This window comes from Procambarus clarkii, chromosome 46, assembly GCF_040958095.1.
Source record: "Procambarus clarkii isolate CNS0578487 chromosome 46, FALCON_Pclarkii_2.0, whole genome shotgun sequence".
NCBI lineage: Eukaryota > Metazoa > Arthropoda > Malacostraca > Decapoda > Cambaridae > Procambarus > Procambarus clarkii.
The window spans coordinates 20,644,789-20,716,877 of NC_091195.1; the positions used below are offsets into that span (position 1 = coordinate 20,644,789).

At 41.8% G+C, this 72,089-nt stretch overlaps 1 protein-coding gene and 1 long non-coding RNA gene across 2 annotated transcripts; both read left to right on the top strand.

The window, feature by feature from the left end:
* Positions 1-5,648: 5,648 nt before the first annotated feature.
* On the top strand, positions 5,649-59,900 carry LOC123770463 (uncharacterized). Its single transcript, XM_045762326.2, has 5 exons — positions 5,649-5,743; positions 11,880-12,040; positions 41,462-42,594; positions 43,580-43,758; positions 57,137-59,900. Exons 3-5 carry the CDS (start codon positions 41,914-41,916, stop codon positions 59,286-59,288), a joined length of 3,012 nt encoding a protein of 1,003 aa, XP_045618282.2. The 5' UTR covers positions 5,649-5,743; positions 11,880-12,040; positions 41,462-41,913; the 3' UTR covers positions 59,289-59,900.
* Positions 59,901-64,903: 5,003 nt separating this feature from the next.
* LOC138350664 (uncharacterized) lies at positions 64,904-67,849 on the top strand. Its single transcript, XR_011222182.1, has 2 exons — positions 64,904-65,495; positions 65,538-67,849. It is a non-coding gene; the product is annotated as an uncharacterized lncRNA (long non-coding RNA).
* Positions 67,850-72,089: the final 4,240 nt, after the last annotated feature.

Consider the following 72,089-nt stretch of genomic DNA (forward strand, 5'->3'; position numbering starts at 1 on the left):
AGGGTTATTAAGGCCTATCAACCTCTGGAGGGTTATTAAGGCCTATCAACCTCTGGAGGGTTATTAAGACCTATCAACCTCTGGAGGGTTATTAAGGCCTATCAACCTCTGGAGGGTTATTAAGACCTATCAACCTCTGGAGGGTTATTAAGACCTATCAACCTCTGGAGGGTTATTAAGGCCTATCAACCTCTGGAGGGTTATTAAGACCTATCAACCTCTGGAGGGTTATTAAGACCTATCAACCTCTGGAGGGTTATTAAGACCTATCAACCTCTGGAGGGTTATTAAGACCTATCAACCTCTGGAGGGTTATTAAGACCTATCAACCTCTGGAGGGTTATTAAGACCTATCAACCTCTGGAGGGTTATTAAGACCTATCAACCTCTGGAGGGTTATTAAGACCTATCAACCTCTGGAGGGTTGTTAAGACCTATCAACCCCTGGAGGGTTATTAAGACCTATCAACCTCTGGAGGGTTATTAAGGCCTATCAACCTCTGGAGGGTTATTAAGACCTATCAACCTCTGGAGGGTTATTAAGGCCTATCAACCTCTGGAGGGTTATTAAGGCCTATCAACCTCTGGAGGGTTATTAAGGCCTATCAACCTCTGGAGGGTTATTAAGACCTATCAACCCCTGGAGGGTTATTAAGACCTATCAACCTCTGGAGGGTTGTTAAGGCCTCCACAACAACTTACTGACCAAGCCTTACTGATGACTAGAACTCCAAGACTATAATTCAAAATGTACGATAATAATTATACACTGGAACATGTTATAGCGGTGTATTAGCCGGTACCTAAATTATATATTGTATAATGATATCTTATCGACGAAGCTTTTTGATATCGACCCCTGAACTCTACCCAGTTGTGCTTGTGGGGGGGGGGGGTTGAGCTCTGGCTCTTTGGTCCCGTTCTATGTTATCAACATTCATATATATATTTTTTTTTCCTAAAACATATGTACCCATAGATCTCTGGTACGTTTAGACTCGTCAGTTGCAATATTGCACAGCTATTGCCACTCGTGAAACATCTGTGGCCGCGATATTACCACGAGTGTAGCCGGGTGTTGGTGTGTAGGTCTATGGTTTTTGAGTTTTTTTGTACCGTCGATAATTAGTAGTTAAGTTTTATTATACTTTTTTTATCCTAGATTGATACAAGAATGAAGTTTTTATGCAAAATTTATAGCAAAAAAATATTCAAAGAACTATTTTATCTTCCATCATTGCCTATTATTTTTTTGTTTTTTTTTGATAATGAGAGAGATATGTCTTCCTATTTTCTTATTAAATTTCACCTAATAAACTGTTGTGTGTGAGATATATAGCAATCTTGGGCAACCCGTCCTCCTGTTTAGGTAGTGTTTTATGCAACTATTTGCACCATCGTACATATATTGCCGTACTGTCCCGTTTTCTGTTTTGGGTCCTCCGGTAGGATTAGGATCAGTTAGGGTACTTTAGTCCGACGGTTTCTAGACGTTGGGCCAAACATTACGAGGACGGAGAGGTTTGCAAGCATGAGGTGGTAACAACATTCCTTCAACTCCCTGCAATACCTCCCCCCTCGGCCTTGACGGGGGAGAGGAGAGAGGGGGGGGACTCTGGCGCCTGACAACACAATGTTGTTATTTCCGAGGGAAGTTTGTAAATTTTATGATAGTTTACGCCTTTAAATTATAGAAAATGGATGTTATTATATCTCCCTGACGTGCTTTTTCTTTGGTTTAAGATAGTTTAGGGGAGACTGTCTTAGACTGTCTTGAGAGGGCCCCCGAAGGCTTGTTATCTAGAGCTGTGACGTGTTGGTCATCACGACAGTCTTCTGGGATCTTAACAACGTCTTCAGAGGAGGAAGGAGGGTGTTATATACCGTGGAGGCGTCAATAATCCTCCTCCCTCCCTCCCGGAAATCCATTCCCTCAATCCCCTCCTCAAAATCCCCCTTAATCCCCTCTCTCCTCCCCACCATCAGCCCCCCTCACCCCTCCAACAATCACTACTTCCTCTCTCCCCTCCTCTCTCCTGCCGCCACTTATCTTGCACAACTTTTCCAGTCGCGTCCCAAAAGTGCTGTGTCCGTTGCCTCAACGACCCTAGCAGGTATATTACCCCGCTGGTAGAAGAGCTGCTTCCTGTTGTCCGTGTAATGATACACCAGACTGTGGTGTCTGGTGCGTGGAACGTCAGATAATACGACGCGAGACCGCGGTTCGAGGCCTTCAACTACACAAGCTAAAACCTCCTTGGAAACCGAGTTGAAGCGGTTTCCAAGGCCCCGTACGCAGTGTTCGCTTGGAGGTCCAGGTACACTAATCACGTATATGAGACCCACTCTCGTGTATGCAGTCCTGGCCACCACCCAGGACAATAAACATAACAGACACCATTTTGACATAAAAGCTTCAAAGGAGAATTACATTTCCACTACACATAAGGGACATAACTGGCCGACCCCTCACAGTGTTCAAGAGAGAACTATCAACATCAGAGGCCCGAGACTGTTCAACACGCTTCCACTACACATAAGGGACATAACTGGCCGACCCCTCACAGTGTTCAAGAGAGAACTATCAACATCAGAGGCCCGAGACTGTTCAACACGCTTCCACTACACATAAGGGACATAACTGGCCGACCCCTCACAGTGTTCAAGAGAGAACTATCAACATCAGAGGCCCGAGACTGTTCAACACGCTTCCACTACACATAAGGGACATAACTGGCCGACCCCTCACAGTGTTCAAGAGAGAACTATCAACATCAGAGGCCCGAGACTGTTCAACACGCTTCCACTACACATAAGGGACATAACTGGCCGACCCCTCACAGTGTTCAAGAGAGAACTATCAACATCAGAGGCCCCGAGACTGTTCAACACGCTTCCACTACACATAAGGGACATAACTGGCCGACCCCTCACAGTGTTCAAGAGAGAACTATCAACATCAGAGGCCCCGAGACTGTTCAACACGCTTCCACTACACATAAGGGACATAACTGGCCAACCCCTCACAGTGTTCAAGAGAGAACATGATAAACACCTCCAAAGGATACCTGATCAACCAGGCTGTGACTCATACGTCAGCATGCGGGCATCCGCGTCCAACAGCCTGGTTGATCAGACCGCGAACTAGGAGGAAGGCATTTGTCTTCTATAATCTCTGTTCATCTTAAGGGAGGAATCACATAGGGTATTTAGTTTCCTTTCTCCAACAACCATTTTAATAATTTATAAATGTTCCGAAAACTGATTTTAAAACTTAGTTCGCCTAACCTAACTTAACCTAACCTATCTGACCTTTGCTGAATTTTAGCTAACCTTACCTAACTAACCTACCTAACCTAACCTTACCTACTTAACCAAACCTTACCTAGCCTAACTTTTCTAATCTTACCTAGCCTAACCTTACCTAACCCTATATAGCCTAACCTAACCTTACCTAACCCTACATAGCCTAACCTAACCCAACCTAACCTAAAGTAACTTAACCTAACCTTGCCTAACTTACCTAACCTAACCTAACAATATATAAGGAATCTAAAGGAATCTAGAGGAAGAAACATAAAAGATGAAACTCCATGCAACCTCTGAAGAGACAACTAACACAACCTATTAATAATAATTAATACACAACCTAATACCCCCTATTAGACTATTTTACAGGAACTTCTTTTCCACAGCTCATAAAACGGAGGAAAGGGTCCTGAAAGATATTGTTAATAGAAATGTTATCCCTACAGATACAAACTAGATGATATAATAGATAATTTACTACAAAAACAAGAAAATGGTCAATCTACTCATGAAAAACTCTCCAGACACAAAGCAGAACGCTTTAAAAGAGACCAACGTCGTCTATGCCTTCAAATGCCCTCTTGGGGACTGTAAGCTCCAAAAATCACAGTATATAGGCAAGACAACAACGTCTCTTTCTAGGCGATTAACAATGCACAAACAACAGGGCTATCTTGAGGTTATCTTGACTTGATTTCGGGGCTTTAGTGTCCCCGCGGCCCGGTCCTAGACCAGGCCTCCACCCCCAGGAAGCAGTCCGTGACAGCTGACTAACTCCCAGGTACCTATTTACTGCTAGGTAACAGGGGCATTCAGGGTGAAAGAAACTTTGCCCATTTGTTTCTGCCTCGTGCGGGAATCGAACCCGCGCCACAGAATTACGAGTCCTGCGCGCTATCCACCAGGCTACGAGGCCCTCTAGAGTTAGGGCTCCATTAAGGAACATATAATCTCTTCTCACAACCAGACCATCACCAGAGAAGTCTTAACAAGCAACACAGAAATCATCGACAGATATAACGATAACAGGAGACTCGACATCTGTGAGGCACTACACATCAAAAAGTCAAAACCAGCAATCAACAGCCAATTAACACATAATTACATTCTACTACGAATATAAGCACGATCTGAATAAGTAAAAAAAAGAGTTACAGCCCCGCTCCTGTGCCAGGTAAGTCCACTATGGGATCGCCATAGCCCGTGCTACTTGGAACATTTTGTTCCGAGTAGCTGAATCTTAAACAACAGGTAAAAGAATTGTTTTTGAAAATGTAAGAAGTCTTCTTGCGAAACGCTTCTAGGCGTCAGACCATAAATTAAAAAGTGGAAATGAACTTTGGAGAGTTAATTTTTCAATTACTCCCTAACAGTGAAGAAAAACATCAGAAATATTGAGAAGATTCGTGTTAGAATCATTAATCTTTCCCTTTCGGTCATATTCAACAACACATGTTTACAAGAAAGACTGCTACCAAAATATACTGATATATATTCTGTCTCTGTCTTTGTCTCTCTCTCTGTCTCTCTCTCTCTCTCTGTCTCTCTCTCTCTGTCTCTCTCTCTCTCTCTCTCTCTCTCTCTCTCTCTCTCTCTCTCTCTCTCTCTCTCTCTGTCTCTCTCTCTCTCTCCACCGTCCACACCGGTATTAGAGCGTATGATCGTGGACGTCCTACCAACCACAACAGCTGCAGTGAACATAACAATATCATCACAGACTCCCCCTACTCCCCCCACCAATCAAAATCAGCCGTAATCGCCTTTCCCACCAAACATGTACAAAAAAACACACACAAAACAGTAATGTTTTTGTCCCAAAAAAATGCATTTGTTTACAACGCGTCTGAGAGTATTTGTAAGTTATCGTACATCGGGCGAGCGTGTTACTCTCTGAGGGTTGGTGGCTGTTTTTGTTGCTTGTTTGCCTATACGAGTCGTTAATTGAGGGTCGTTCGCCTCACGGATTATAAAATGCATCTTTTAAAATCTATGCAGGTAAGGGCATGAGCCCTGAGGCGTTGCAATATGCGAATATTGCATAAATGCAAAGGGGAGAACAGATAGCACTATCTGGCAACTACCCTCTTCCTCTCTAACTTCATAAAATCTTCAACAATGATATTATTAAAGTTCTATGCCACCGCTGGCCATTGCAAGCGTCTATGCAATGTCCCCCACCCCCTTGCAACCTGGCGATTGATAAGCCTGTTGCAGAGAGGAGGGGGAGGGAGTTGGCGTATGGGAGATATGACTGAGAGAGAGAGAGAGAGACAGGAGATGGAAGCTAGGAACTCTGGCAGCAGTAAGAGGGTCTCTGGTACACACACACACATACACAGAGAGGTTTCTCTTGCTACTCAGTCAGTGGCTGGCTGGGATCTGGCCCTCGCATGTGTGTGCCGGGGATCGAACCCGGAGTGTTTGACACCCTGTGGTGTATTATATATATACATATATGTTAAGCTTTAATCGGTGTTGCTGTGTTGTGTGTGTGTGTGTGTACGAGCGTTCAAGAGCCCTATATATATATATATATATATATATATATATATATATATATATATATATATATATATATACAATTGCGTTCTGTTCTATGTGAGTTTTGCAGAATTAGACTCTGAAATCGGTATGTTCAGATTTTAGAAACCCAAAAATCGTGCAGCTATTCGATTATGGGAACGCGGAAATTCTCTCGCGACTGAGAAATTTGTGAGAAAATAACATGACATTTGGATTTTAAGCACTATATACATGGTCAGTGGGTTCAGGTGTGTGCGTGCATGTGTGTGTGTGTGTGATGGCAGTGGGGGGAGGAGGCCCCACACCTCCCCCCTGAAGCTAGTTAAGCTTCCTGCGCTGTTACCAACCAGTAGTGAACCAGGCAACAAGCAGAACAGTCCAGGACCCTTAGTACTGTGCAGAAACCTAATTCCCAAAGCTAAGAAATTTAGCTTTTTCCGCTGAAAATATCTGTATGTGATGAAATACTTTAGTGGTAATTATTTCCCAAGTGAAGCAAAGTGTCCAAATTGTTTCAAAGCTCTCAAATAACCCACAAAAAAGATATTTGTACAATATTATCATTACTGTGCAAGTCATATTAAGCTCTAGGGGCCCCAGGAAATCCACGTTGCAATATAGCCTCTCTATATTAATTCCTCAAAGAGATTTATTTACCATTTCAACCACATCTGGATATTGGAAGATATCAGTTTCCCCCTCACATTGTCGTATGTTGATTTGAGGATTTCCTTTGCAACAGAACATGGAACAAGAGGTTCCCAGCGGATCTAGCAAAGGGTTCTAGCAAGTCATAGCTGTGATACAACGCACGCAGGATCTCAAACCGCCACGTCACTGCTTAAGTCTGTGATATGACTCTGCAATTCTAGCTTGGGAGGACTTCGGGGCCGGCGGGCTTCCACGCACACGCACGCACACACACACGCACACACACGCACGCACACACACACCTTTGTTTTTTGCTGGTTCTGAAGCCGCCTGAAGGTATTGTGGAGTGCATTCAACCCTTGATCATGTGCTGTGCTGTGTGATCTGTTGGTGCTGTGTGGTCTGTTGGTGCTGTGGGGTGTGTTGGTGCTGTGTGATGTGTTGGTGCTGTGTGATCTGTTGGTGCTGTGTGATCTGTTGGTGCTGTGTGATCTGTTGGTGCTGTGGGGTGTGTTGGTGCTGTGTGATGTGTTGGTGCTGTGTGGTGTGTTGGTGCTGTGTGGTGTGTTGGTGCTGTGTGATCTGTTGGTGCTGTGTGATCTGTTGGTGCTGTGTGATCTGTTGGTGCTGTGTGATCTGTTGGTGCTGTGTGGTGTGTTGGTGCTGTGTGATCTGTTGGTGCTGTGTGGTCTGTTGGTGCTGTGTGATCTGTTGGTGCTGTGTGATCTGTTGGTGCTGTGTGGTGTGTTGGTGCTGTGTGATCTGTTGGTGCTGTGTGGTGTGTTGGTGCTGTGTGATCTGTTGGTGCTGTGTGGTCTGTTGGTGCTGTGTGGTGTGTTGGTGCTGTGTGGTGTGTTGGTGCTGTGGGGTGTGTTGGTGCTGTGTGATGTGTTGGTGCTGTGTGATCTGTTGGTGCTGTGTGGTGTGTTGGTGCTGTGTGATCTGTTGGTGCTGTGGGGTGTGTTGGTGCTGTGTGGTGTGTTGGTGCTGTGGGGTGTGTTGGTGCTGTGTGGTGTGTTGGTGCTGTGTGATCTGTTGGTGCTGTGTGGTGTGTTGGTGCTGTGTGATCTGTTGGTGCTGTGTGATCTGTTGGTGCTGTGTGGTGTGTTGGTGCTGTGTGATCTGTTGGTGCTGTGTGGTGTGTTGGTGCTGTGTGGTGTGTTGGTGCTGTGTGGTGTGTTGGTGCTGTGTGGTGTGTTGGTGCTGTGTGATCTGTTGGTGCTGTGTGGTGTGTTGGTGCTGTGTGATGTGTTGGTGCTGTGTGATCTGTTGGTGCTGTGTGGTGTGTTGGTGCTGTGGGGTGTGTTGGTGCTGTGTGATCTGTTGGTGCTGTGTGGTGTGCTGGTGCTGTGTGGTGTGTTGGTGCTGTGTGATCTGTTGGTGCTGTGTGGTCTGTTGGTGCTGTGTGGTGTGTTGGTGCTGTGTGGTGTGTTGGTGCTGTGTGGTGTGTTGGTGCTGTGTGGTCTGTTGGTGCTGTGTGGTCTGTTGGTGCTGTGTGATCTGTTGGTGCTGTGTGATCTGTTGGTGCTGTGTGGTGTGTTGGTGCTGTGTGGTGTGTTGGTGCTGTGGGGTGTGTTGGTGCTGTGTGATGTGTTGGTGTTGTGTGGTCTGTTGGTGCTGTGTGGTGTGTTGGTGCTGTGTGGTGTGTTGGTGCTGTGTGATCTGTTGGTGCTGTGTGATCTGTTGGTGCTGTGTGATCTGTTGGTGCTGTGTGATCTGTTGGTGCTGTGTGGTGTGTTGGTGCTGTGTGATCTGTTGGTGCTGTGTGATCTGTTGGTGCTGTGTGGTGTGTTGGTGCTGTGTGGTGTGTTGGTGCTGTGTGGTGTGTTGGTGCTGTGTGGTGTGTTGGTGCTGTGTGATCTGTTGGTGCTGTGTGATCTGTTGGTGCTGTGTGGTGTGTTGGTGCTGTGTGGTGTGTTGGTGCTGTGTGGTGTGTTGGTGCTGTGTGATCTGTTGGTGCTGTGTGGTGTGTTGGTGCTGTGTGGTGTGTTGGTGCTGTGTGGTGTGTTGGTGCTGTGTGGTGTGTTGGTGCTGTGTGGTGTGTTGGTGCTGTGTGATCTGTTGGTGCTGTGTGATCTGTTGGTGCTGTGTGGTGTGTTGGTGCTGTGTGGTGTGTTGGTGCTGTGTGGTGTGTTGGTGCTGTGTGGTGTGTTGGTGCTGTGTGATCTGTTGGTGCTGTGTGGTGTGTTGGTGCTGTGTGGTGTGTTGGTGCTGTGTGGTGTGTTGGTGCTGTGTGGTGTGTTGGTGCTGTGTGGTGTGTTGGTGCTGTGTGATCTGTTGGTGCTGTGTGATCTGTTGGTGCTGTGTGGTGTGTTGGTGCTGTGTGGTGTGTTGGTGCTGTGTGGTGTGTTGGTGCTGTGTGGTGTGTTGGTGCTGTGTGGTCTGTTGGTGCTGTGTGGTGTGTTGGTGCTGTGTGGTGTGTTGGTGCTGTGTGGTGTGTTGGTGCTGTGTGGTGTGTTGGTGCTGTGTGATCTGTTGGTGCTGTGTGGTGTGTTGGTGCTGTGTGGTGTGTTGGTGTTGTGTGGTGTGTTGGTGCTGTGTGGTGTGTTGGTGCTGTGTGGTGTGTTGGTGTTGTGTGGTGTGTTGGTGCTGTGTGGTGTGTTGGTGCTGTGTGGTGTGTTGGTGCTGTGTGATCTGTTGGTGCTGTGTGGTGTGTTGGTGCTGTGTGGTGTGTTGGTGCTGTGTGGTGTGTTGGTGCTGTGTGGTGTGTTGGTGCTGTGTGGTGTGTTGGTGTTGTGTGGTGTGTTGGTGCTGTGTGGTGTGTTGGTGCTGTGTGGTGTGTTGGTGCTGTGTGGTGTGTTGGTGCTGTGTGGTGTGTTGGTGCTGTGTGGTGTGTTGGTGCTGTGTGATCTGTTGGTGCTGTGTGATCTGTTGGTGCTGTGTGGTCTGTTGGTGCTGTGTGGTGTGTTGGTGCTGTGTGATCTGTTGGTGCTGTGTGATCTGTTGGTGCTGTGTGGTCTGTTGGTGCTGTGTGATGTGTTGGTGCTGTGTGATCTGTTGGTGCTGTGTGATCTGTTGGTGCTGTGGGGTGTGTTGGTGCTGTGTGGTGTGTTGGTGCTGTGTGGTGTGTTGGTGCTGTGTGATCTGTTGGTGCTGTGTGATCTGTTGGTGCTGTGGGGTGTGTTGGTGCTGTGTGATCTGTTGGTGCTGTGTGGTGTGTTGGTGCTGTGTGGTGTGTTGGTGCTGTGTGGTGTGTTGGTGGTGTGTGGTGTGTTGGTGCTGTGTGGTGTGTTGGTGCTGTGTGATCTGTTGGTGCTGTGTGGCCACCTGTTGGGGCTGTGTGGCCTCCTGTTGGTGCTGTGTGGCCTCCTGTTGGTGCTGTGTGGCCTCCTGTTGGTGCTGTGTGGCCTCCTGTTGGTGCTGTGTGGCCTCCTGTTGGTGCTATGTGGCCTCCTGTTGGTGCTATGTTGCCTCCTGTTGGTGCTGTGTTGTCTCCTGTTGGTGCTGTGTGGCCTCCTGTTGGTGCTGTGTGGCCTCCTGTTGGTGCTGTGTGGTCTCCTGTTGGTGCTGTGTGGCCTCCTGTTGATAGGTCTTAATAACCCTCCAGAGGTTGACAGGCCTTAATAACCCTCCAGAGGTTGATAGGCCTTAATAACCCTCCAGAGGTTGATAGGTCTTAATAACCCTCCAGAGGTTGATAGGTCTTAATAACCCTCCAGAGGTTGATAGGTCTTAATAACCCTCCAGAGGTTGATAGGCCTTAATAACCCTCCAGAGGTTGATAGGCCTTAATAACCCTCCAGAGGTTGATAGGCCTTAATAACCCTCCAGAGGTTGATAGGCCTTAATAACCCTCCAGAGGTTGATAGGCCTTAATAACCCTCCAGAGGTTGATAGGTCTTAATAACCCTCCAGAGGTTGATAGGTCTTAATAACCCTCCAGAGGTTGATAGGTCTTAATAACCCTCCAGAGGTTGATAGGCCTTAATAACCCTCCAGAGGTTGATAGGCCTTAATAACCCTCCAGAGGTTGATAGGTCTTAATAACCCTCCAGAGGTTGATAGGTCTTAATAACCCTCCAGAGGTTGATAGGCCTTAATAACCCTCCAGAGGTTGATAGGCCTTAATAACCCTCCAGAGGTTGATAGGCCTTAATAACCCTCCAGAGGTTGATAGGTCTTAATAACCCTCCAGAGGTTGATAGGCCTTAATAACCCTCCAGAGGTTGATAGGTCTTAATAACCCTCCAGAGGTTGATAGGTCTTAATAACCCTCCAGAGGTTGATAGGCCTTAATAACCCTCCAGAGGTTGATAGGCCTTAATAACCCTCCAGAGGTTGATAGGCCTTAATAACCCTCCAGAGGTTGATAGGTCTTAATAACCCTCCAGAGGTTGATAGGTCTTAATAACCCTCCAGAGGTTGATAGGCCTTAATAACCCTCCAGAGGTTGATAGGCCTTAATAACCCTCCAGAGGTTGATAGGTCTTAATAACCCTCCAGAGGTTGATAGGCCTTAATAACCCTCCAGAGGTTGATAGGCCTTAATAACCCTCCAGAGGTTGATAGGCCTTAATAACCCTCCAGAGGTTGATAGGTCTTAATAACCCTCCAGAGGTTGATAGGTCTTAATAACCCTCCAGAGGTTGATAGGCCTTAATAACCCTCCAGAGGTTGATAGGCCTTAATAACCCTCCAGAGGTTGATAGGCCTTAATAACCCTCCAGAGGTTGATAGGCCTTAATAACCCTCCAGAGGTTGATAGGTCTTAATAACCCTCCAGAGGTTGATAGGTCTTAATAACCCTCCAGAGGTTGATAGGCCTTAATAACCCTCCAGAGGTTGATAGGCCTTAATAACCCTCCAGAGGTTGATAGGCCTTAATAACCCTCCAGAGGTTGATAGGCCTTAATAACCCTCCAGAGGTTGGTAGGCCTTAATAACCCTCCAGAGGTTAATAGGCCTTAATAACCCTCCAGAGGTTGATAGGCCTTAATAACCCTCCAGAGGTTGATAGGCCTTAATAACCCTCCAGAGGTTAATAGGCCTTAATAACCCTCCAGAGGTTGATAGGCCTTAATAACCCTCCAGAGGTTGATAGGTCTTAATAACCCTCCAGAGGTTGATAGGCCTTAATAACCCTCCAGAGGTTGATAGGTCTTAATAACCCTCCAGAGGTTGATAGGCCTTAATAACCCTCCAGAGGTTGATAGGCCTTAATAACCCTCCAGAGGTTGATAGGTCTTAATAACCCTCCAGAGGTTGATAGGCCTTAATAACCCTCCAGAGGTTGATAGGTCGTGAATATAGACAAAGATAAACTATTTTATATATATATATATATATATATATATATATATATATATATATATATATATATATATATATATATATATATATATATATATATATATATATATATATTCATTAATTCATATGACTTTAATATCTTGTAGAAATTAGCCTTGAAAAGCTGTACAAATGGAACTATTCACAGTGAACTAGAGTGAACTCTGCTTAATATGGACGGAAATAAGTCTCCACTGTACGTGGTGCTCTAGAGTGGAATGTGTTTAATATGGACGAAAATAAAGGAGTCTCCGCTGTTCTTTCTAAGGTAAGACTGACGTATATATGATAAAATTTTGCTATATTATATATTATATCACATTTGACGTATAGTTCAGATACCTATTCATTCCCTCTCTATTTCGCTCATAAGGAATCACTGAAACTTCTAAGTAAGTCTAAGGACAGCACAACAAATATTTCAGACTTTATTGCAGAAAGTGTGGCACCGCTGTACGTCAGCAGTAAATAGGTACCTGGGAGTTAGTCAGCTGTCACGGGCTGCTTCCTGGGGGGGTGGAGGCCTGGTCGAGGACCGGGCCGCCGCGGGGACACTAAAGCCCCGAAATCATCTCGAGATAACCTCAAGATTTAATGATAACTGGAGCAGACTCCTCGCCTGACCTACGACACGCCCATACCCCACATGTTTCATAAGTGAAAGTTGGGGGGAGGCTAACCCCAGGCGTCTGGCCTCAATCCTTCAAATGACAGATAGATATTTTCTGTTCTATTAGACCGTTTAAGTCAGAAAAAACGATGAACTTGTGTAAAACTGCGACCATGAACACACACGCGTCGAATCGTCTGGAAGAAACAATGTTTTTGCAGGCCAAAAATAGCAGTATGAAAACATTTTGGCTACAATTGATTGTACTGGGACACACGTCTGTCGTTCCCCTTTCGTTGTAAACAAGGACACTAGCCCATGCCTATCCATCCTAAAATAACAGAACATAAAAATGTCCCGTTGGTACAATGTATACTAATGAGGTTAGTCCCCCGAAAAATCACGTTTTCTATTCTTGAATTAGCCCGAGAGGAATTCAAAGAAAATAGACAAGTACTTGAAACTCCAAACTTTTTAATCTACCTAAATTTTTTTAGGCCTAATATAATACATATATGTGCTATACTAGGCTTGGGAATGTTGAAATATAAAATTTTATTTTGTATTTATACTTGAAACACACAAAAAACTGTACAGTAAGCTCATAAAGCTATACACACATAGTATTTCAATTCCAAACACGAACAAAAATGATCTATTTCTCAGTCAAAAAGCCCCCCCCCCCCCATTCCCTAGAGGTCTGACGGCTGAGTGGACAGCGCTAGGGATTCGCAGTCCTTAGATTCCGAGTTCGATCCCCCAGCGGAAACAAATGGGCAGAGTTGCTTTCCCCCTCCTGATGCCCCTGTTCACCTAGCAGTAAATAGGTACCTGGGAGTTAGACAGCTGCTACGGGCTGCTGCTTCCTGGGGGTGTGTAACAAAAAGGAGGCCTGGTCGAGGACCGGGCCGCGGGGACGCTAAGCCCCGAGATCATCTTAAGATAACCTATAGGTACGTCACTGCCTTACAAGTTTTAAATAATGTATAACCGGTCATGTATAATGTATAAGCCTTAACCTGGCTTACATAATACATTAACTAGTTACATATCATTCAGGGAGGCAATATATATACAATTAATACAATGGAGTCATACAATATGCAAATAAGCAGTCGTATTAGGCTATAAACTTAGTCAATAAGGAGTCAGATAAATGACATAAAATAGAGTAAATGTAAAATAAGCAAAAACACGGACGATACAACAACAGGAACGATACAACAGGGACGATACAACAGGGACGATACAACAGGGACGATACAACAGGGACGATACAACAGGGACGATACAACAGAATAAAACATGGAGCTAGGTGAGGCATCAAGGAAGGGGGGGGTGATGATGGAAGGGGGGTAGACTCATCAAAACAGTGTGTGTGTACCATGACTATGAGGAACTGTTGATGAGGCGTCCCAGTCATTGCTGCGTCACTGTAGCTCCCCCTCCCACGCCGCCCCCCCTCTCTCTCTCCCCTCCCACGCCGCCCCCTCTCTCTCTCTCCCCTCCCACACCCTCTCTCTCTCTCTCTCTCCCCCTTCCCTTGATCCCCCTGCTCCTCTGAGACCCCAATAATCTTCAGTCTCTCTAGCCTACACCTCCTTACCTTCCCCAACCCCCCAACCACCACCTGCCAAATCCATTCCTGCTCTCCTAACCCTCCCCTCCCCCCTCTCCCACCTCCCATCCTACCAACGTCGTCCCCCCAACCCCCAAGCAACTAGCCTAACCGTATCCAACCCCACACAGCTTGTCATATGAAGAGAAAACATGTAAAATTATTATATGTATCTGCTACTCGAGGTCTGACAGCACGAGAACCGGTGTTCTAAGGTGTGGACACACACACACGCACGCATATATACACTTACACACGCACACACACACACACATATGCAGTCGAACGAGTAATTTAACCTTGACTGGACTAGGCTACCACGCACAACGTTCCTGCTAGTCTGCTTGGTCAGTTCCCAACCGCTTTCTCATCCATATCATCAGCTTCGAATCCTCTGTAGCAAGCCTCGTCCAGCCCTTGAAAGATATTTATATATAAAAAACGGTGAGACATTATCCACACACCTGGTGATTGGATATCTGGCGGTAACACTGCTCGGAGAGAAACATCTTAGTTGATATTGTGATCTTGGGTCTGGTCGTGCGGAGGGAGGGAGTTATGTTAATAAAAACTTGTCCAATTCGTATATCTCAAAGAGTTCACCTCTTGAGTTTCCCATGCTCCTCCAAAGCCAACTGTTAGGATTAAGTGTGATTTACACTATTTAGTAATACTTATTTTAGGTTCTTATCCTGTTTTGCCTTTGTTTCCATTTCTCTTATGTCCCCCCCCCCACCTTGAATATATTCGTGTCAACCTAACCTTTTGTCGCTTAAACAACGCTGACCGGGACTTGGTTTTCTTCCTGCGATTGACCTTTAGCGACAATGAAGTCGTGTATTGAACAACTTACCGGTTAACACAACAGACGCCGGCTCGATCTATTGTTTCAAGCGTAGGTTAGACATATATATGAATGAGTTTGGGTGAATATAAATAGTAGCTGCCTGGCATGGGTCAATAGCCCATCCTGGGAGTGGTAGTGGACCCCAATACCCATCCTGGGAGTGGTAGTGGGCCCCAATACCCATCCTGGGAGTGGTAGTGGGCCCCAATACCCATCCTGGGAGTGGTAGTGGGCCCCAATACCCATCCTGGGAGTGGTAGTGGGCCCCAATACCCATCCTGGGAGTGGTAGTGGACCCCAATACCCATCCTGGGAGTGGTAGTGGTCCCCAATATCCATCCTGTGAGTGGTAGTGGACCCTAATACCCATCCTGGGAGTGGTAGTGGGCCCCAATACCCATCCTGTGAGTGGTATTGGACCCCAATACCCATCCTAGGAGTGGTAGTGGGCCCCAATACCCATCCTGGGAGTGGTAGTGGGCCCCAATACCCATCCTGTGAGTGGTAGTGGGCTCCAATACCCATCCTGGGAGTGGTAGTGGGCCCCATACCCATCCTAGGAGTGGTAGTGGACCCCAATACCCATCCTGGGAGTGGTAGTGGGCCCCAATACCCATCCTGTGAGTGGTAGTGGGCCCCAATACCCATCCTGGGAGTGGTAGTGGACCCCATACCCATCCTGGGAGTGGTAGTGGACCCCATACCCATCCTGGGAGTGGTAGTGGACCCCAATACCCATCCTGGGAGTGGTAGTGGACCCCATACCCATCCTGGGAGTGGTAGTGGACCCCAATACCCATCCTGGGAGTGGTATTGGACCCTAATACCCATCCTGGGAGTGGTAGTGGACCCCAATACCCATCCTGGGAGTGGTAGTGGTCCCCAATACCCATCCTGGGAGCTTTTAACATATAAGTTAATGGTAGTTTATATGACAAGAGGTCCGCAGCAGAGCAATTTACAGTGAACAAGTCACACAGTTACTGATCGTGGTCCACACCCACCCAACTGGGCGGCAACTGTGCACGCATTACTCACAGTAAGCAGACTTTGGACATTTGTCTAAGATTTCTGATAGTATATCCTTTTGAATGAAGAACTTACATATTTCTTGAACATTTGTTTTAGTTATCCATGATTTCTGCTAATTTTTTTTTCTATTAAAATATATTGTGTGAGTAAGAAGGATAATTTTCTTTATGTAAATAATATATTAATATTAAGGGAATGATGGGAAAAAGTTTCTTAAACATACCATTAGAAAATAAAGCTTTAGAACTAATAAAATTGAAACAAGCAATGAATTGCAAGAAGAAAATAAAACATTAAATCATCAACCAAGTTTCTCCCAGCATGGCATCAGTACCACTTTTTATATACCTCTCTTGCTAGCCATCTGTCCATTAATTTACATTCAGTAGAGTGCTTCTCTTTAGAATATAATCTCAGTGTTACTATCTAATGTGTCATTAGACAAGTATGATACCCTGAATCAGTCTCACTAAAACACCCACAGTTCAGTAAAATATACACTGAGAGGTAATATTTTTCTTAGTGTAGATGCACTGAAGAGTTAGTACGGGACAGGTTCAGTATTAAAAGGGCTAGCCCATTAGTCAGTTCGTACATGTCATGCGTTTTAATAGCCCTCCTGAGGTTGATAAGAGCTTAAACACAGCACCAAATATCTTGCCTTCTTCAAAGGCTAATATTTTCAACCATTAAATTTCCTCCTGCGCGGAGTGAGGCAAGATTATCAGCTTGAGGAGAGAGGGAGCGTGTTTGCTGCGTCATTGAGTCGTAATTATAAACGTCTTCACTTTGCTTCTTGAGGAAGTTGTGTACTGAAGGAACAGTGTACACTAGACTCATGGCTGTCTGTAGGGGTGTGAGGGGTAACTCTTCTAACTTTGTTGTACCTGTGAGTGTGTAATAGTGTCTTGGAGTGAGGTCTTAAGGCCCCGCCTACTAGCCTTGTACCTGTTGCGTTACACCCTAACTACTCTGACTTTCTAATTCTTTGTTGAATCGGCCCTTCAACTTGTCGATAGAGGTGGGTTCTACACCTTCCTCTTTTAGAGCAGTCCACTTGTTAACTACCCGTACAGGGTTATCTTGAGATGATTTCGGGGCTTTAGTGTCCCCCGCGGCCCGGTCCTCGACCAGGCCTCCACCCCCAGGAAGCAGCCCGTGACAGCTGACTAACACCCAGGTACCTATTTTGCTGCTAGGTAACAGGGGCACAGGGTGAAAGAAACTCTGCCCATTGTTTCTCGCTGGCGCCTGGGATCGAACCCAGGACCACAGGATCACAAGTCCAGCGTGCTGTCCGCTCGGCCGACCGGCTCCCGTACAAGTAGTTTCTTACGTCTCTTCGGCTCATTTGCGCTTCCAGCTTTCACCTGTGTCCTCTTGTCCTGCTTTCTTGCTGTCTCAAGAGGCGATCCTTATCTATTCCTCCTCAGTATCTTGTAAGTTGTGATCATATCCTCTCTGTTCCTCTTATCCTCTAAGGTTGTGAGATTTAGTTCCATTAGCCTGTGTTTGTAGTTTAGCTCAATTAACTCTGCCACCAATCTTATTGCAAATCTTTGGACTTTTAAAATGTTTTTTGTGTTTCATAACTTGCAGATTCCATACTGGTGATGCGTATTCTAATATTGGTCGAGCAAATGTTGTGTAAATTGCTTTGAAGAAGTCCTGATTCAGGTACCTAAACGATGTTCTTATATCTGTCAGCGTCACATATCCTGCTGATGTTATCCTGTTTATGTGTGCCTCCGGTGTGAGTTTTGGGATTATATCCGCTCCCAGATCCTTCTCTCTTTCTGATTCCTGTAGCTGCCTTCCCCGTAGAGTGACTCTGGTCTCCTTTCTCCCTTTCCCATCTTTATTACCATACACCTGTTGGGATTGAACTCCAGCAACCATTTATCTAATTACTCCTGGAGTTTGTCAAGGTCCTCATGTTAACTTTCATGTTCCTTATCAGCTTCTCATTATCAACAAACATTGACATGTCTGAGCTCACTCCCTCGGGTAGGTGATTCACATAAATTAACAGCAGTTCACACAGAGATCACATTAACGTGATGCATCAAATGAACAAATCCACAAGGGCCGTGACGAGGCTTTTTAACCCTGTCGTAGCTCAGTCGATTAAGGCAGTGTCTGGGATGCTCCTGGACGAAGGTTCGAATCCTCGTCACGGCCCTTGTGGATTTGTTCATTTAACAGCAGTGGTCCCAGGACAGAGTCTTGTGGGACTCCACTTGTTTCAGTCCTCTAGTTAGAAGCCTCATCTCTGACTCTGCTTTCTGTCCTACATTTGATTTGATTGTTACCGCCAGTGGTGGCTAGTTTATTGTGCACCCCATACTCATCCTGTGAGTGGTAGCGCAAAAAGCATTACAGAGGGCACAAAAGGTCTTTATCAGACCTCATCTTAGATTATTACATAAACAATTTCATCTATCCTTCACACCTTATAGTTACAATGTCAGCTAGTTACAGAGAAAGTGCTATTACAAGAGCTACATATTTACAGTAAGTCATCATACATTAATGGTAGGTCTTATCGCTAATACATAATAGTTTGGCCAATGGGGATATTACAGAGTCATAGGGGAGCTTCTGTTTATTATTAGTCCTCACAATACACTACTTGTTTCTGAATCTCATATGTCGTTCATCTACTGGCCTACAGATACTCCCTTTCCCGGTTCAGTGTTTTCCCAGTTTTCTCAGCCTGGTTCTCCATCGGGTCCAACAGTCTTTCATGGTGAACAGTTTCAAATGCCTCTTGACAGTCTAGAAAAACACAGTCTATCCAGCCTTTCTTTTCCTGTCTTATTTTAGTAACCTTGTCATCAGTCAAGTTTGTCAGGTACGATTTTTCATTTCTAAATCCATGCTGGTGTTTGGTCACAAAGTCGATCCACTCAAGATGCTCCATCATTATCGATCTGATTACTATCACCAACACCTTACAAGGAATACTGTAGTTCCTTGCGAGGAACTACAGACCAGTGTCACTGACATTGGCCTGTAGTTTAGTTCCTCCTCTCTATCCCGTTTTCTTTTAATATAAGGACTACACTTGCCTGTTTCCAGACATGTGGGAGACTGTCTTAAGGGTTTTATTAAGAAATTTAAACAACAGGTGGCAGAGTTCTTCAGCAGCCTCCCACAGGGGGCCTCGTAGCCTGGTGGATAGCGCGCAGGACTCGTAATTCTGTGGCGCGGGTTCGATTCCCGCACGAGGCAGAAACAAATGGGCAAAGTTTCTTTCACCTTAAGTGCCCCTGTTACCTAGCAGTAAATAGGTACCTGGGAGTTAGTCAGCTGTCACGGGCGGCTTCCTGGGGTGTGTGTGTGTGTGTGTGGTGTGGAAAAAAAAAAAAAAAGCGGGCCGAAAGAGCAAAGCTCAACCCCCGCAAAAACACAACTAGTAAACACAGCCTCCATGGTGAGATTATGTCTGGGCCCATTGATTTTGTCATGTCTAGTTCCCCCCAGGATTTTATTTCATGTCTTTCACCGCGACTATATTGCCATCCAGTATTTCCTCCGGCCTTTCATCTTGCAACCATTGTCTCCATGCTGGTTCTAATGTAAAGACCTCACGAAATCTTTCGTTGAGTTCCTCGCATACTTCTTTATCATTTTTTGTGAGAGTTGCCCCTTAAATCTGAGTACATGGTCTTTCACTGTTGCTTTTTCTATTTATATGGCTATAAAACAGCTTTGGTTGTTTCTTAGATTTTGCAGCAATGTTATTTTCATATTGGCTCTCGGCTTCACTCCTAACACCAGTCCCACTTCCCGCCCCCTCACTGTTACTCTCTGACTCCTGTCTGTTAGGTAATTTCTTACCCATATTTGTGCTATTCCACTTTCTCCCGCCTGTCTCTCTCCAGTTTGTGTAGTAATTTCTAATGAGGTATTGAGTGAAAGGCTTTCTGACAGTCCAGAAATATGCGAGCTGCCCAACCTTTTCTGCGTTGCTTTATTTTCGTTTCTTTATTGTAGAACTCCCGTAGGTTTGTTAGGCATGATTTCCCTTCCCTAAAGCCATCTTCATGTTTGTTTACATACCTAATTCTCTCCAGGTGTGTAACTAGTCTTATCTTTATTATTCTTTCAAGCACTGTGCAGTGGAGGTGTCAGTGATGCTGGTCTGTAGTTAAGTGGCGTAGTGGTAAGACACTCGCCTGGCGTTCCGCGAGCGCTTTGTCATGGGTTCGTATCCTGGCCGAGGAGGATTTACTGGGCGCAAATCCTTAACTGTAGCCTCTGTTTAACGCAACAGTAAAATGTGTACTTGGTTGTAACAAGGATTCTTCGCGGCGGGGATCGTATTCCAGGGACCTGCCCGAAACGCTACGCGTACTAGTGGCTCTACAACCATGTAACAACTCTTGTATACATCTCAAAAAAAAAAGTGCCTTTCCAATATCTCCTTTCTCCTAAATTGTTCCTACATTTGCCTTCTTCCAACAGTTGGGCAATTCTCCCTTTGTAAGAAGTTTGTAAGAAGAGAACGAAGTTTACAAGCTGGTGGTGAAAGACATTAATTTTTTGATATAAACAATTTTTAGAAAATGTTTTTGGAAAGTCTCGTTCCAGAAGTCATTGATGTGGCAGTTAGAGGTCGTGTTAAGAGCAGACGTATAAGACGTATCGCGTATAACACGCCAGCAACTACAGATATAAGTGAACATAACTAGACGTAAGAAAACGTTATTAAAACGTAAGAAAACGTTATTAAAACGTAACAAAAGTTATCAACACGTAACAAAACGTTATTAAAACGTAACAAAACGTTATTAAAACGTAAGAAAACGTTATTAAAACGTAACAAAAGTTATTAATACGTAACAAAACGTTATTAAAACGTAACAAAAGTTATTAATACGTAACAAAACGTTATTAAAACGTAACAAAAGTTATTAATACGTAACAAAACGTTATTAAAACGTAACAAAAGTTATTAATACGTAACAAAACGTTATTAAAACGTAACAAAAGTTATTAATACGTAACAAAACGTTATTAAAACGTAACAAAAGTTATTAATACGTAACAAAACGTTATTAAAACGTAACAAAAGTCTGTCAGAAGATCCGTAAATAGGAGGTAAGGGTCACGAACCCAGCCTAACTGATGGGGTCATTAAGACACATTTACATTGATTATCGCTGAGAGTTCCATCCTTGTGTGTTCCTTTATCTAAGATGCTTTTTGCGCGCACACTTCATTTTGAAGTGTGGTTTGTGCAATTCTGGTCTATAATGTCCTCATTATACAGGATGATAGTGGTGTTATCTCCCTGTGCTAGGTTACCTGTCTGTCCGTCTCTTTATCTGTCTGTCAAACTATCTCTCTGTCTGTAATATGCATGCTCTCGACATTAAAAAAACAACAATTAGCAGCACATATTTGGAGCGGAAGATCACATGCAAAAACAACCAAGATCCGGATTCATATAGCGTAGTCTCTCCCAATTCTCAAAATACAGGATCGAAAACTGCTTCATAATCCCATCCATTGACCTGTTGATGCTGGCATTCTGTTCAACAACCACTGAGATAAATTAGTATGCAGAGTGCAGTTGGGGGTCCTTGAAGGAGTGAAGACTATAGTGAAGTTCTAGCACCGGATTGAAGTCAAACATCATCAGTGACGTACCGACGTCTCCCACAGTGCATATATATATATTTACATTTAAAAAAACGTCGTCACTTCGGTTGGGGGAGATGTTTGGCGTCTCATAGACGAGGGATACGTTGGTTTTTGTCTTTTTCATTAAATTTTCGGTTCATAGTGTGTTTTATTGGTATAGGGCTTCGTAAAACCCCCGTTGATAAGTTTAAAACCGGTTTAAACTTCCAGTAACGGCTTTTTATAACCGACTAAGCTTCCAGGGGTGGAGTTAACAACCATTTTAACCTTCTGGTGGCAGGTTTAACAATGAGTTTAACCTTCCGTTGGAGTTTGATTCTGAATGTTGTTTTACCAATGAATGAAGGAATTGGCACTAAACTTTCAGCCCCACATGGCCATGTTGGGCTGATAATGCATCCCCCACATGACCACATGAGAGGAAATGTCCACGCCCCCCCCCCCATATGGCAAAGAGCGAGTTAGTCATGCTTGACCGTTAAACTTATGGCAAATTCTTGACCGTTAAGTTTATGGCAAATTCTTGACCGTTAAGTTTATGGCAAATTCTTGACCGTTAAGTTTATGGCAAATTCTTGACCGTTAAGTTTATGGCAAATTCTTGACCGTTAAGTTTATGGCAAATTCTTGACCGTTAAGTTTATGGCAAATTCTTGACCGTTAAGTTTATGGCAAATTCTTGACCGTTAAGTTTATGGCAAATTCTTGACCGTTAAGTTTATGGCAAATTCTTGACCGTTAAGTTTATGGCAAATTCTTGACCGTTAAGTTTATGGCAAATTCTTGACCGTTAAGTTTATGGCAAATTCTTGACCGTTAAGTTTATGGCAAATTCTTGACCGTTAAGTTTATGGCAAATTCTTGACCGTTAAGTTTATGGCAAATTCTTGACCGTTAAGTTTATGGCAAATTCTTGACCGTTAAGTTTATGGCAAATTCTTGACCGTTAAGTTTATGGCAAATTCTTGACCGTTAAGTTTATGGCAAATTCTTGACCGTTAAGTTTATGGCAAATTCTTGACCGTTAAGTTTATGGCAAATTCTTGACCGTTAAGTTTATGGCAAATTCTTGACCGTTAAGTTTATGGCAAATTCTTATTGCTGACATACAATAATAGAAGGAGGAATGGCAGTAGTAGAATGCAAGCAGCTGCGTCTAACAGCCTGGTTGACCAGATCACCAACCAGGAAGCCTGATATATATATATAATCTCCCCTCTATGCCAACTATCAGGGATGCAATCCCACAACAGTTGAATGACTCCTGACTACCTATTTACTGCTGGGTGAACAGAGTCATCAGGGGTAAGGTCCCTCCCCATGATGCAGAGAGACAGAGGTGCTGGTGACCTTTGCAATATCAATTTGCAATATTGTGTGGGTGTGTATTTACTATTTGTATCTGCAGAATCGAGCTATTAGCTCTTGGACCCCGCCTTTCTAAGCAATTTATTTTTCTTGTATTATGTCTACTACATATATTTCTCTCTAACACATACACCCAGGAAGCAGCCCGTGACAGCTGTCTAACTCCCAGGTACCTATTTACTGCTAGGTAACAGGGACATAGGGTGAAAGAAACTCTGCCCATTTGTTTCCGCCATCGCCGGGGATCGATCCCTAAACCCTAGGACAACGAATCCCGAGCGCAGTCCACTCAGCCGTCACCAAGGTCGTAGCCTGTCAACTGACTCGTATGGGTCAGTCTTGACAGGCTTGAATGATTAGTAACACCCTTGTGTTCGAAATATGGCTTGACAGCCGATGTCTGAATGACGGACAAGAACCTGTGTTCGAAATACAGCCGATGTCTGAATGACGGGCAAGAACCTGTGTTCGAAATACAGCCGATGTCTGAATGACGGGCAAGAACCTGTGTTCGAAATACAGCCGATGTCTGAATGACGGGCAAGAACCTGTGTTCGAAATACAGCCGATGTCTGAATGACGGACAAGAACCTGTGTTCGAAATACAGCCGATGTCTGAATGACGGGCAAGAACCTGTGTTCGAAATACAGCCGATGTCTGAATGACGGACAAGAACCTGTGTTCGAAATACAGCCGAATTATTCAATATATGTAAACTGTTTACATAGTGCATGAGCCGCAGGGGGGTATCGCTACCCATGACTGGGTACCGATGTAGGGCATAATACCCACGGGTGCCCATTTGGGTCAGTGTACCAGCTCCACCTTTTCTGGGTCGACTAATACAAGGTGAAATATTTTCTGACCCACGCAATAAATGGTTGAAATTTTCAAAGCCTATTATCCAACCTATTCCAGTGAATTTTGAACGATGGGTTGTAACAGGCGCGATCTGATGGTGAACATTTGTTAGCTTAGAGGGTTAGAGAACTACAGGTGTGTTCTCTAATGAGAGCTTGACAGGTGAGGTCAAGAGATTTGAGAACTGGTTTCACGAAGTTGAAGCTGGTTTCTTCACTCGTCTTGACCTAGTGAGGGCTAGGCTGTCTTTGTGTGGGAATTGTAATAGTCAGCCATTTTATCTGGGTGGATGGTGATTTGTCAGCCATTTTTTTGGGTGGGGGGGATTTGTCAGCCATTTTTCTGGGTGGGGGGGATTTGTCAGCCATTTTTTGGGGTGGATGGTGATTTGTCAGCCATTTTTCTGGGTGGGGGGGATTTGTCAGCCATTTTTTGGGGTGGATGGTGATTTGTCAGCCATTTTTTGGGGTGGATGGTGATTTGTCAGCCATTTTTCTGGGTGGGGGGGATTTGTCAGCCATTTTTTGGGGTGGATGGTGATTTGTCAGCCATTTTTTGGGGTGGGTGGGATTTGTCAGCCATTTTTTGGGGTGGGTGGGATTTGTCAGACATTTTTTTTCGTTGGAGGGGATTTGTCAGCCATTTTTCTGGGAGGATGTAATTTGTCAGCCATTTTTCTGGGTGGGGGGGATTTGTCAGCCATTTTTTTTGGGTGGGTGGGATTTGTCACACATTTTTTTCGGTGGAGGGGATTTGTCAGCCATTTTTTGGGGTGGAAGTTCAGCCTTTTCGGTGAATAAAATGATTCATTAACCACTTCAGTGTATACTGGAATACTGAAGTGTTTGTATATATTTATTTTAGTATATACTGCCAGAGTACAGTATCCTATACTGTAAATATAACTCATGTAAATAAATCTATTAATTTACATACCTCTGGGAGTGTATATGTATACCATTGGGTACATTACTTGGGGTCTCATAGCAGAGGTGGCTTCCTGCTCAACTCACAATCGGGAATCCTGTGTTTGAGTCCCGGCCGGGACAGAAATGGTTGGGCACGTCACCCTTTCACCTAATGCATCTGTTCACCCAGCAGTAAATAGGTACCTGGGAGTTAAAGTATTGTGGGATTGAGCCCTGGATGGGGGGAAGGGGTCAGGAGGAACCTCTATACAAGCCTAAAGTATATATATATATATATACACACCGGCTTCCTGTCCCCAACATTGGGAATGATATATATACCTCAGGATGTTTATACACAGGGGGGGGGGGTGTATATACCACGAAAGAATTGCTTCCTAGAACAAGCGAACGTCTTAATAAAAACAGACCCGATAGGCTACGGCAAAAAAACACCAACAAATTGGTCTAGTTTTTCCTATCATAACAATCATCTACTGTTTTTTCCCCCCTAGCATCATGTACGTCCAGTTTTTCTATTCAAGAGTATGCATCCAGTTTTGGGCTTTCTATCACATTAATCTAGCGACCTATGGAGAAATATGAAAGTACACAAGAGGAATAGTTGAGTTTTTGGTCATTTATAATTTGAGTGTTGGTTGGAAATTCGGATATTTTGATTCAAATTTGCTTCCTGTTGTTGGACGTGTTGATAAACTGCTACTATATTCAGTCTAGAGGGAAATATGGGTACCGTTCGAGAGGCCGGCGATCCGAAATCCGTATCATAATCCGCATTTTCAGCTCTAAAAACAAGATACCACTGTTCTGAGCTGGAAAATGTGGCCTACCTAACCTAACCAAGGCCAACCTAACCTAGCCAACCTAACCTAACCTAGCCAACCTAACCTAACCTACCTAACCTAACCAACCTAACCTAACCAACCTAACCTAACCTACCTAACCTAACCAACCTAACCTAACCAACCTAACCTAATCATAATCTAACTCAATCTATCATAACATTTCCAGGAGTTAACTGGTTTATGGCAACAATAGAGCAATACTCCAAGGTTAACAAGATAAAAAAAAACTATTTTTTTCCTTGGCTATTGTGTAAAAGTTGCTATTAAACAAAAATCTAAAATAAAAAGAGGTTATTGAGATATGTTTGGGATCTTTCCTGAGTCCCCCCTTCAAGGCTTGGGGTAAAACAGCCCGTTCTCTTAACTTGCCACAACATGCGAAATACAACGTACTAACCTAACCAACTGATGCTTAGAAGTCGTCAACATTATTTTGTACTAATACGTCGCATTTTCAACGTACTGGCGTGAGAGACCGAGCTGCTCTTACTGAACAATACATTTCGTTTTAACATAATCGACCCTCAGCGTTGAAATTGCGGCGGTTTTGGGGGAATTTAATCCGCAGCATTATTGACGTTTCGAGAATCAGCTCCGGTTGGTGGCCTCAGCGTAGAAATCCGACGCTTTTGGATAGTCTAAAACATTGCAATTGTTACGTATGGGAAACTGAGAGAACGCGCATTCCACAAAGCCTAATGAACCATAGGCCTCTCCATGAAGCCTAAATCATCATAGTCTTATGTTTCAGAAGCCTATGGCCATATATTGAACGAAATATTTGAACAAGTCCCACATAAGGGGTACCACAAGTACCTTATCTCATGCGGGTATTGGAACTAAATAATGGGGGCCATCAATGTGTTCAAGTATCAACTGAACAAGCTTCTGCAAGAAGTGTCGGAGCAACCAGGCTGTGGTGGGCCTGCGGGCCGCTCCAGGCAGCAAACAGCCTGTTGGATCAAGTTATCACAACTAGTGAGTCCCTGTCCAGATATACTTCAAGTAATTAAGGTATACTTTAAGTAATTATGTTTTCAGAAGAACAACAATTATCTCACCATTTCAAGCCGTCATTTGTAATTTTGGCGTTTTTTCTCTATAAATATAATCAAATCCTAATTACTTTTATCCAGGTGTAAATCAGCTATCCTTATGTAAGGAGCCGGTCGGCCGAGCGGACAGCACGAGGGACTTGTGATCCTGGGTTCGATCCCAGGCGCCGGCGAGAAACAATGGGCAGAGTTTCTTTCACCCTATGCCCCTGTTACCTAGCAGTAAAATAGGTACCTGGGTGTTAGTCAGCTGTCACGGGCTGCTTCCTGGGGGTGGAGGCCTGGTCGAGGACCGGGCCGCGGGGACACTAAAAACCCCGAAATCATCTCAAGATAACCACCCTATGCCCCTGTTACCTAGCAGTAAATTAGGTACCTGAGTGTTAGTCAGCTGTCACGGGCTGCTTCCTGGGGGTGGAGGCCTGGTCGAGGACCGGGCCGCGGGGACACTAAAGCCCCGAAATCATCTCAAGATAAGAAGGGGAAACATAGATATATTGATATCTTTTGATGTCAATATAGCCGGTATCTAAGAGGACTGGTGGTGGTGCTGTGGAGTTTGCATGCAATCTGGCGGAGAGGTACGGAGTCACATTGGGAAACCCACTTTGGGTGAATAGTCTAGAGAAGGGGGTATTGGGCGCATATTGGGTAACCCATTGGGAAAGAAGGGGGTGTCTGTAGTCATATAGAGGTTATAAGAGCCTCCCGTATATAATTGTGGGATGTATAGGTTCCGTAGTATAACTAGACTTCACCTAAAAGCAACTAAAAGTCACTCTGAAATTGTCCTTACTTAAACAATCTAAATAAATGATGGTTACGATACTGTGGTTCTGGCAAAGAATTTACATCTTGTTAAAAATCTCATTTTTGCTCAGAAATAAGCATTTTTTGCTCAGAAATAAGCAATTTTTGCTCAGATATATGCAATTTTTGCTCAGAAATAAGCAATTTTTGCTCAGAAATAAGCAATTTTTGCTCAGAAATAAGCATTTTTTGCTCAGAAATAAAAAATTTTTACTCAGAAATATGCAATTTTTGCTCAGAAATAAGCATTTTTTGCTCAGAAATAAGCATTTTTTGCTCAGAAATAAGCATTTTTTGCTCAGAAATAAAAAAAATTTACTCAGAAATATGCAATTTTTGCTCAGAAATAAGCAATTTTTGTTCAGAATATGCCACTTTTGCTCAGAAATATGCCATTTTTGCTTAAAATAGCAATATTTCCTCATAAATATAAAATTTTTGCAACCCATCCTCCAGAACTAACAATCATTTTGTGACTAATTGAGCGATCATGCAATTATTGACATGATGGACAAATAGAAAGTAAAATTTTGATTTATTAATTTCATAATTCGGAAAAAACGAAAACTTGAAGATATTCCTTGGCCTAATATAGCATATATGTACTAATATGTACATATGTGCATATATTATTAGTATTATTAATACTTATATTAGTAATATTAATCATATTATCATTGAATTAATATTAATTATCATATTATATTATTAATATGTACTTAAGTATATTAGACTTCAGATAGCCGTGTAGTGGGCTTAGGATGGCTAGGCTAGGATAAATTTCATTAGCAACATAAATTAATACGATTTCTGGCTTGTTAAAATTCAATAATATAAACGTCTACGCTGACTTAATCCAAAATGTCTATAATTTGCACAATCGTCCACAAAATAACATAAATACAGGTGGTTAGGCTGAATATAGCACGTATGAAACCGTTGCAAATACAAAATACAGGTGTGTCAACAACACAATTATTGTTGCTGGTGTGTATTCCAAACCCAGATGTGTAATACAACCGGAACAAAAGCCAGGTGTGTAACGGGGGTGCATATATATAAACACAGAGAGCTTACTAAGCTTTGTCCTGCTGCGTAGGACTTGAGGAAAAACGCCCAATCATGTGCCTCAAGTGGGAAGAGAAACCCCCCCAAAACTGGTTATAATGAGGAGTTCAGGCAAACGAGGTTACAGGGTCCAGTATGTATTGTTCCCCTTGGATCTCTTTTCTTCTCTCAGAGGCTACGGGCTCACCATAGCCCGTGCTACTTGGAACTTTTGTGTTCCAGGTAGCGAATCTTGAACAACAACAATTCTCAGACCGTGAACAATGGTCAAATGTTCAGCCCGTCCTGGTAAACAAAGACCCAAAGGCCATTCCATCCACCCGCCAAACCCTTCAGCTGTTTACGAATGAAAAACGGTTTACACACGACTCACAACTGCTGACGTTCGAACACTTCCGGAACAAGTGCTTCACTGACGACTGGTGTTCGAACCACAACGCTGTAAATGCTTCACCCACGTACTACAAATACAAATAATCGCCAACAGAACCTAAACACCTAACCTAACCTATGCCTATATATGCACAATATGCTAATATATTGCGCATATATAGGCATATGATAGGTTCATAGTTTAGGTCCTAATCTAACATAACCTAGCCTAACCTAATCTAACATAACCTAGCCTAACCTAATCTAACATAACCTAGCCTAACCTAACCTAACATAACCTAGCCTAACCTAACCTAACATAACCTAGCCTAACCTAATCTAACATAACCTAGCTTAACCTAATCTAACATAACCTAGCCTAACCTAATCTAACATAACCTAGCCTAACCTAACCTAACATAACCTAGCCTAACCTAATCTAACATAACCTAGCCTAACCTAATCTAACATAACCTAGCCTAACCTAACCTAACATAACCTAGCCTAACCTAATCTAACATAACCTAGCTTAACCTAATCTAACATAACCTAGCCTAACCTAACCTAATCGAACATAACCTAGCCTAATCTAACATAACCTAGCCTAACCTAATCTAACATAACCTAGCCTAATCTAACATAACCTAGCCTAACCTAATCTAACATAACCTAGCCTAACCTAATCTAACATAACCTAGCCTAACCTAATCTAACATAACCTAGCCTAACCTAATCTAACATAACCTAGCCTAATCTAACATAACCTAGCCTAACCTAATCTAACATAACCTAGCCTAACCTAATCTAGCCTAACCTAGCCTAACCTAACCTAGCCATAACCTGGCTGTTAAGCTACAACCACAACAACCACACCTGCTAGCTTACAACCACAAACAATGCACTAACAAAAGACAATAATCTTGCGCAATAATCTTGAACATGCAAAAAATGCAAACCTAATTAAGAAAGCAATGTTGCATACGCAACTAATCCCTATATCGATCTCCAAAACAACTTAAAAAAACAAAATAGCTCAAATAGCAACCAGCAATAAGGGTGAAAATTGTATGAATGTTGTGGAGGATTTTCATCCTTAGTTGCTCATCATGTGATGCGCAGTCTTGAGGGATGATGAATTGATGAAGTTTTTGCAATGTGTTGCAATATATATATATGATATATAGAAAATAAATATATATATAAATATATATATATAGGAAAACGTACGGAATTTTCATAGTATTTTCTTGGGTGGATAGTTTACCCGGCTGTGCTCGGGGTCTCTTTTTCCTCTCTCGGTTGTCTAGACGTTTAAAACAAGACTCAGCATCGAGCATCGAACCAGGGTCCGCATCCCCAGCTATATGGGTTGTATCCTCCACCTTTTACAAGATTACAGTGAGAGAGAGAGAGAGAGAGAGAGAGAGAGAGAGAGAGAGAGAGAGAGAGAGAGAGAGAGAGAGAGAGAGAGAGAGAGAGAGAGAGAGAGAGAGAGAGAGAGAGAGAGAGAGATATATAATGATATATGTTGCTACATATTGACACACTCACATGATTCATAGTGATGTGAGATACATACTGACACAATGCATAATGACATGTCATACATACTGATAAATTAGATAATGTATCTAATGTAAGCCAAGCATAACCCTTTAGGCTAGCCTCACTTAACTCTCCACAATGATTGCTGCCGGGTACGTGCCTAGCATGGCCAGGTTCAGGTTGGAACTAATAGTGTAGCATAGTGTCATAGGGAACCAACACACATTTCCTGTCAACCTTGGTATTAACTGGTCATAAACAAAAAAATATTATAAAATATTAAGCTCTCTTATCGGCAAAATTGTCAAAAAATTCTACCCAATCATACTTTGGTCATAATAGACAAATGAACGCATTCATGGCATATTCGACGACCTGGCTCATCAACTCCCACTGCACAACATGTTTCGACCCTGTTGCTCCCCCTTCCTCCAGAGAATGTTATCCACGCTTACGTTGTTATTATGGATTGGATCGAAACCACATCCCGGCATGTGTTGTTCCCCCAGGCTTTAGCACTATCCAGGGTTGACCTGTTATATCCAGGCTTGAAAAAAAGCCTGGATATAACTGTTATCAATTATATCCCAATCCAGGTTTGGATTGTTATCGAGGCTCAGGCTGTATTATCCGTTCCGTAGTTACATTAACATAGTTAACCTGCCCAGTCTTTGGAATGTGATTCTTTATTATACAAGTAACTGTTTCATCTAAGAGATACGTAAAAAATGCAACTGTTTGGCCTAACCAGAAATGCACGAGCCCAAACAACCCACCTAACCCATCGATATTAATGCATAAACTCTGTCAATATTACGGTGCTTTAATGTTGTCTAATGCACCTCATTTTTTACGAATTAGTCGATTGTGATGAAAAAAGCGAGATTTTAGGACAGTTAGGGGTCGTTAATGGACACAGAAGGTTTAATTGGGCAGTTTTCATGAGCCATTGTTTACATTGAGGCAATTCCCCTGGTTTTTCTTTTCTATAGACTTTTGATCTATTCCAAATTGGTTTCTATTTTTCACCGTTTTCTATTTTGACGTCATTGAATTAGATTTTGTTGAGAGATACTCTGCTTGGGAGCGACGTTGCCAAGTGTTGCTTTTTGTGCGTTTGGGCCAGATGTTTGACCTGGCGGGTAGAATGACGGCGTCGCTTTTTTGCAGGGTCGGCGTTCGATTCCCGATGGTTCAAGTGGTTGGGTACAGTTCCTTCACTACGTCCTCATATCCCAGCGACTTGTCGTCGTATCCCAGCTCCTTGACCTCATATCCCAGCTCCTTGACCTCATATCCCAGCTCCAAGCGCTCATAACCTTTCCAAGTGCTAAGTAGTTACGCAGGCATAAGGCTTTCACCTGATCGTTGACTTAGCTTGCGTCGCGCGTGCGCATAGGAGAACATAATAGGAACAAGTATCTGAACGAATGGAGAGCATGTCTTAGGAGCGTCTGACGTGATGGGAATACCAATTGGTCCTCTGGTAGGAGATTGTTAGCCAATGGGAAGGTCGTTGGCTTCTCGGATCGTTTGTTGACTAACTTGGATGGTTTGGTGACTGTTAAAATGGATCATTGACTTACTTGGATCATTGACTTACTTGGATCATTGACTTACTTGGATCATTGACTTGGATCATTGGTCGTTGTCTGGTAGGAAAGTACTTTCGTGGCTCAGAATGGTCTGTTAACTAAATGGTCAGTTAACAAAATGCCCAGTTAACTAAATGGTCAGTTAACTAAATGGTCAGTTAACAAAATTTTCAGTTAACAAAATGTCCAGTTAACAAAATTTTCAGTTAACAAAATTATTGCTACGAGGTAACCCAAATGTCTTTTTTTCAATTGCAATGTTGCTTCAACATTGTGTTTACTAGGAATTGCCATTGCAAGTGATTGCAGCTGTCACGGTAGGGTAAAAGGGGATTCGAACCCGTGACCACAGATGCAGGCAGTGTAAGAGTGTGAGTGTGTGTGAGAGTGTGAGTGTGTGTGAGTGTGTGTGTGTGTGTGTGTGTGTGTGTGTGTGTGTGTGTGTGTGTGTGTGTGTGTGTGTGTGTGTGTGTGTGTGGCGAGAAAGTACAGGGGGATGAGTTAAGAGGAAATGTCAGTAGGTCAGTTCCTGCAGCACATGGGGCCTTTCGTAGGGTGTACAGCGGCAATTTTAGACTTTTGTAGAGTGTACAGTGGCCTTTTTGGCCTTTCGTAGGGTGTACATGATCATGGTCTTGAGTTAGTTACCTGTCATGGAGGTTGAGCTTAGTGTATGGCGCTTGAGCTTGAGTTCAAGCGCCCACATTAAGCTCGAGCTTGAGTTCAAGCTTAGTGTGGACGTTTGAGAATATGTTTCAAATCCTGATGTGCTATCATACCGAGGGAGTGCAAAATGTTCACAATTTCATGATATGAATAGTGTATTTAGTTCTTGTAATTGTTATCTTATTCTGTTATTCACTTTAAAACTTCTGTAGGATATCAGGAGCTTCAAAGTAGCAATATATATCATTTATACGGATTCAAGAGTTCAGAATATTTTCCGTATGGATATCATCTCTATAAATATAATCCATTATGCTGTCATGACATTTCAGCAAAAATTAATATGAAACAAGGATTAAGTTGATCAAATATAATCTATATCCATTAAAAATAATTTATATCCTCAAATATATCACATTATGATGTCATGACTTTTCAGCTAAATTAATATAAAAGAAGAATTAAATTGATAATATATAACCTATCATAAAAATAATTCAAATTTATAAATATAATCCATTATGCTGTCACGACTTCTCATCAAAATTAGTATGCAAAAGGATAAAGTTAAACACATATAATCCATATCCACAAATAAAATTCATATCCGCAAATATAATGCAATTTGATGACACGAGATCGTAACAAAATTAGTATGCAACAAGGATGATATTGAACTAGACTTGTAAATCCCCATCTCTGTCATTAAGACAATATTGCTCCTAACATTCAGGTCTAACAGCAGAGAAATTACAGGCTCCTCAAGGCCTGAAAACCCAAGTCTGAAAATATTAGCTCTGAAGTCTATGTATATGGGCAGGACAAAACGTGGACCAGACTGCGCGACACAGTGGTTGCCAGGATCAGATTGGGTTGCCTGTGGCAGGTGGCTACAGGTGACGGATCTCCCAATCCTGAGCACTCCAGGTACAAACTTATGAGCAGGAACTGGGGGCATGATGCTATCACACACACACTACATCACCGAATACCCAGTTATTAAACCATTCAGACTTGCTAGTATGAGGTACCTGGAGTTTTTTCAATTACTTTATTACCTCTCGTGTTCTTGGGGATATCCTCATAATGTACCCAAAGTTTACCAATGTAGCCTACTGATCCACATGGCCCTGTATAACTAACCATCCTGTGTGCTGGGCATTTTGAACATCACATAGTTATAGCTCTTGACCTACACTATGTAACCCTTTAAATAGCCTACAGTAGCTGGATACATAACCAAAGGTCAGATTCATGAAGCAGTTACGCAAGCACTTACGAACCTGTACATCTTTTCTCAATCTTTGGCGGCTTTGTTTACAATTATTAAACAGTTAATGAACTCCGAAGCACCAGGAGGCTGTTTATAACAATAACAACAGTTGATTGGCAAGTTTTCATGCTTGTAAACTGTTTAATAAATGTAAACAAAGCCGTCAAACATTGAGGAAAGATGTACATGTTCGTAAGTGCTTGCGTAACTGCTTCGTGAATCTGGCCCCAGGTTCGTAAGTGCTTGCGTAGCTGCTTCGTGAATCTGGCTCCAGGTTCGTAAGTGCTTGCGTAACTTCTTCGTGAATCTGGCCCCAGGTTCGTAAGTGCTTGCGTAGCTGCTTCGTGAATCTGGCCCCAGGTTCGTAAGTGCTTGCGTAACTTCTTCGTGAATCTGGCCCCAGGTTCGTAAGTGCTTGCGTAACTGCTTCGTGAATCTGGCCCCTAGTACCTAAGTATCCCCCATAAAAGAAACTATGTTTAGCAGTTCATGCCTTCAATCACCTGAATGTTTCGTGTTGCTGAGCGGGGTATTTCAGGATGTTTCGAGCCTAGTGCGTAAATGTTGATGTTTCCTGACCTGTGATGTTTCTCTTGCTAGACGTTTAACAACGTGATTTTACGATGTATTTAACAACAATCCTCGCTATGATTTGCAACATGTCGTCAAAATATAATGGAACTTATCTTGAGGTTATCTTGAGATGATTTCGGGGCTTTTTAGTGTCCCCGCGGCCCGGTCCTCGACCAGGCCTCCACCCCCAGGAAGCAGCCCGTGACAGCTGGCTAACACCCAGGTACCTATTTTACTGCTAGGTAACAGGGGCATAGGGTGAAAGAAACTCTGCCCATTGTTTCTCGCCGGCGCCTGGGATCGAACCCAGGACCACAGGATCACAAGTCCAGTATGCTGTCCGCTCGGCCGACCGGCTCTCTAAACATTACTTATAATCTTTGATTTCGGCCATTAAATGGCCCTAAACTTTCGCGTTGAGCAAACTTATAGATTCTTCACAAATTGTCGAAAAGGTAAGCCCAGTGGCCTTTTTCCAGGCTTTTAAAATGTCGAAATGTGGCCATAGACACAAAAGGAGGTGAATTCAACCAACAGTGCTAATCACCCAAGGGAATTACCATTGTAAGGGACTGCCAACAGCTCGACTGCCACCTGTAAATGATTAGCTGTCCCCGAATGATGCCCAACAACAGTTACTAGTTTCTGAATCACTTTAAGCCATATATAATGGGTACCATCTTGTAAACAAACTATTTACGTACTGTGAGTACAAATAGGTGAGTACTGTACAAAAACAGCTGATCTTACCCATTTTCTTTTCACTCAATTTATGGCAAACTTCACTGAATCTTTTCCTCTCGGCACCAGATTTTATATCTAGGTACTAGTTTGTGTTATTAGTGAATATACCGTCAAATCTGGACCCGTATCTTGAAGGCCAGTTCAGAGTCTAAATCCAGCCCTGTGTATAGTATATACAACGCAACATAGACGACTTTAAATACACATCCAGCTCAAATATACACCCAACAAGCATATTCAACCGCGCCAATCGACATATTAATGGTACTCTTTAAGATCCAAGTCCAACATTCCATCACAGATTTTGCTGACCACACAACAGATATACCGGATACACCCTGGACATACCAAGTAGATGGCACAGCAACTGGGCTATAACCCAAGGCTTATTAAGCCTTTCTTTTACTTGATTATTTTCTCCACATAGTTTTCACTATTGGTTTACTTAAAAAAACTGTCATGATATACCATTAATCAGTTATACACGTCACCTTTTAAACTAAAGTTTTCTAAACTCTAAAGTCTATAGTCTAAACTGAAGTGTAAACAAAGCCGCCAGGATTAAGAAATGATGTACGGGTTTCGCAGTTGAAATCTTAAATGCCCGATGTCTCCCGGCTTTAGAAGACAACAATCAGGTTCCTCCTATAATCTCAACCTTGTAATCATTTTAATATCTGATAAAAAATAAGATTTAATTAAAAATTATATTGATAACATTGTTAATTTATATTCAATTATAACACCGATAGCCAAAATTTCTGCATAGGTCTTGCCACGGGATATATAAAAGCAAATTGACTACTTAGTTAATTAACTCATACGAGACCCGAGTTAACTAGTGGTTAGTTATAAAGATTGATTGATTGATGAAGATTAAGCCACCCAAAAGGTGGCACGGGCATGAATAGCCCGTAAGTGGTGGCCCTTTTGAGCCATCACCAGTATCAATAGATGATACTGGAGATCTGTGGAGGCGCAACTGCACCCTGCGTGACGGGAGATGTCTCCCGGACCAAGTGGTGACCAAATGGACTAGTTATAAAGTTATGAAGGTATTTTGATATCTCCTTACGGGTTATTCATGCCCGTGCCGCCTCTTGGGTAGCTTAATTCTTATCAATTTTGATATCTCCATTGTCAAGCATCTGTACAGAGGCGGGACCAAGGAGCCGAAGCTCAACCGCCGCAAGCACAACTAGGTGAGTACAACTGTGTTTGAATACTCTTTTTGTTATGAATTTCTCTTCTTGGGGGGACAGGAAGCCTGCGAACATGTATCTACTTTAGGCTTGCTGCAACCCCATAATAGTTGCCTAACTCCCGGGTACCTATTGACTGCTGGGTGAACAGATGCATTAGGGGAAATTAAACGTGCCCAACCGCTTCCGTTCCGGCCGGAAATCTAACCCGGGATCCCCCGATTGCGAGTCGAGAACCTAATGGCTAACTATAGTTTTTTTAAAGGAGTTAATCAATACGTTAAAATTACGACGTATTAGCAACAAATTAAAAAAAAACACCGTTTTCTATGCCACGGCGTCGACATAGGTTAGGTAGGTTGCTAGGGTTTGTAGGTATCTAGTTGGGGGCTTAAACAACTGCATTTGTTACGGAGTAGTAAAGGAGAAATTGGGTTATCTTGAGATGATTTCGGGGCTTTAGTGTCCCCGCGGCCCGGTCCTCGACCAGGCCTCCACCCCCAGGAAGCAGCCCGTGACAGCTGACTAACACCCAGGTACCTATTTTACTGCTAGGTAACAGGGGCATAGGGTGAAAGAAACTCTGCCCATTGTTTCTCGCCGGCGCCCGGGATCGAACCCGGGACCACAGGATCACAAGTCCAGTGTGCTGTCCGCTCGGCCGACCGGCTCTCTATATGCTACTTAGCGACCCTAAACAGGTGTTAGGAGTCTACTTTCCACAGTATAAGAGACGATACATTAGGCATGCTCTCCATGCGGGCCGGCGCAGCGGCGTAGCGGCCGCTCTGCGCACCTCAAGTTAAGTCAGGTTAACCACCGTTCAGTCTGGCCAGTAACGGGACGGGTGATCCCGGGCGACACGGACTCGGGATGGGTGATCCCAGGGACACGGACTCGGGATGGGTGATCCCGGGCGACACGGACTCGGGATGGGTGATCCCGGGCGACACGGACTCGGGATGGGTGATCCCGGGGACACGGACTCGGGATGGGTGATCCCAGGGACACGGACTCGGGATGGGTGATCCCGGGCGACACGGACTCGGGATGGGTGATCCCGGGCGACACGGACTCGGGATGGGTGATCCCGGGGACACGGACTCGGGATGGGTGATCCCGGGGACACGGACTCGGGATGGGTGATCCCAGGGACACGGACTCAGGATGGGTGATCCCGGGCGACACGGACTCGTCATGGTGGCGGGAGGCTTGACCAAGCTAGACATTCCCCAGAAGACAGAGGTGACAGTCGAAGACAGAAATAGACAGGATTCCTAAACTACAAAACTGGTCTTTAAGTGGTACAATCTTACGAAGCCACTAGTACACAGAGCCCTTCAGGCAGATATGTACTTAAATAAAGTAGCAGTAGGCCTCCATCAGTCTCAGGAGACTATGAAGCCTCTCCAGGGCACAAAGTCAGGGTAGGTCGATATGGAGAAGCTGTTACCCATGCAGCAGGTATTTACACCCACTTATAATGCCACGTTATAAGTGTGTTTCCATGACCCGACTTATAATGAGCGCCTGGAGGAGGATGACAGCTCTAAGTCTGTCATACGCTGGAAGAATTTTAATGCTGATGTAAATTTGTTGAACACCTGGTGTTGGAGAGAGAGAAAGAGCTCAGGAACGCAGGTTCGATCCCGCAATACTGCCCTAATATTCGTTATCTGATTGCTGTGGCTAGAAGTAATTCTTATATTTCTCCCCATATGGCCCTTCTCCAGTGTGTATGACGCCAGAATGACACCACAAATTGGTTTATGTTTGTCAACAAACTTTCATCAGGCTGTAACTAACCTTGAAATTAGCTGTAAATTTAATTATTTACCGAATCTGGGTTTTGTAGCCTCCTTATCGGACTCCAAGACTGATAGAAACAGTGGTGTGTGTGTGTGTGTGCGTGTGCGTGCGTTTTTAGCTATTTGTCCCTGTAAAATCGAACTGTAGCTCTTGGACCTCAACTATAACTACAATTGCATTAGCTCATGACCTCAGGGAATGCATGTACTTGACTGCTGGAAACCCTCTCAACAGTCTAATAGATCTGCTCCCTGGAAAGTACGGGAAATAGACGTCTAAATTGTACCCCTCAAGGTGAAAAAGATTCACCATGAACCGGGACAATTACGGTGTGTGTATGGAAGCATGATATCTCGGTTACCAAGAGGCAACAGTTTACATGTATATTGCGACGGGTCGGTGGCGGAGGAGAGGTATAATATATGAGAAAAGTCAAACCATGCAACACTACATGTGTGTGTGAGTCAAACCATGCAACACTACATGTGTGTGTGAGTCAAACCATGCAACACTACATGTGTGTGTGAGTCAAACCATGCAACACTACATGTGTGTGAGTCAAACCATGCAACACTACATGTGTGTGAGTCAAACCATGCAACACTACATGTGTGTGTGAGTCAAACCATGCAACACTACATGTGTGTGAGTCAAACCATGCAACACTACATGTGTGTGAGTCAAACCATGCAACACTACATGTATGTGAGTCAAACCATGCAACACTACATGTATGTGAGTCAAACCATGCAACACTACATATATGTGAGTCAAACCATGCAACACTACATGTGTGTGAGTCAAACCATGCAACACTACATGTGTGTGAGTCAAACCATGCAACACTACATGTATGTGAGTCAAACCATGCAACACTACATGTATGTGAGTCAAACCATGCAACACTACATGTATGTGAGTCAAACCATGCAACACTACATGTATGTGAGTCAAAACACCTACATTTCACTTATGGTAAATGGAGAAATGCTTGACTCTGTGTACATGCGGCTCAGGCTTGGGTACAAATATTACTGGGAATATGGGATAGATGTTCATGATAATGACAGGAAGTGTAAACTATGTGGTATGTTAAGGTCTCACACCCTTGCCCATTATGTTCTTGATTGTCCGTTGATTAATGTATATAGAAACACTGAGATAAGGACTGTTCCTGAGCAAATAGCCTGGATGTGTCACAACGGAAAGGTTGATGATATTCTTGAGAGATATAAGAATTTTGCACCAAGATTGTAATATTTTGTTGAATTAGCTGCATGTCTATTGCAACTTATGTCTATGTACCTAAGTCATACAGGTATTTATGTGTATGTCTGGGAACATACTACTTGTGTAAGGGAAGAAATGTGTATGTTTATCTCTCAGAATGTTTGGTAATATGTTTATTGTTTGTGATGTGTGTCTACATCACAAACAAAATACAAAATAAATTTCAAAACAATTCACAAACCAATGAGGCCGACACACACACACACACACACAAGGGGCCTGGTAGCCTGGTGGATAGCGCACAGGACTCGTAATTCTGTGGCGCGGGTTCGATTCCCGCACGAGGCAGAAACAAATGGGCAAAGTTTCTTTCACCCTGAATGCCCCTGTTACCTAGCAGTAAATAGGTACCTGGGAGTTAGTCAGCTGTCACGGGCTGCTTCCCGGTGTGTGTGTGTGTGTGTGTGGTGTGGAAAAAAAAGTAGTTAGTAAACAGTTGATTGACAGTTGAGAGGCGGGCCGAAAGAGCAAAGCTCAACCCCCGCAAACACAACTAGATGAATACACACACACAAACCCACACACACACACACACACACGTTAGATGTGGCATCACGCGAGGTGCACGCCACCACACACGTGCTCACCACACCTGAAACACGTGACTGTCAACCGCTTACCTGTTGCCCTGTTTGTGTTGATAGCCAGCAAGATATGGCGAGATAGCGCGGCCCCGTCACGACTGGTGGCTCGATTCCCTGCAAAATACGTTATCGTCATGCACACAGACGCGGAGAGAATACGCAAAGGAACAGAGGGGTGGCACTGGTGGCATTCTGGCTACCTTGTCACCCATGTGTTCATCTCACGGCCACAACACGAGAGACGCCTAGTAGGGTCTCTCACCAGCCTAAGTCCATCGAGGGAGCTAAACAGAGACACTGTATTGCAGACTCGTCACGCAGACCGCCAGACAGCCCCAAAAATATCACAGACAGTCCCTAAAAGATCACAGACAATCGCAAAAGATCGCAGACAGTTACACTGCAATGGTCCCATAATGGAGAAAATTACCTCTACATTGCTTGAAAATGCGTCTGAGAACATTGAAACCCTTCGCTCTGTGGTACTTCATGCTAGGGATTTTTTATTTGCTATACCCGACTCTGCCCCGGAAACTCGCCTTAATCATTCGTCGATTAACTTATCAACGGGGTGCCAAGTCATGTAGGCATATTAGGGAATGACATTGCAGATAAAGCTGCAAAGTTGCAACTAAGTGGAGGAATGTAGATATTTACATACCATAGAGTCTAGCACAGATTAGGAAAATAGATATAGAGCATTGTAGAAGATGTGCAATGACCATAATGCCGTAGTTGCAACATCAGGCTATGTGGGTTGGTACAAGAATACGAATCAGCTACAAATCACTTATTTTGACGAAGGCGGGTATATTAGAAGAACAAAAGTGCACTTATCATGCTTTGGTACCCGCATTACGCTTTGGTACCCGCATTACGCTTTGGTACCCGCATTACGCTTTGGTACCCGCATTACGCTTTGGTACCCGCATTACGCTTTGGTACCCGCATTACGCTTTGGTACCCGCATTACGCTTTGGTACCCGCATTACGCTTTGGTACCCGCATTACGCTTTGGTACCCGCATTACGCTTTGGTACCCGTCTGTACGTGAAATAAGCTTTTAAAGGTTCCAGAGGAAGAAAGGAATAACATTGTGGAGTAATGCCAGACAAACCATTATCTAACACAATGTAGAGTTACAAATGGACCATTATCTTACACAACTGCCATCTGTGGAAGTGCATTGGCAGGCCTATGTAGTTATCATGTAGTCTGATATACGTATTAAACTAAGTCAGTATTTGACTTATTATTTGGGTTACAGGATGAGTTGTTTAATGTAAGTTTTTTAGGGAGGGATTTTGTTTGTAATTTTTTTTTATTTTTTTTTTTTGCAGGTGGTCCTCACGTCATGGTGGGTGTGATGTGGCTGAGACACGTGACGTCAACAATTTCTGATGTCACCCAGTCCCGGCGCCTGCACATCTTTGCGTCACGGCGCCTGCACATCCTTGCGTCACGGCGCCTGCACATCCTTGCGTCACGGCGCCAGCACATCTTTGCGTCACGGCGCCTGCACATCCTTGCGTCACGGCGCCTGCACATCCTTGTGTCACGGCGCCTCCACATCCTTGGGTCACGGCGCCTCCACATCTTTGCGTCACGACGCCTCCACATACTTGCGTCACAGCCCCTGCACATCTTTGCGTCCCGACGACAACATCTAAAACCTCTCTCGACTGTAAAATCTCCTTCCCGAGTACCTTCCGGTGCCAAATCTCACTGTTGGTGTCTTCAAGAACTGGCACTATCACCGACCTCTGACGCCTCGCTTCCATAGACTATCGTAATGTCAGGCGCACAAGACGCCGCCCTGATCGAGCAGACTGTTAGAGCTTCGATCTGGGGCCAGATTTCCCACGATGAAGACCTTTTCACCCAAGCACACCAGATGCTGATCGGGGCGAAGGATGAGATCGAGGGAGAGTCTTTGGCGAAGCGAGATCCTTGCGAAGTCAATATTTCCTCCACTTCCGACGTGAGGAAAGATGGAGAAAGCGGCGATAAGTGGGTAAGAGAGACCGCGAAGTCGAAGAGGAAACGCACTTCCGCGGCGCCTAAGACACTTCCACCGCTGCTGCCGATGGCGTCGCGCGAAGTCCGAAGTCCGCAGCCGACTTCGACGACCCGGGTAGTTACCACAGAGTCACCACGACCTTCACTACGACGTACGCCGTCACCCTGTAGGAGACAGGATGCCATCGGTGCTTCGAAGCGCGTCTCTCCACCGCCCCTACTGCCTCTCTCCTCAACGCTCTTTACCATGACTCCCGCCTACTCCACCTCCCCTTCTGCGTCTCCTCCGTCGAAACGCTCTACGCCCTCTTCCTCGCCGCATTCACGACGCACGCCCACGCCCACCCTGTCAGCCCGAAGGACCTGTCCACCGCCCACCGCGGCCACGCCTCCGTCAGACTCCTACTCCCCTACACGAGAAGAAATGGAACAGGAACATCGTTTAAAAAAAAGAGTAAGAGCCATAGGGAGGATTCTTCATGCGCTGTGATGTCTTTTTACGAAACCTTTACATCTTTCCTCAATCATGATGGTTTAAAACTTTACACTCCATGGTTATTATTGCTATAAATGATCTCATAGTGCTTAAGAGCACATAAACCATTTAATAAATGTAAATCTAACAGCCTTATTTGAGGAAAGATGTAACGGTTTCGTATATCAACACTTAAATACGTGTCCATAACTAGTATTTTGATGTTTCTTTGCATCTTACAATCTCAAAAAAATTATCTCTCACGATAAGCGTTCATATATTTGATTTCTAGTTATCAAAATTTTAATTTTGGATAAATTACTTTCAAAATAGTAATTCTATTATCATGGCCAGCGACCTAGATAGGTTAGGTGGGTTGCTTGGGGTAGGACGTGTATGGTGAGCAACGGAAACACTTCAATTTTCCCCTTTAAAGTCCTCGAGAAATAGGGCATGCAGCCCAAAAGTTAAATTTCTAATATGGTCATCAATTATCTTTGTCTCCCCCTACAATTGCATCCATTTTCTCTGTCTCCCCTATAACTACATACATTTTCTTTGTCTTCCCTAAAACTACATCCATTTTCTCTGTCTCCCCTAAAACTACATCCATTTTCTCTGTCTCCCATATAACTACATCCATTTTCTTTGTCTTCCCTAAAACTACATCCATTTTCTTTGTCTTCCCTAAAACTACATCCATTTTCTTTGTCTTCCCTAAAACTACATCCATTTTCTCTGTCTCCCCTATAACTACATCCATTTTCTTTGTCTTCCCTAAAACTACACCCATTTTCTCTGTCTCCCCTAAAACTACATCCATTTTCTCTGTCTCCCATATAACTACATCCATTTTCTTTGTCTTCCCTAAAACTACATCCATTTTCTTTGTCTTCCCTAAAACTACATCCATTTTCTTTGTCTTCCCTACAATATAACAACTAATTCCTGACATTTGGTGAAGGTGTGTGGTGCGTGTGGGGACGAGGCTCGCTCCCTGCACTTCGGGGGCCTGGCCTGCGACTCCTGTAAGGCCTTCTTCAGGAGGGCCGTTGTCAGCAACGCCTTCCCGGGCTTCGTGTGTACCAGCGGCCACAACTGTACTATAACCGTCGAGTCGCGGAGGAGCTGCCAGGCGTGCAGGTCAGTATAAAAAAGGCATACATGTATAAATTTAAATAATTTATACATATATAAATTTTTATATCATATTTTGAAAGCGAAGATGTGTATGTATGGTTCGTCATTGGACAGAATGGTTGTTTGTTCTTATCAAGGTCCTGTTTATGCCCAAACTGAACTGTACGAGGCTACTTTGTTCAGCACGCCAGTTAACAGCATGATCAATCCGAACTGCTTCTTTACGAGTGATATCCAAACACTCGGGGTAATATAACAGACATTAACACGAGCGAACTGTGAAAAGTTGACAACATGCCCATGCACTCAGCCCCGGGTCCAGACTCTTGGAATTCCAAATTCATAAATGTCAAATACCAGCAGCATGAGAGCTCAGCATAATAATAATAAAAAGACGGGATACAACTGATATACCAGAAGCACTTTAATCAGCAGTTATATCTTCAGTACACAAGGGAGGGTAGTAAAGCACTGGATAAAAGCTATAGAACGGGTTATCTTGAGGTTATCTTGAGATGATTTCGGGGCTTTAGTGTCCCCGCGGCCCGGTCCTCGACCAGATCTCCACCCCCAGGAAGCAGCCCGTGACAGCTGACTAACTCCCAGGTACCTATTTACTGCTAGGTAACAGGGGCATTCAGGATGAAAGAAACTTTGCCCATTTGTTTCTGCCTCGTGCGGGAATCGAACCCGCGCCACAGAATTACCTTAACCGGGTGCCTTAACATCACACATAATTATTGTGAATGATTAAAAATCAAACCGCCAGTTTTGTGAACAATGAATTTCACAGCCAGGACACCATAGTTTTACAGCGGGAAGATCATGCTTCATGCAATTACTCAATTGCCATGAGAAAATCAAAGAAGGCGCCGATCCTTAACTATACGAATCTGTTCTCCCAGCAATGATTGGGTACGTGGTTCTTAAACACTTAACGGGTCGTATTCCAGGGGAAACTAGTGGATAAGTTTTACCATAAGCTATGGGAAGGGAAAGCTCTCAGCCTGCTAACAAGAGTCAGCAGTCGTCTGCTCCTGTACCCACCTGTGTGTAAAACTAGTAGGGTAAGGCTTACCATAAGCTATGGGAAGGGAAAGCTCTCAGCCTGCTAACAAGAGTCAGCAGTCGTCTGCTCCTGTACCCACCTGTGTGTAAAACTAGTAGGGTAAGGCTTACCATGAGCTATGGGAAGGGAAAGCTCTCAGCCTGCTAACAAGAGTCAGCAGTCGTCTGCTCCTGTACCCACCTGTGTGTAAAACTAGTAGGGTAAGGCTTACCATGAGCTATGGGAAGGGAAAGCTCTCAGCCTGCTAACAAGAGTCAGCAGTCGTCTGCTCCTGTACCCACCTGTGTGTAAAACTAGTAGGGTAAGGCTTACCATGAGCTATGGGAAGGGAAAGCTCTCAGCCTGCTAACAAGAGTCAGCAGTCGTCTGCTCCTGTACCCTCCTGTGTGTAAAACTAGTAGGGTAAGGCTTACCATGAGCTATGGGAAGGGAAAGCTCTCAGCCAGCTAACAGGAGTCAGCAGTCGTCTGCTCCTGTACCCACCTGTGTGTAAAACTAGCAGGGTAAGGCTTACCATGAGCTATGGGAAGGGAAAGCTCTCAGCCTGCTAACAAGAGTCAGCAGTCGTCTGCTCCTGTACCCTCCTGTGTGTAAAACTAGTAGGGTAAGGCTTACCATGAGCTATGGGAAGGGAAAGCTCTCAGCCAGCTAACAGGAGTCAGCAGTCGTCTGCTCCTGTACCCTCCTGTGTAAAAAAAAATAATTGTTGTATACAAGGACTTTGCAAAGGCATTTGATAACCATGGCAAGATAACCTATTAAATGAAATCAACAGAAATAACACGACGAATATTCAGTTTCCTGTCAAACAGAATGCAAATAGTAATAGAAAAATGAATCAAGTCCAACCAGAGTACTGAGCTTTGCACCTCAGAGCACAGAGAGGTGTCCTTGTACCACTGTTTGTTTTTCTTATTCTCGTATCAGATATAAACAAAACAAAAACCAAATTTACATCTTTGTAAATTTACATCTTTGTAAATTTACATCTTTGTAAATTTACATCTTTGTAAATTTTCATCTTTGTAAATTTACATCTTTGTAAATTTACATCTTTGTAAATTTACATCTTTGTAAATTAAATAAATCTCATACTTTGAGGACGATACAAAAATCAGTCTGAAAAATGACTTTTATAGAAGACAAAATACAATCTAATACTTTATTATTTTATAAATACAAGAATTGTTACATTCTTATAGCCTTTCGTGGAAGTCCTTAATCTTAATATTCCCCGGAATACGACCCGCCAAATCGTTTAACAACCAGGTACCCATTTTACTGTTGGGTAAACAGAGGCTACAGTTATGGATTGGCGCCCAGTCAATCCTCCCCCGGCCAGGCTACGAACCTATGACAAAGCGCTCGCGAAACGCCAGGCGAGTGTCTTACCACTACACCACGGAGACTGCGAATGTTTAACAACCATGTTTAACAACCATGTTTAACAACCATGTTTAACAAGAATAAATTCCAGGTACTTGGGAATGGTTAAAAAGGAAGAATTTAAACTAAACACAGAGTACAGGGGCCAGATTCACGAAGCACTTACGAACCTGGGGCCAGATTCACGAAGCACTTACGCAAACACTTACGAACCTGTACATTTTTTCTCAGGTCTTTGGCGACTTTGTTTACAATTATTAAACAGTTAATGAGCTCCGAAGCACCAGGAGGCTGTTTATAACAATAACAACAGTTGATTGGCAAGTTTTCACGCTTGTAAACTGCTTAATAAATGTAACCAAAGCCGTCAAAGATTGAGGAAAGGTGTACACGTTCGTAAGTGCTTGCGTAACTGCTTCGTGAATCAGGCCTCAGGTTCGTAAGTGCTTGCGTAACTGCTTCGTGAATCTGGCCCCAGGACACAATCATATCTACTCATAGAAGGCAAACAACATGAAAAGCATCTATGAATAATGATATCAGGCCGCCTAACGTTCAGTGAGGATAACAAAGATATCAGTCAGGACAATGAAAGGATGGATAACGAGAACCTTCAAATCCAATGGTCCAATCCCACTAGGATACTGTTTTAAATCACTTGTGTTGTCCCGTCTTGAGTACTGCTCAGTACTCACTTCCCCCTTCAGAGCATTAGAGATCTCTGAACTAGAGGGAATACAGAGAACATATACGACACGCATAGACGAGATAAAACACCTAAATTATTGGGACCGTCTCAAAGCTCTCCAAATGTACTCACTAGAAAGGAGACGAGAGAGATACCAAATAATATATACATGGAAGATACTGGAGGGCCAAGTACCAAATTCGCACAGTAGAATAACAACATACTGGAGCGAAAGGTAATGTTAGGCTTTAGCTTATCATTATCTACATATAATGATATGCTAATGGTATGCTAAAGCTTATATGATAATAAGATGCAGCTTTATCTTATTTTATTTGTTTATCGTATTATATTTATCTAATACACTTTATCTAGTTGTATCTTATTATGATAGAGCTTATCATAATATAATTAAATCGGGGAATGTAATACTAAAATCAGGGAATGTAAAATATGCTAATTTCAGCAAAACTTTTGCTACTGCATCAACGATTATTTATTTTACATTAGACCTGTATGTAGTCGTTTTGAGAGCGACTCCTGCAGCACTAATGAACAAATCCACAAGGGCCGTGACGAGGATTCGAACCTGCGTCCGGGAGCATCCCAGACACTGCCTTAAACGACTGAGCTACGACATGGTTAAAAGGATTGAAACCGACACGTTATTGTGACTCCTCGCCTGCACAGGATGAATGAACAAATCCACAAGGGCCGTGACGAGGATTCGAACCTGCGTCCGGGAGCATCCCAGACACTGCCTTAATCGACTGAACTACGACAGAACTTTCTCAGTAAGCCTACTCCTGTAATTATACTTGACAATGTTCATCGCTGGACACAACAACACGCATGAACATGGCGATGACAGGAAACTATCGTGAGAAAGCGCCAATTAGCCATTAAGATTATATAGTACTTGGAAGGGATCAGGATAAGGATTTAGGATAGGACAGGGGGGGGGGTGCCCAACCACTTCTGGGACGGTCGGGGATTGAACGCCGACCTGAATGAAGCGAAATCGTCGCTCTACCGTCCACCCCAAGTGGTTAGGCATATACAGTACTTTTAATAAAGTCATTGTCAGATGTTTCAGAAAGTTAAGGGGTGGAATTTCATTGTTTCAAATCCCTTTTTCAGCAAATTTCTGCCTAAATTCAATTATAAACCGACCTCTCTGTAGGTTTTATATTTCAGTTGCTCCTCAATTACCAATTATTACCTTCAAATTAAGTTTGCTATACGAATCTCGTCTCGAAATTATGCAAATCAATCATTAGTAACATTTTCAATTACAATTTGTCTAATGTTATACTAAATACTTTGATTGTTACATAGTTTCTTCAAATGATCAAAAATTCGTAAATCTTATAGTATATTATTGTGTGGTTAAATTAAAATAATTATTTAATGATCTAAAAGCCTAATTCTTTATGAATTTCAAGATTTGAGCTTTTTTCTCCAGATTTAGGAAATATTTAAAAAAAAAGTCCCATTGTTAACATCCTGTTTAGCAACTTTGGTTTGATATCATCTGGTTTTGTGTTATCAAACATTCCATCGAATGTTTTGCCACATTCGTGTTGCTCGGTGTTCAAGGCATTTAAATGTGAGAAGTCTCTAAAATTTATATATATATATATATATATATATATATATATATATATATATATATATATATATATATATATATATATATATATATATATATATATATATACCCTGTTACCTAGCAGTAAATAGGTACCTGGGAGTTAGTCAGCTGCCACGAGCTGCTTCCTGGGGGTGGAGGCCTGGTCAAGGACCGGGCCGCGGGGACACTAAAAAAGCCCCGAAATCATCTCAAGATATCAAGTTAGCAATTCACCAACAATAGATAACTCGACACGAAAGCTAGTAATTCAAAAGCGGACGACTCTCATCCACTCAACAAATCGTTTAAGGACAGAACCATTAATGAAGTTTTAGGTTAGTTAATTTATTATGCATCAAATACCCATCTTGAGATTATCTTGAGATGATTTCGGGGCTTTAGTGTCCCCGCGGCCCGGTCCTCGACCAGGCCTCCACCTCCAGGAAGCAGCCCGTGACAGCTGACTAACACCCAGGTACCTATTTTGCTGCTAGGTAACAGGGAGCAGCAATGCTGTTGCTGTGAGCGGTAGTTGGAAGGGTTACACAGGCACATAATGGGCTCAGGGACTGAACCCCAAAATTAGCCACGCAAATTACAGTCTTGATGAACTAGTTATAAAATTCAAAGTTCAAACGCCAATGAACATTTCTGAACTTGAGCATTCCTGTAAACACCCAATTCAACTCGCTCAGGATATTCTGTAATTGTTATGTTTAATGCAGTCGCCAAATTTAAAATATTCAACACTCCTTCAAATTCCTTAATATTTACAAAACCTTCCAAGTGTGCAATACAGAGAAATTCTATTAGTGGATATCCAACATATTTTACAAACACATTTGCAAAAACTTCTCCTTTACCAAACATGTTGGGCGCACCATCGATTGACACACAAACTATTTTTTTTAAAGTTTAACCTCATGCTTAAACAATTATTTTATAATTTAATCAGTTCTTCGTATATATTTCATCGTTACAAAATAGAGCAATAATACCTAGCCTAGCCTTTGACGTAATATATATACATATATATACATATATATATATATATATATATATATATATATATATATATATATATATATATATATATATATATATATATATATATATATATATATATATGCGAACAAGCCTGAATGGTCCCCAGGACTATATGCAACTGAAAACTCACACCCCAGAAGTGACTCGAACCCATACTGCCAGGAACACTCTGCAACTGGAGTACAGGACCCTTTAACCACTCGACCATCACGACCGGACAAAAGCTACCATCATATATATATATTATCGGAAAACAATTCTGCTAATTCATTTCAGACCATGAAAATCACATGGGGGTTGAGGGGGGTACTGATATTGAACTCAGGCCTTCCCCGACCAGACTATGTCCGTCCTGCACCTCAGACCAATCCCCCTGCAAAGTTTGAGGAGGCTGGTCCCAAGCGCAAGGCAATTCTCACTTAAAAGATATATATATTCATAGTTTATTGTCCGCGACAAAACATTCAATTTTTTTCACGAGAAAAGGGCAAAGAAACAGTGCCCAATCACTTGGGCCTTCGGGGATAGAACAACGGCTCTGCAAGATTTATCATCTGTATTAACATGGTCCTATTATACAACTTTATTATAATTTCTATAATATACTTTTATAATATATGGTATAAAACCTTATTTGATATATATTAAACTATTTGATGGTAGTCGAATGTATTCAGCAAAAATATACTATATATTTGTTTCGTAATCAAATATTTAAAATTACTTTCTTGTTATCACTTTCCCTCTATATTACATATTTAACAGTTTTATTTTTTATGTTATTATTGCTCGGAGTGCGAGGAGAGGACGCGAAGAAGCTGCCCTTCAACACACCGATATGACGATAAGGCTTCTCCTAGTGCCCCATCTTAATGTATACAGAAAAACTGTATATGGTTCCCCATCACTTATCAAGCAGTTTAATCATTTAGAAGAATGTAGCCATCATATATTAAAGCAGAAACACTTTTAGAAAAGAGAGTTTGCAAGGTACAAATAAGAGAGATCAGTGATAACTCAAGTTCACGAATCAAGTTTTCTGCTGTGGCTAGGCTGGCTTCAGGCGACACTTGGCAATGCCCAGCCCGGAGGTGGTGACTTGTCAGTCAACCATCTCACCTGGCTGTTGCAGCAGTAATCAGTATACCCTTGGTACACCCACTCTTCATCCGCCACCACCTGGTACACCCACTCTTCATCCGCCACCACCTGGTACACCCGCTACTCATCCGCCACCAGCTGGTAGACCCCGCTATTCACCCGCCACTAACTGCTGATTCATCCATCGTCACCCAGGTTTGCTTTGCGTCAAGTCATATCGGCCTCTGGAGGGTTATCAAGCCTACCTCAATACTTTACAAGTATACTCAGTAAACTCAGTGCGTATGCTTCGAGAAGCGGGTATACACCTTTCAGTCTCATTATCCCTTGTTACCCACACGCCAAATATACCACAGATAGCTTTTAGTCGCTTTTGCAAACATGGTATGAATTTGATTTTTATTTCGGCGCTTGGCGTGCAAATTTTAGTGTAAGGCCTATCGACTTCAGGGTCATTAAGAATTAAATTAATCTATGAATAATGAGATATCATTCCATCTTTCAATAGGATATTAAGTATACGTATATCTATGTATATCAGTGGTCAGTAATAAAAAGGTTGGCTAATCAAGAATACATTAAAAATCGAACCATTGCCAAATATAGTACACATACTAGCTGACTAATATATATATATATATATACGCAAAGTAGGCCTAGGTAAAGTTAAGTCTATAGTTTAATTAGTTTCATTTTCTTATATTATTGTTAAGTCATAGCTATATATCGATACCATAGGTGCCTTTGTCGAATGGTATATATATGGTAAAGTATATTTTGGGTTGGTATAATCCCCCAACGGTCAATACGTGTAAACTATACTCGAGAAGGGTTGTATAATTGACTGCGATCACACACATTTCTCGTATAACAAGAGTTCCGAGTTGTGTTTGTAAACAATGATTCTGTAGCCACGTGGTCAGATTTATGTTCTGTTCATTTTATAAACGTTTTTCCCCAATGGATTTGTGTCCGGGATTTAGTGACCTTGTTCACAGATAATTGTACAACTATTTCTCACTTTAATATATTGTATGTAGTGAACATGTTCCCTTGTCTCTACACATCTAAATTATTGGGACTGCTTAAGATGTTCTCATTGGTTAGGTCATCCTGAATGAATTTCGTCACTTAATGCCACTGAAGCAGGCCAAAGTACTATCATTGCAATCTGTGATTGCAATGAAAACTAGACTTAATTAGATTAAAATAAGGCCCTTTTTGTCTTATACAAATTATGGCTGTGATTTAATAATGATGAACTTAGTTATGCAAAGTTTAAATGATATGGGTAAAAAGTTTAAAGCAAATCCCAATATAGGGTGGAAATTTAAATTTGAAAAAAGACCATTATATCAAGTAATGTTTATCTTTGAGGAGAACAGCCTCTAGCCTGACGGAAGCGACCTTGTTAGACCTGAGACGGACAGCTTCCTCACGTTCAGGGATGGCAAACCTATAGCACACGTGCCCAGTGTGGCACGCGAGCTAATTGTGCTGGCATGTGTGTCATGACCTCATGATCCACAGCATCGCTGGCCAACCAAAGTCTGGTCCATTTTCAATAAGTGTCTAGGGTAAGTTTAAAAGACTGGTTAAAACATCACCAGTTTACTGGGACATATAAACGGGTCACCGTAAAACACTGAGAACTAACATTCTCTATATACAACTGATACTTTCATCAGAAGAAAGAGCTTCAACTATCAGCTCAAATAGTCACATCGATGAACTTTAACTTAAACACAGCTTAAATCAGCTATCACATCAGCTATTAAAGCAGCTAACACATCAGCTATTAAATCAACTATCACATCAGCTATTAAATCAGCTATTAAATCAGCTATCACATCAGCTATTAAATCAACTATCACATCAGCTATTAAATCAGCTATCACATCAGCTATTAAATCAGCTATCACATCAGTAACGGCTAATACTTAGGACTAGCTGGTACGAGGCTCCAACCTAGCACAGTGGTAGACTAACCCAAGTAACAGTATGGAGATCTGATACATAAATATCGCGTGAGACATCTATCACGTACTGCTACACAATAATAATCTATGACCCTCAGTTGCTTAAAATCACCTTCCACCTGACTTACTGATATATCAGTTAGCCTGATCCATTTACAACAGGATTTCTCTTATAATATATACCTTATTAATATATAGGACAACCCAAGGACTGGATTTTTCACGTCCGTTTCTCTGGGAAATCAGGAGAGTTGTGACTAGCTAACGGCCATGTCAGCCGAGAATGACTTTGTTGCCAGCAGGGCAAGTCACTCCAACCTTCCTCTTTTGCTTAACAGAAGCTCCAGACATAAATATTTACATCTAGTTCATACTGTACCTAATCTGATATATACGTGAACAAATCCAAATCCGAAGAAATGAACATGAATTCATTTGATGCATCACGCTATTGTGATTTCTGTGTGTACTGATATATACATAATACAATATATATGCAAAACCTCAAGATATATAAGAATATATAAAAATATATGTGCTAAACACATAATTTCTATGGACATCTGACTGCAGACGATTCACGAAAGGTCAGGGGGGGGGAAGGGGGGTATATGGGAGGAATTCTAGCAATTACCGATCGATCGATCGTTTACGACCTGAACTACCATATATTCCCATACCTCAAGTATACAGGTGTATAAACAACCATAAGCTAATCCACTACGGGCTCACCATAGCCCGTGCTACTTGGAACTTCTCGTTTCAGATAACGAATCTTTAACAACAACAATATTCTGCTATTCCACAAAAGAATACTAATACAAGAGTATGCTGTTAGTAATGTGACTAATAGTTTGACCGCAACATACACTTACACCATATATACACTTATACACACACTTACACAGGTGTAAGTGTGTGTGGTCATAAGAATGTGGTAAGCCTGCCGACCCATGATTCTTTAAACTCTTCCTCTTAAAATAAATGCACAATTATCTAATCGACAGCTGACCTCTCGAAACTAATTTTTATGGCAATTGATGATACATCCAGCATGACTGGTCAAAAAACACGTTTTGTAAATGTGTTTACAAAATATGTTGGACATCTACTGGTTGAATTTTTACACGAAGAGGCTTTGTGTGCAAAACTTGGCTATAAGAAGTGGTGAAAACTGTGAAAAAGATTATTATATTTCTACGTATGCTTTAAAAGAAAAAGACAACCTCAGATGAGCCAATCTTTTACTGAACCAAGCGAACTTAGAGTACACAGGAGTAATTATGTACAACAATGTTCATTGGATTAGTAGAGGCTATGTCCTTAGGCAGTTTGATGAGTGTGTGAAGTTCATCTGTTTTTTGACCAATGAGAAATGTTCTTGACAAGAATTATGTGACGTAGGGAGTTAAAGATTGAGATTTTCTATAAATTTCACCTTACATTTAAATTACTTGAACACCATAACAGTCCGTGAAATTAAACGGAAAATGTTTAAACGTTATATCGACAATAACACATTTCAATCCTAAAGCTAAAGATAAAAAAAATGTCTGATCTTGAAAAGCAAGTTTCGAGCATCGTGATTTAAATCCTGATCAATTTTATTTTAAAATCAACTAAATTCAGGTCATTTTGAAGAAACTGAAAATTTCATAAAGTGAGCAACGATGTATCATTAGACAAATTGAATTTGGAAACGTTTCAATGGACTGATTCGGATAATTTTCAGATGCATTTGACAGAATTACAAAGCAGCTCAATTTGTCGACTTAAAGAGCTGAAGACGAAAATATTGAAAATTATCAGTTAGTGACGAATCTTTTAACTGAAAACTCTCAATATATCATTATTAGCAGTATTTACATCGACATATTCACGTGTTTCATTGTTTTTAATGATGAACTTTGTCATCTATAATCTGTTGTTCAAGATCCGCTACCTAGAACAAAGAGTTCCACGTAGCACGGGCTATGGCGATCCCGTAGTTGTATCTATAGTTATAGTAGTAGATTTAAAAAAAAGAAAAACGACTGCTGCTTTGCTTTTAACACGACTCAGTGCAAGGGAGGCACAAACTATCATTTATTGGCGCAGCAGTAAAAATCTTCGAGTAAAATTACTTTACTTTCGATTAAGTTTTGAGTTGAATAATATGAACCAAAGTTTATGATCTCACGTTCACATTTTTTTTTATAAGCTAAAATACTATTATGTTATTTTGCAACTCTTGTTAACATTAATAGTTTGTTAACCGACTTTCTAAATAGCTTTCATTGACTTCAATCTCCCTCTGTTATACTTTGTATTAGTATAATATACTTATATTAGTATAATAAAATAAAATATAATTTTTTATTAGACCAGGACGGAGGCTACCTTGCTAGTCCTGATTGGGGACTAGTTTCCTAAGAACTATTGCTAGTGACTATCTTTGCAGAGCGTCTTACAAGAAACTGTTGGTTTTGCAACATTAGTGTTGCAGTTATTAAAGAAATGCAACAAATTTCTTTCATGACAAGGTACCGACTCTAAGATGCTTTGGCTTTAATAGCTAGGATATACCGTTATGTTTTAATAGCCGGATGCCGTTGCTAGGATATCTTGTTATGTTCGTAGCTATCACCTACCGTTTTCAGATGATATCTTTAGATCACGTTTCGACTGTTCAGTATTTACAAGAGACAGATACGAGGGAGGAAATAGATTTAACCGAAAGATAAATATATTTATCGATATTAATTGAGAGAATTGCGTGTGTGTGTGGGGGGGGGGTTGAAGGTCTTTATGTGGGTGATGAAGATTGTTTGGGTGTGTGTGTGTGAGTGTTTGTGTTGTGTGTTTCAAGAAAAAATAATGTTTAGCGAACATATTTTGGTAAATGTGCATCGGTCTCTCACTCTCTGTCTCTGTCTCTCCTCTTGACTCGTGGGAATTTCTCACCTGGTCGTGGCGACAAGAATTTGACGTCAATAATGTGACGTCAAGAAACATAGTTGGCAATGTTGTTTGGGACCCCAGCGCCCGACGTTACTAACCCAGGGAAAAATGCCTATTACAAGAGGTGTTCGAGAGAGCTTAAGGTAGCGAGGCTTGAGGGAAGGAATGTATATTTATATATATATATATAGTATAGAGGGTTATTGAGTACTCAACCACAGATTGTGATTGACGTTCATTTACAACAGCATATCTATCTATCTCTCTAAACATCATTTTGAGGCAACAGAACCTACGTTCTGCTGACTCCCAGACACCTGCCTTAACCGACTCAGCCATGATGGTACATAAGTCGACCAACCCAGAACTCTATTGAATTCACTGGGAAGTTCTGGTGGCCCCAAACCGGAGCCCAACCAGGGATTTACAATCAACACGACTAAACATGAGAGTACAAGAATTAAGGAAACAGCAGGGCCTACAGGAGACAGCTATTCATACTCACCCAAACTAATTCTTACATATATCTAACCTACGCTTGAAACAATCAATTTCATTCCTATCATGTTACCCAGTAATCTGTTCCACAAATCAACAACCCTAATCCCAAACCAGTATTTACCCAGGTCTTTCCTGAATCTAGACTTATCTTATTTATATCTAATCTAGAGAGACCTGGGGTGGAGAGAAACAGAGACCTCTTCCAGGGTTTCCATACCACAAACTCATTCTATGCCACAAACAAACTCATTCTATGCCACAAACAAACTCATTCTATGCCACAAACAAACTCATTCTATGCCACAAACAAACTCATTCTATGCCACAAACACTCATTCTATGCCACAAACTCAAGTCATTTAACCAGAGTTCAACAGGTAGAAAAATCTTTTGACTTTCTCTGCAAGGCTCAGTCATGCGCAGGTATGCATTACACATGCGCAGTTGGTCATTAGTGTGCAATTACTCATCATGAGAGCATGAGGCAGCTCGGGTCCTGAAGCTATGGAACGGGAGAACGGTGAGTGAGTGAGTGGGGGGGGGGGAGGGGGGAGGAGGTACTAGATGAGTGCAATGAACGTGGAGATGAGTTTCTATAATGAACACACACACATTGATTGATTGGTTGATTGACAGTTGAGAGGCGGGACCCAAGAGCCGAAGCTCAACCCCCGCAAGCACAACTTGGTGAGTACAAAGAAATTAATCGAATATGCTATAAATAAACATATAAAACAACCCCCCCAAATATATATATATATATATATATATATATATATATATATATATATATATATATATATATATATATATATATATATATATATATATATATATATATATACAATTGCAAACCAGATACAATAATACACACACGCATAAACGATCGTAAATACAATAGTAAATACAGATACAAAATACAATTAATTTGCAACACGGATATAACGATGTAATACACAAAAAAAAATATTGCGCTGCATCACACAGTTCAACGCCCAACAGAATGTGAACTAACATGTTAATGTGACTTTTTACAGGTTCACCAGTTGTCTTCGGGCCGGGATGGAGCTGCCCTTGGCCGCCCACGAGAACAACGGTCCCCGAGCCCACTACGCCAACCCCATCTATTACCAGGGCTTTGAACGCGTCCAGGACCGGTTGAGGACTGCCCATGCCGCCTTCAGCAAGAGCCCCCACGCGGAGAACGGCCCTACCCACCTGTTAGAGGGCATCGTTGCCGATTCGTCCCAAGCTGTCACTCCTCCCGGCGGTTTGATAGGTCCTTCGCCTATCCTCGGATATAGAGGCGTGGGCTTTGGCCATCCTGGGGCAGAGTCCTATCCCCTCCGGAGTCCTAGTTTGCCTGCTAGCCACGGATTCTTGGCTAGTTTCACGCCTATGGTTAGACATGGGTCTCTTGCTAGCCACGAGTCGCTCGCTAGCCGCTTGGAGGTTGATAAACACGATTCTACTAGTAAATATAATTCTATATCTAGACATATATATGCATCAACATCTACACGTGTGAACTCCGAGAGCAAGCAAACACCTATAGTTAACAATAGTCCCGCCGGGAGCCATGTGTCTGGTGATAGACATTCCAACAGCCAATCGTCTATGTCATCCCTCAGCCACGCTAGATATTCACTTACGCTTGATCTATCTTCCCCTAGACATTCAGCCATATCTCCCTTGAGTCATCCGAGATATTCACCCATGACTACTGTGAGTCATACTCAACATTCACCTATCACTGCCCTAAGACATTCACCCGAGACTTCACTTAGTCCCATCAGAACTTCTCCAAATACCCAAAGTCCCATCCGAACTTCTCCCGCTACCCAAAATCCCATCAGAACTTCAGCCATAGTTACCCAAAGTTCCACTGGTCACTCATTAACGGCAAACTCTCTCTCAACCGCCCCGAGGCACAGACTAACCAATCACAATATCGACCCTCAGGTCCTCCTCGAATCCTGGTCTGAGGGTAAGCCAAATCCTCCAGCTTTGGAATCGGTGGAAGAACCTCAAAATCTCGTCAGAGGGCAGAGCGAGACGAGCCTCTTGGATTCAAGCTATGCCCCATCGCGGAGTTATCTTGAAGACCCTCTAGATGTCAAAGAGGAAGCTTTGTCTGTTCCTCAAGTCCTTCCAAGTGTCAAAGAAGAATCTCGGTCTGTTCATCAAGTCCCCCCGAGTGTCAAAGAGGAAGATGTCCTGAAGTTAGAAGACCTCGCGGAGATTAGAACATTGCATGAATGCAATGTTGCAATCACCGACAATTCGGAACCGGTGGGAGAGAGGATGATCAAAACAGAAGAACTGGGCAATGTTTATTCTTGTTTCATACAGAAACGTGCCAGATTCCTGGTCAGCACGCCGCTCTACAAGACTCTGGCTTTGCCAGATCGTCAGAAACTCCTCCACACAGCCGTGGCCATGAGCACCTACTTCACAGGCGCCCATCTCATAGACACTACCAACTACACCTGGAAGAACAACAAGGACGCCGCAGAGAAGAGTTCGCACGTCATGTCTGTCAATTCGCTGAGACCTGTCCTCTCCCACGACCAGTTCGTATTCATGATGCGTTACTACATGACCTATTCTCCTTTCTTCTCCGACCAGACGGTCACGCTGCTAATGCAGGTTTTGTCGTTATTTTACCCGGAGTCGGGGCTAACGGAGCCTCGGGTGGTCGAGAAGGGTCGGCTTCACTACATTCGTCTCCTTTCTCGTTACCTGATATCCACCCAGGGTCTCCAAGCGGGCCAAGAACACCTGAAAATACTCATCGAGAGTCAACAGGAGGCTCGGCAGCTGATGAACATTCTTCAGCACGTTGATTTGGCTCCCCGAGGACCAGGGAATGATGAAGTGGCCTCGAAGAAGATTCTGATGGAGGGAATACAGTTGGTCTTCGAAAAGGCGAGAGAAAGCTTGACCAGAGTACCGAGGGAGAGGCAGCAAGATGGATACCATACGGACGGTTCGGGAAGCGAGCCAGACCGGTGTGGCCCTCAAGACGAACTCAACACATTGGAATCTCCGCCGATAGAGGATAAGGACCGGATAGACTTTATCCAGCGGACGCTAATCCGTTTGGCTGACTGTGAAGACCCTCAGATCCTGGCGGAAGCTCGTCGTATCCTACCGACTGATCTTATCCTAAAGTTCTTCCAACTATAAGCGAGACCGTCCCCTCGACGAGAAGTCGTAAAGCTCAACTAAGTTTAATCTATAACTTAAAGCTTCAAGAGGAAGTATAACCCTACCTTCCTCTCTGCTAGAAAGCAGCCCAAACAAGCTAAGGTTATTCCCAGGCCTAGACAACAGCCCAATAGGGGGAGGTTGTCCCCAGGCCTAAACAACAGAGAATCCACCTTACGTCTCATGGATCTGCCAATCCATGGCGTTACCAATTCTAATATGGCGCCCAGCAACCCCAAAGTTATATTTTAGATATAGTTTTAAGTGGAACTTCAGTGGATTTCGCTCCCTCGCTGAGAGGGGGAACGTTGCCATTGGGGTGAGTGAGAGATCGAAGCAAAAGATGAACAATGAAATAACTGAAACTCTCCCGAAAAGGTACTGAATCATGGTTCGGACCTCTGCGAGTGACACTGTGTGTGTGTGTGTGTGTGTGTGTGTGTGTGTGTGTGTGTGTGTGTGTGTGTGTGTGTGTCGGTGGATGTTTTATAAGTGAACTCCAAAACAGTAATACAAATGTTTTGAATTAAAAGCTCAAATGTTTTGTACAAATTTGTGTATATTTTTTAAAAGACTTTGCTTACATTTTAACAGGTGTTTGTTCTTGCTGTTTCTATGCGACTCAGGTATTGTGTTTTTTTTTTTTTTTGTGTCCTGTGGTATTGGTAGCTTAAACTAGTTAGTGGGATGACATCAGACATCACTATAGCAGACATGCACTAGTGATGTCTGCTATAGTGCCTCCGCCTCTATTGACCATCATAAGGCTTTGCCAAGTCCATTGATAAAATAGATTTTTCATTAATATATATATATATATATATATATATATATATATATATATATATATATATATATATATATATATAACTCATAAGCTGTATGTACACGCGAGCTAGAAATCACTAGGAACTCTTTTTAACCCGACTGGGATTCGAACCCCGGCTGCCCAGGATCTGTGCGCCCGGTACTCTTGGAGCACAGAGTACCGTAATACCATCATTGGTCTACTGGTTATATATGGTACTCTCTGCGTACAAGAGGATGATCCTGGGGACGGGGGTTCGAATCCTGGACAGGTTTGAGCCATCTTCTATTTAGTTTTAACTTACATAAATGATTTGATGTTCTTGATTTAATGTAAAGTCTTATCAGCCCGTCAGATAAAACTGTGAAAATATCCACATTTCAGAAAATTCGGTTTCTTAGGCAATTATGCACAACTTAAAATAATCAATCTCTTTTTTTTTTCCTCTCTCACTGTGTCTGTCTGTCTCTCATAAGTATCCACAAGTTAGGATATCTTCTCCTGGATATCTGGAACCTGCTATCTATGCCACAGTTATAACAAGGTTGTGTTATAATAAGCTATAACACTGAGATGTTGTTAGTTGTTAACAACCGTAGCCTGGTGGATAGCGCGCAGGACTCATAATTCTGTGGCGCGGGTTCGATTCCCGCACCAGGCAGAAACAAATGGGCAAAGTTTCTTTCAAAGTATTCTAGCAGTAAATAGGTACCTGGGAGTTAGTCAGCTCTCACGGGCTGCTTCCTGGGGGTGGAGACTAAAGCCCCGAAATCATCTCAAGATAACCTCAAGATAACCTTACTGCCTCCCCTCCCTTGTCCCCCCCCCCTTTCTCAACTCCCCCCCCCCCACCCCTCCTGTGTACCTGTACGGTAATTAGGCTTACAGTAATCTCCCTTCCCCCCCCCTCTCTTACCTTTCTACGGACTCTAAGCTTACACATACGGATGGAAGATTAAGCCGTAAGCTTAACAAACCCAACCTTCTCCTGTCATGGGAAGCTTAAGGCAAGAAATCCGCCCAGTCGTGTAAGTTTATTGCACAATGCTATTCCACAGTTTTGTAAGCTTACGCCACACTAAATAACACCTTTGTAAGCTTACGCCACACTAAATAACACCTTTGTAAGCTTACGCCACACTAAATAACACCTTTGTAAGCTTACGCCACACTAAATAACACCTTTGTAAGCTTACGCCACACTAAATAACACCTGTGTAAACTTACAAACCGACAAATTCCATTTCCTGTTGAACTTACAACGCAAAAAGTCCCTAATGTTCGCGCTTTTTAAGCTTACCAAGTAACGTGCTTCCTGCTTCCGTTTGTTAAACTTACGACACGACAATATTCGGTTCGTAAGCTTACGACTTAATCTTCCGCCCGTGTTGTAAGTTTAATGCATAATCTTCCACTCATGTTGTAAGTTTAATGCATAATCTTCCACCCATGTTGTAAGTTTAATGCATAATCTTCCACTCATGTTGTAAGTTTAATGCATAATCTTCCACCCATGTTGTAAGTTTAATGCATTATCTTCCACTCATGGTGTAAGTTTAATGCATAATCTTCCACCCATGTTGTAAGTTTAATGCATAATCTTCCACTCATGTTGTAAGTTTATGCATAATCTTCCACTCATGTTGTAAGTTTAATGCATAATCTTCCACCCATGTTGTAAGTTTAATGCATAATCTTCCACTCATGTTGTAAGTTTAATGCATAATCTTCCACTCATGTTGTAAGTTTAATGCATAATCTTCCACCCATGTTGTAAGTTTAATGCATAATCTTCCACTCATGTTGTAAGTTTAATGCATAATCTTCCACCCATGTTGTAAGTTTAATGCATAATCTTCCACTCATGTTGTAAGTTTATGCATAATCTTCCACTCGTGTTGTAAGTTTATGCATAATCTTCCACTCATGTTGTAAGTTTAATGCATAATCTTCCACTCATGTTGTAAGTTTAATGCATAATCTTCCACTCATGTTGTAAGTTTATGCATAATCTTCCACTCATGTTGTAAGTTTAATGCATAATCTTCCACTCATGTTGTAAGTTTATGCATAATCTTCCACTCGTGTTGTAAGCTTAAGACAGAACTATCTCCTTACCACTGCTGTAAGCCTAAGTACCTCCACTCACTCTAGAGGGTAAACTTACTACATATTAACCCCCCCCCCAACCTCCAGCTTGAAAGCGTAAGACAAATATCTCTCCAAGTCTTCCGGGCTTTAAGCTTACGGCCCAAGCTTCCTCCGTGTGTTGTAAGCTTAATGATCATCGCCCCTGTGTGACTGGACTTACGGTCCAATCTTCCTTGTTGTTGTAAACTTACGCCATACTCTTCCCCCCTCGTGTAGCAAGCTTACGACACTACAATCTGTTGGTGTTGTAAACTTACGACACTACAATCTGTTGGTGTTGTAAACTTACGACACTACAATCTGTTGGTGTTGTAAACTTACGACACTACAATCTGTTGGTATTGTAAACTTACGACACTACAATCTGTTGGTGTTGTAAACTTACGACACTACAATCTGTTGGTGTTGTAAACTTACGACACTACAATCTGTTGGTGTTGTAAACTTACGACACTACAATCTGTTGGTATTGTAAACTTACGACACTACAATCTGTTGGTGTTGTAAACTTACGACACTACAATCTGTTGGTATTGTAAACTTACGACACTACAATCTGTTGGTGTTGTAAACTTACGACACTACAATCTGTTGGTGTTGTAAACTTACGACACTACAATCTGTTGGTGTTGTAAACTTACGACACTACAATCTGTTGGTGTTGTAAACTTACGACACTACAATCTGTTGGTGTTGTAAACTTACGACACTACAATCTGTTGGTATTGTAAACTTACGACACTACAATCTGTTGGTGTTGTAAACTTACGACACTACAATCTGTTGGTATTGTAAACTTACGACACTACAATCTGTTGGTGTTGTAAACTTACGACACTACAATCTGTTGGTGTTGTAAACTTACGACACTACAATCTGCTGGTGTTGTAAACTTACGACACTACAATCTGCTGGTGTTGTAAACTTACGACACTACAATCTGTTGGTGTTGTAAACTTACGACACTACAATCTGTTGGTGTTGTAAACTTACGACACTACAATCTGTTGGTGTTGTAAACTTACGACACTACAATCTGTTGGTGTTGTAAACTTACGACACTACAATCTGTTGGTATTGTAAACTTACGACACTACAATCTGTTGGTGTTGTAAACTTACGACACTACAATCTGTTGGTATTGTAAACTTACGACACTACAATCTGTTGGTATTGTAAACTTACGACACTACAATCTGTTGGTGTTGTAAACTTACGACACTACAATCTGTTGGTGTTGTAAACTTACGACACTACAATCTGTTGGTGTTGTAAACTTACGACACTAAAATCTGTTGGTGTTGTAAACTTACGACACTACAATCTGTTGGTGTTGTAAACTTACGACACTACAATCTGTTGGTGTTGTAAACTTACGACACTACAATCTGTTGGTGTTGTAAACTTACGACACTAAAATCTGTTGGTGTTGTAAACTTACGACACTACAATCTGTTGGTGTTGTAAACTTACGACACTACAATCTGTTGGTATTGTAAACTTACGACACTACAATCTGTTGGTGTTGTAAACTTACGACACTACAATCTGTTGGTATTGTAAACTTACGACACTACAATCTGTTGGTGTTGTAAACTTACGACACTAAAATCTGTTGGTGTTGTAAACTTACGACACTACAATCTGTTGGTGTTGTAAACTTACGACACTAAAATCTGTTGGTGTTGTAAACTTACGACACTACAATCTGTTGGTGTTGTAAACTTACGACACTACAATCTGTTGGTGTTGTAAACTTACGACACTACAATCTGTTGGTGTTGTAAACTTACGACACTACAATCTGTTGGTGTTGTAAACTTACGACACTACAATCTGTTGGTGTTGTAAACTTACGACACTACAATCTGTTGGTGTTGTAAACTTACGACACTACAATCTGTTGGTGTTGTAAACTTACGACACTACAATCTGTTGGTATTGTAAACTTACGACACTACAATCTGTTGGTGTTGTAAACTTACGACACTACAATCTGTTGGTATTGTAAACTTACGACACTACAATCTGTTGGTGTTGTAAACTTACGACACTACAATCTGTTGGTGTTGTAAACTTACGACACTACAATCTGTTGGTGTTGTAAACTTACGACACTACAATCTGTTGGTATTGTAAACTTACGACACTACAATCTGTTGGTGTTGTAAACTTACGTCACTACAATCTGTTGGTATTGTAAACTTACGACACTACAATCTGTTGGTGTTGTAAACTTACGACACTAAAATCTGTTGGTGTTGTAAACTTACGACACTACAATCTGTTGGTGTTGTAAACTTACGACACTACAATCTGTTGGTGTTGTAAACTTACGACACTACAATCTGTTGGTGTTGTAAACTTACGACACTACAATCTGTTGGTGTTGTAAACTTACGACACTACAATCTGTTGGTGTTGTAAACTTACGACACTACAATCTGTTGGTGTTGTAAACTTACGACACTACAATCTGTTGGTGTTGTAAACTTACGACACTACAATCTGTTGGTATTGTAAACTTACGACACTACAATCTGTTGGTGTTGTAAACTTACGACACTACAATCTGTTGGTGTTGTAAACTTACGACACTACAATCTGTTGGTGTTGTAAACTTACGACACTACAATCTGTTGGTATTGTAAACTTACGACACTACAATCTGTTGGTGTTGTAAACTTACGACACTACAATCTATTGGTATTGTAAACTTACGACACTACAATCTGTTGGTGTTGTAAACTTACGACACTAAAATCTGTTGGTGTTGTAAACTTACGACACTACAATCTGTTGGTGTTGTAAACTTACGACACTACAATCTGTTGGTGTTGTAAACTTACGACACTACAATCTGTTGGTGTTGTAAACTTACGACACTACAATCTGTTGGTGTTGTAAACTTAGAACACTCTTCCTAGTGTTGTAAGCTAATGGCACCACCATCTCCTCCCGGTGCTGTAAACTTACGACCCAGTATTGTAAGTAAAATGCCAAGAATCTTTGACTCAAGCTGATTTAAGCTTCCGGCAATGAGTATTTTAGCACGTTGTAAGATTAGGCCGCAATACTTTCTTCCTCTAAAACATAAGCTTCCGACAATACATCTTCCCTTGTGTTGATAAGCTTAAGGACATATAAGTTTACCGTCTCATGTCACGTGTTACTGTTGACAAACAAAGTTTACTCTCTCATGTCACGTGTTACTGTTGACAAACAAAGTTTTATCCTCTCATGTCACGTGTTACTGTTGACAAACAAAGTTTTATCCTCTCATGTCACGTGTTACTGTTGACAAACAAAGTTTACTCTCTCATGTCACGTGTTACTGTTGACAAACAAAGTTTTATCCTCTCATGTCACGTGTTACTGTTGACAAACAAAGTTTTATCCTCTCATGTCACGTGTTTCTGTTGACAAACAAAGTTTACTCTCTCATGTCACGTGTTACTGTTGACAAACAAAGTTTACTCTCTCATGTCACGTGTTACTGTTGACAAACAAAGTTTTATCCTCTCATGTCACGTGTTACTGTTGACAAACAAAGTTTTATCCTCTCATGTCACGTGTTACTGTTGACAAACAAAGTTTACTCTCTCATGTCACGTGTTACTGTTGACAAACAAAGTTTATCCTCTCATGTCACGTGTTTCTGTTGACAAACAAAGTTTATCCTCTCATGTCACGTGTTTCTGTTGACAAACAAATCCCTACAGAAGACTCTCATTCATTTGTGTCCTCTCCACTTTCCGTAATAAGCGTAGGCCTACGGCAAATAACCATTTATCTGGGCCTCTATTCTTCACCCCCCCCCCCGTCCATCTCTTTAAGCCTATATCAAACACACATTCATATAGGTCTCTATTCCTCATATGTTTATGTCAGACAAAATTAGTCTCTAAGGGGCCCCTGTATAAGCCTAAGGCATAAGCCACTATCCAGACCCCTACCCCCCCCCCTTAACATCGTCGTGTAGGCCTACTAAATTATGCTGGCTTACAACATGCCTATCCAGCCTACTCTAGGCCTACACCTCCCTATCCCTCTGGAGTGGATATAATCCCGTATATGGGATAAAACGCTTTTGATAATTCAAGCCTTTCAAAAATATCTTAAACAAAAATTTAAATTCTGCAATTATTAAAAATATATTGAGGATTCCAAAAATATATCTATTAGTTTCTTTATGCAATTCAGCTAAACAAATTTAATTATCAAATAGAGTTAATATATTTCAGTCAAATGATATGAAAATCTGAGTCAGAATATTGTAGCGTTGAAATGGGATTGAACTCGCGTCTCTGGACGCCCAGAATATTATTGGTCAAAATCTCTCACAGGGCGAATTTCCAATTTGGTCAGCGACACATACCTGATTTTTGGTTCCTCATAAATTATTAAAAATCTAAGTTTATATTATTATTTATTGTTTATATAATTATCATTGATATATCAATCAATCAATTGTATTGATTGTAACATAAAAATCCGTCCTAAGTAATATATATGTTTGGCGATTTTTTTTTTTTTAGATTTCTCAACTATGTTATGTTAATTTTTTTTAAACAATTAATAATATCAAATGCTTTTATATTATTTGTAATATTTATTTACTTTTCGCAATTACAATGAAATCACAATAACGTAATAGCAATGGAAATAATTTTGAAGCGATGGAGTGACTCGAACCTCCTGTTCTGGAGATAATAATTCCGATAATAATTTTTATTTAATTTTATTGATATGTTAAAATATTAATATTTAAAGCAGGTTGGGAAGGTTAATGATTGATGATTGATCAAGATTAAGCCACCCAAGAGGTGGCACGGGCATGAATAACCCCGTAAGATATCTTATAGATATCTAGTGTGTCATTGCTCTACAGTTTGATTTAAAATATAAAATAAAAACTTGCGAAAAGGTATGCAATAAATTAAACTGCATTATACATTAAGTAAATATTTGTACAAAACTAATTTTAAAAGTACAAATATATGCATCTTTTTTATTTTTAATTTTTCTCACTACAGACGACGTTAAAAATCGTGAAAATTTATATGCTAAATTTAATTTATATACATAACTTTTATGTGAAAATTATTAATCAAAAAAATTATTATGTAAGTTCATGTTTAAATATAATTTATTCAAACATGTGAGTTTTAAAATCAAAAATTTTATTATTAAAATATTCATTGAACTTAAAACATTTTGTTCAAACACATTTAAATAAATATTCCTATAGTAAATGTATATTTACCATTTTACTAAAAAAAAATGCTTTAAATATACATTCCTTGAAAAAATTTAATAATTACATAAATAATTTTGTGGAGACCATAAATTTAGGTAATCAATGTGATTATTAATATTAAAAATATTATTAATATTAAAAATTTAAATAAAAAATTATTTATTTAATATTCAATTTTTAAAATATTTTAATTATGAGATGTCCATTGAATTTAAAATCTATTCTGTTGCTCAATGCGATATGTTTTAATATTGGATATATATATATATGATTTGTAGTGCTATATCGATTTGATATATAAAATAACAGTCACCAAAATGATCTGCGTTTCTGTTTCCCTCTGCGTTGATTCCGGGGATGAAGGTCCCCGCGGCCCGGTCTCTGGCTGGGCCTTCCTGGTTGATGGTCTGATCAACCAGGCTGTTGGACGCGGCTGCTCGCAGCCTGACGTATGAATCACAGCCCCAAAGGAACACTGGGACAAGACTAAATTGCATCGTTAGTCATTTTCGTTTTAATAGTCCATATATATATATATGTCGTACCTAATAGCCAGAACGCACTTCTCAGCCTACTTTGCAAGGCCCGATTTGCCTAATAAGCCAAGTTTTCATGAATTAATGTTTTTTCGACTACCTAACCTACCTAACCTAACCTAACCTAACTTTTTCGGCTACCTAACCTAACCTAACCTATAAATATAGGTTAGGTTAGGTTAGGTAGGGTTGGTTAGGTTCGGTCATATATCTACGTTAATTTTAACTCCAATAAAAAAATTGACCTAATACATATTGAAATGGGTAGCTTTATCAATTCATAAGAAAAAAATTAGAGAAAATATATTATTTCAGGAAAACTTGGCTTATTAGGCAAATTAGGCCTTGAATAGTAGGCCAAAAAGTGCGTTCTGGCTACTAGGTACGACATATATATATATATATATATATATATATATATATATATATATATATATATATATATATGATTATATTCTGAATATAAACTTCTCAATTATTTAGATAAGTTCATTATTAACTCGTACGCACTTGTCAAGTTTTCAATGAAAAAGTTTGATATGTAAACTGTTTTACGATTTACCTAAATTTGATACTATGACCAATACTGTCAGGGGAACATTTAATACAGGTTTATTGAGGAATTAGGCTCAGATATCTATGGCAAGCGGCTACAAGTAATGAATCCCATAATGGTTATCTTGAGATGATTTCGGGGCTTTAGTGTCCCCGCGGCCCGGTCCTCGACCAGGCCTCCACCCCCAGGAAGCAGCCCGTGACAGCTGACTAACACCCAGGTACCTATTTTACTGCTAGGTAACAGGGGCATAGGGTGAAAGAAATGCCCATTGTTTCTCGCCGGCGCCCGGAATCGAACCCGGGACCACAGGATAACAAGTCCAACGTGAAATTGGTGAACATTCCAATTGTAAACTATGTAAACAAGAGCTGGGAACATACTCTCCAACACTATATCTGTGATTGCCCTGTTATCAGTGACTTCAGACCTGTTATCAGGTGACTTCACTCTGTTATCAGTGACTTCAGACCTAATGGTATGAGGTACTTTGAGCTCTGTAATTACTTCATACACTCAGGAATATTGGAAGATATTCAGACGATGAGTCACAATAACGTGGCTGAAGTATGTTGACCAGACCACACACTAGAAGGTGAAGGGACGACGACGTTTCCGGTCCGTCCTGGACCATTCTCAAGTCGATTGCGAGAATGGTCCAGGACGGACCGAAACGTCGTCGTCCCTTCATTTTCTAGTGTGTGGTCTGGTCAATCATTGGAAGATATTCTTGTGCTGTACTCAAATGTTGCTAGTGGAGGCTACTAGATCAGCCTTATATTTCTTATCCTCTCCTGATTCCATGTATGACTGGCCGTCCTGTGAAATGGAAAGATTAGGTGAACTTATAGCTAGTTTTTTATCTATTGTAATCTCTCATATAGAATAGGCTAGCAGCACATTGCTGTGTATATACCTAAGCTTGTTAAAAATAAAAAAAAAAGATATTATTTGAGAGAAATCTTATAAAAACTGGTAAAAATAATTATATTATAATATTTCCACGATTCAGCGCTTAGCTCTTATAAAAATCATGAAGTTATTATGATACAAATTTAATATATTTTTTTTGTATTGCGGCAGGTATTTTCTCCTCTGATTCCATATATGACTAACCAGCCTGTGGTATAGGAATGTTATATGAACTTATAGCTACTTTTTCTTTATCTACACTATCTAATCTTTCGTATAGAATAGGGGGGCCTCGTAGCCTGGTGGATAGCGCGCAGGACTCGTAATTCTGTGGCGCGGGTTCGATTCCCGCACGAGGCAGAAACAAATGGGCAAAGTTTCTTTCACCCTGAATGCCCCTGTTACCTAGCAGTAAATAGGTACTTGGGAGTTAGTCAGCTGTCACGGGCTGCTTCCTGGGGGTGGAGGCCTGGCCGAGGACCGGGCCGCGGGGACACTAAAAGCCCCGAAATCATCTCAAGATAACCTCAAGATAACCTCAAGATTAGCAGCACATTGCTATGTATAGCTAGGCTTGTAAATAATGAAAAAGAGAGAACTGCAAAATTCTTTTGTTCGAGAAATTCATATTCTTTAACGTAAAAAATTTACAAAAACGTAAAAAACGTAAAAAACGTAAACGTAAAAAAACGTAAAAAATTTACGTTATTATTCGTTACTTTCAGTGATGTGATGTCGTTTTTTTTCCAGATTGTAACACTCAGTTATCTATACAGGTAAAAAATTTAGATTTTATCTCTGTTATCTCAGAGAACATCACGCATTGTTCTCCCTAGCTAGCTAGGTCTGTAGTTAACGGATGCAACGGCTAACGAGTTATGGGGTAACGCACTTCTCGGTATATATATATACTCTTGAAGATATATATATATATATATATATATATATATATAGAGTTTTCAGTTGCATGTAGTCCTGGAGACCATTCAGGCTTGTTCGCATATATATATATATATATATATATATATATATATATATATATATATATATATATATATATATATATATATATATATATATATATATATATATATGTATATATATATATGTATATATATACACACGACTGAGTACTTGCATAATGACTGTATCCTAATAGCCGAAATATCATGGCCAAAATATTGTTCCTTATCTGCCTCCTTGTCTGATCATTGTGCGCTTAGATAACGTATTACAAATGTCAGACTATTGTTGTCTGTTATACGCTCATTGATGTCACAATGTCACTGTAGGGATAACATTTATCAACCAATGGCACTAGTTCATTTTTTTTTAGCAAGTTAGAATGTGAATATTTCTATATTCATTTTACGCATATTCAGTTGGGTAAAAATAGATCTACTGGAGAGTGGTGATAGATAGCTCTTTCGAACAGTACAATGCTACGCAAAACTGATATATTATAATTCATAGACAGTCGCAAAATTGACGTGATGTCCCCGTTTGAAAGGATGGGGTTATCTTGAGGTTATCTTGAGATGATTTCGGGGCTTTAGTGTCCCCGCGGCCCGGTCCTCGACCAGGACCTCCACCCCCAGGAAGCAGCCCGTGACAGCTGGCTAACACCCAGGTACCTATTTTACTGCTAGGTAACAGGGGCATAGGGTGAAAGAAACTCTGCCCATTGTTTCTCGCCGGCGCCTGGATTCGAACCCAGGACCACAGGATCACAAGTCCAGCGTGCTGTGGCCGAGCATTAACTCCCAGGTCGAGCTGCATTAACTTACTGGGGAGACTTGTTCATTTGAACCAAATCTGAACGTTTGAACTGTTCAGTAAGGACTGCCTGCAGCCCCGTCAAATAACCTTGACTGTGTACCACACAAAGTCAACTGACGATAATAATCAGAGTCTCCGTGGTGCAGTGGTAAGACACTCGCCTGGCGTTCCGCGAGCGCTATGTCATGGGTTCGTATCCTGGCCGGGGAGGATTTACTGGGCACAATTCCTTAACTGTAGCCTCTGTTTAACTCAACAGTAAAATGTGTACTTGGTTGTAACAAGGATTCTTCGCGGCAGGGATCGTATTCCAGGGACCTGCCCGAAACGCTACGCGTACTAGTGGCTCTACAACCATGTAACAACTCTTGTATATATCTCATTGGCATCGAACTCACATCCTTAGGCTTCCCAGACACACACACTATCCGTGATAAATCTAATTTATATATTTATCACTAAAAAGTATATATGACCCAACCAGGATTCGAACCCATGACGTTTAGGATCACCTCTCGAACGTACACAGTATCGTGCGTACACAGGAAGTTGCCTAACAAGCCTAAATTTCCGGAAATTTATCTAATATTTATAAATTATTTGTATGTAATAATTTAAACTCAATGTAAAATAAATAACATAAATTTTTTATTAAACTTAATCTAACGTAATCTACCAATAGTTCATGTTGTTAATATAGAATAGTAATATTAAATGAAAAAAGCTATTTGAAATCACAAAAAAATCACTTTGCCAGTTAGGCAAATCGGGCCTTGCA

What these genes read in the sequence shown, in the direction of transcription:
- LOC123770463 (XM_045762326.2), top strand. Translation starts at nt 41,914, where the DNA reads ATGTCAGGCGCACAAGACGCCGCCCTGATCGAGCAGACTGTTAGAGCT. An exon ending in AACATCGTTTAAAAAAAAGA is followed by an intron (nt 42,595 to 43,579) that starts GTAAGAGCCATA and finishes CATTTGGTGAAG; the next exon opens with GTGTGTGGTGCGTGTGGGGA. An exon ending in AGGAGCTGCCAGGCGTGCAG is followed by an intron (nt 43,759 to 57,136) that starts GTCAGTATAAAA and finishes GACTTTTTACAG; the next exon opens with GTTCACCAGTTGTCTTCGGG.